We start from the raw sequence: 71,531 nt of genomic DNA, 5'->3' as shown, positions 1-71,531 counted from the left end.
TGCTTTGTATGCTGAGGGAAATATCTTCCCTCAGCATACAAATGCTGAAGTGCATACACACTGATATGAGCACATTGATTTTCTCTGTTGAAAAATGCAGATCTGTGAATCGCACAAGTCTCTGGAGGTTTAAGCTCACAGAAGTTCCGGTGAGCTACATGAGTGTACAGCCCTGTCAAGAACTGGCTGAACCTGCCAAAAACTGACAAAGACCTCTGTCTCCCTGAAGACGCAATGTCTCTTTCTTAGTGCTGAGGAATGTGGAGAAAGCAAACACATCTCCTGAGTTGTGGAACTCGGTTACAGTATATATCCAATATCCTGGCATAAAAGGTTTCATGCAATGGTTCTTTAAGCAAGGACATCCACTATAAGCTGTTCTTCACCAGTGCCCTGTGGAACGTGGATCGTGTCCTTTTTTGAATGCTATAGTGCTCACCCATATAGGTTGCTTTAATAAGCCATCTTGCATTATCTGTTATTTTCGTCTTTATAATACAGATACTATTGTTGAAATTTCTCTAAAGACTTTGTTTTTGACAGCTGAGACACTTTATACCACAGTGTGTACCATGACACAATAAAATACATTGGTATGCAACATAGCTAGTGTACTCTTTGATCGCCGAAAGATTTTTATTCTCTGCATGTGTATGTGTGTGTGTGTGTGCGTGTATGTCCGTGTGTGTGTTTTGCGGTTAGGCATGTGAATGTGTGTGGACTATGAGGCTTGTTTTCTTTGCTCTTCCATTCAACAGCTTGTATATTCTGAGCCTGTTGTCTTCCTGAGGATGATAATCTGTTCTTCAGAAGCTGTGAAGCCCATGGCTTTTTCTTTGAGAGCATTGCTCCTCCTATTCGCACGAGGACAAAGCCTGTTCCTGAACTGCATTACAATCTCTGGGATAATTCTTCAGGCTACAGGGTAGCCTACCATAACTGGAGCTCAGTTGCACTCATTACCTATATTACATCTTCAAAGCAGCTTCCCTTCCCTCTATAGACTACCATTCTTTATGCGCATTAGGAAACCATTTTGAAAGAAAAGACAATCCAGTTCCCAGGATGTTCAATGTTGAGAGTATACATTTGTGTTGAAATTTCTCTCTACTGTCCAGTAGTAGTTTTATGCTGTAGTGCATACTGAGCGGTAAGGCATTGTCAAGATCTTCTTGAGCAAATTAACAGACAGTAATAAAAGCTTATATCTGGGCCTGACTGATATGTGTAAGACAGCTTTAATACCTTATCACGTTCACCCCTGACACCTGCTACAATGAAGACCAACGATTCATTTGTAAAGAGGGTCCTATTACCATATTTCCTCCTGGGTGTGCGTGCCCTGCAGTTTGGCTCTTCACTGCTTAGGTGAATATACTGCCCAGTGACAGACATGCTTAGGACTAAGAAGAACATTTATCTAGCAGAATAATACTACCCTGAGGCGCCCATTACAGCTGCTGTTCCCTTGCCACCACTGCCAGTCGACCTATGATTATGTGATTTCTCTATGGGCTCTTCTGATTATGTGATTTCTCTATGGGCTCTTCTGATTAAGTGATTTCTCTATGGGCTCTTCTGATTATGTGATTTCTCTATGGGCTCGGCGACCCTCATGCCCAGGTTTGACCACACATATGACCTTATACAGATAAAATCATCACAGATTCCCTAGACGGCAATCCATCGTGGGTCCAGGGTTCCTTTTGGCAGCGTCCCATTTAACATCACTCACGAGACAAGCATGATGTGCAGCCCTTGTTTTCCCCTCCTCCCCGAACCATCGGTTTGTGTGATGTCAGCAGTGCCCCAGGATGGAACCATACAAACAGATCAGGCTACGGTTCTTCTCACAGGAAAGCCAAGAGTGTTCTTATGGGAAGGTCAGGCAGTGGAAGCCTGGGTAGGACTAACACTAGAGGAGGGGGAGTGGGGGAGGGGGTTACTCGGATCGGGAGCATCGTTAGGTTCCCCAAACAACCCAAGGGCAAAGAGGAGCAGATTCTCATGTTCCCGCCATGTCCTTTGCACACCACAGTTCATTTACGCTGTCCTGGAAGCTTACAGGATGACAGAATTCCTGAACAAATACAGTACATGATCCTTTTCTTTCTGTCTGAAGAGACCCAGTGCTTTTGGGGGGTTCTGCATGTTCTACAATTTGGGACCCTTGCTTGTGATCACCTTATCATCCTATCCACAATCATGCTTTTAGAGTCTCTATCCTATTCTACTCTATTCACTAGATTTTTTTAAGAAAGTTTTTTTATTTTTATTTTTGCTAGTTACTTGGTACATTTTGCCCTGGCTAAATAAACAGTTTGGATATGAATGAATCCTGGGAGTGGTTTTTCCGTTACCCAGAGAGTGATGCCCAGCAGGGTGTGAGGGTAGTTAATGTTGAGTGGAGAAAAAGTAAGGTTGGCTCAGCATATAGCTCCACACACTGTGCTGTGTACTGGGTAACCTGGTGTTGATCAGTTGTGACACTTCCTGTGGTGTAAGGATGATGCGATGATCAACCAGGCTTACACAACATAATCCAAGCAGTTGAGGCTAGGCTAATCTTTGGGCAATAGCATCCCCTGGTGGTGACTTTTGTTGGCTCTAAACCTTAGTTATTTTATTTTTTGACTGAGTTAGACTGAATTGCTGGAAAAGGAAATTTCAATCCCTGATCCAAAACTGGTCCAGGATCAGGATCAGGACTTTAATCCTAAAACCATGATATAAAAAATCTGACAATGATCCAGAATCCACTGATCACATCAACTGAGGTTCCCGCTCAGTTGCACAACCTTTCACAGGCAACTCAGTGAAAGTGACAGCCAGCAATGCTATTTCATCCCTTACTCTGCAGACACAGAGAAAGAATGACGTGATGGCACATGGTAACTGCATGGCAGACTGTTCTGTGGTACCTCATTTGTGCATTGCGCTGCACAAATATAATTCACTATCCTGATGTTACTATTGTTCCCTCTGAGGCAAACAGAATAAATGTCATACGAAGTTGTCGTGCTCCGTTTCCGCACTGAGCCATAATTGCCCGTGCAGTGCTCATCACATCCAGAACGCATAAAATATAAGCAATGAATAGAAAAGTGCCTGTGACATTGGGCAAAGTGTTTGCATAATCAAACACCATGTGGGCTAATTACTGGGAGGCCATTTTAAATAACTAAAAACTACATCCTCGTATTATCTTTTATAATGAAGGACATTTATTTTTGTGATTAGAAATATAATCATTTTATAGGTAACTATCTTCCTAACATGTTCTCATTACTGTGGGTTCCGCAATAGATTTGTGCTGCCTTCTGCTGGACAGCAGCAAGAAAGCAATTATTTTTTAAGATCATATATTTCGTATTGTTATCTCAGTTCCCACACTTTTATGGTTATGATTGCCATGCCAGAAAAAAATATTCTACAGATTAATCCAAAAGGTTGTCACTGAAAGACTTGAACTAGCAAAACTGTCACAGAAGGACAACATGGCTGATAAAGAAATGGCTATCTGTGTATTTTTGTGTGTCTACTGTATACTGGGAAACATTAATATACAGAATAGAGGTGTTTTAAGGTTACTGTGTAAGTTATACTGCTGAACTGGCAAGAAATGATAGCTAAAAAAAACTGCATGTAGGCAATACTGATGTAACTGACCGGTAAGCACACATCAGACTTTTAATCTTACAGTATGACCCCTGCATCTCAAATGAAAGATGGCTGGCTCAGTGCTAGAGTAGCTCTTAACAAGCCTAATTCATTTCCATAATGACAATATTTCTACAATACCAAATAGGCTTCAGTTGTTCAGGAGTTTTACAAATTCTAAATTATAGTTCAATCGCTAAGTCACTGATACTGATACCAAATACTCATACTTCCAGGGATCTCTCCAGCAGTCCAGCAGCCACAATGTAAACAGTATGGCAAGAACATTAGAAAGAATGAGAAAGTATTGTATGATCTAAATGAAAAACTCAGACAACCACCTAAATACCCAAAGGTTTTTATTATTACGGTTGTTGTGCTCTTACACAACTAATGAACGAAGTTGTGTTCATAAGAAAGTAAAATGCTTTTATCCTACTATAAATGGCTGACAGTATAGAGAAATCTGATCATCCTAAAAGCAAAAAAATACATGTTTAAAACCACATAGGGTAGTTGTTAGCCAAATTGAATTATAATTTTAAAAAAAATTTAAAAACATTGCCAGGAGCAAGGTACCTAACATGCAACATGCACATCGCTGAAACTGCAATATTACTTGTGCATAATTTTAGCAGATGCTGACAAGCAGCACTGAAAGAAATGCTCAAACGCTTCTGAGAAAAAAAGATGCAATTTAAAGACAGCCTTAGGCAGGCATATGCCAACCTATGTTAAATCATGGGCTTAATAGTATATTATAGACAGAGGTTAAATTTTATTCAGAATCAGCTAAGTACAGTAGGACTGCAGAGATGCAAACCTTTTGAGAATACAGGTCTTTTGGAGCTTTCACATTTTCTAATCATTTTAGAAATGAATAATTATCAAACCAGATGTAAGCTAGAAATGATTAGAACATTCATATTTCTGTCTGTATTTTTTCCGAAGCATAGTAGCCTTAAGATACTTGTCAATGATTGACAACTGCTAGCAGAGTGCCAGCCATCTTGCATTCTCACAAACAAAAACATTAAATACAAAGCAAACTGCTAAGTAAATTCTGCAATGTATCATATGATGTAACTTTACTTCCCAACTGAGCCTTGTCTACTCAACTGGAAATAAATGGAGTTGGAGCCAATATCATAATGTGTGCATGCCCTTCTCCATGGGTCTAGGTCAGGTCACTTGATTAGGTTACACCTCTACCTACCAAAGCAAAAATATTTGGAACTGTAATTTCCCTTTTCCTATTTTAATCTTTGCAGAATTGCAATATAAAGATGTTACTTAGATAGTTCTGGGAAGCAAATAGAGATTGGAATTATGAGAGGGGTCCATCCACTGTTGGATTTACTGGACAGTCCAACACTGCCACCTACTGCGAGTGAGAGCAGCCTGCCTTCTGCCGAGATGGCCCTTGCTATAGAAAGCTTGCAACCCCCTCCTCCTTTGGAAGGGACCGCCAATTTAATGTTCTAACTGAAAGCTAAAATAACCCTGTCAAAGCATACCAGTTAAGTGTTTGAGTCATCAAGAAGCAACAAAACTAACAAGTTTTTTTTTTTCTTCCTCTGCTCATTTCTTTACTTGCATTCTCAGCATTAGTCATAGCCAATGATAATGTTTGTACATTATTAGAACTTTGTACTATATGTATTCATTTTATACTTTTAACTAAATTTAGAGAATTCGGAGAAATTCAAAAGACCCAATAACAATACTCAGAGAACCATGCATTTCTTTTTGAAAAAAAGAACACATTTTTAAAAAGCACAACAGGCCTTTTATTTATTTATTTTTTTCAATTTTATTATTGGCATTATTTTATAAAATGGTTATTTATCTGTATACACTACAACCAACAAACAATTTGGCTACACCCCCAACCCCCCCTGAAAAAATAACACTATGACAAAAATGAGTTTGAACTTTCTCCACAGGCAGTGCACTGGGCACCCCAGCACAGTAGAGTGGATCAGAGTAATGGAGGTTCAGAGTTGAGCAGAGGCAGTCGGGCTCACAAAGAGGTAAAGAGGTGAGCAACCTGACAAAACATGCCATGAGTAATATATGCTAGCACAGACGACACCACTTACTACCTGTTAAGAAAATCACAGAACAAAGGATGTTTCATCACTGAAAGTCACTGAAAAAAACACAGCTTCCGCAGTGTTCACCATAATGGCAAAGGAGTGGTACGTCGCCCCCCCTCACATGCTGCCAAACACAGCACATACAAGGGAGATGTACATGGGGGTGAAATGAGAAGATGGGACACAAGAAGCAGGGTGCTTGGTAGAGGCTCCAGAGATAGGTAGGGTCAGCTAGCGCCATCTCTGAGGGGTTATTCAGAACATTTATTTTGCTTATTTATCTCTCGTAATTATCTTAGCATATCAAATCTCTTTACACGTCAGGACAATGACATAAGGGGCACACTATCAACTACTGCTCAGCTCCGGGATTCATTCTCCTTCACTTGTTCTTTGTTCAGTTTCATCACTTTGACTAGCTGCAAGGGCATCCATGTTTTATTGTCTTTCCTGCAAAGGGTACCTCAGCTCTCTTTGGCTCCAGCCTTCAGAGGTTTAGACGCATGGTTTTATTTAAGGAAAATGAAATGTCAAAACATGACTTGCACTTTTTCTGAAGACCTGTTCTTCTCATGCCGGGAACAGCGTCCCAGTTTGCAAAATGCTATATCAGCTAAAATGTTACTGCAATTTTCTATACATTAATCAAGCAGCTATTTTTTTTAAATCTCACAACATAACTTTGTCAATTTAAAGATTAAATTACAGAACACCGATTGTATAATTAGTCATAAATATTGGTTTATTAGAGTTGGCGAGAAGACAGCCCTTTAAACTGGCTCAAAGACAAGCACAAATTACCGTACGATAACGTGCACAAATGCTATGAATATAACTTCTTGACATACAAGGGTACTAAATATAGAGTTATGATCCAGTGCAGGACATGAGTATACAGTGTACAGCATCTATACATTGTGTACATTGCACAGAACTGCAAATATAATACTTCTGCTTTATTGTTGAAAGAGAACCAATTAACCAGCCAAATCATTATTCTTCTCATTAGTAGGAAACTTTTGCCCCTCGCTAATTAGCTAATAAACAAATGCCAAAACAAAGTCATTTTCAATACTGATAGCCCTAACAATAAAGTATAACCCTTCCACTAACTGGTACAGTAGAGGCACACTTGACCACCTCAATACAGCCCTCTTGTTTTGTTGCATAGCTCAGTATAAAACCCTACATATCTGTTTTGTGCTATTCCAATGAACACAGGCCCAATGTTCCCTTTAGCATTGTGTGAGCTAAAAGCATTGCATTAGGTAAGACTTTGGATGTGAATAAAAACATCTAAAATATGAAAAATGTAACTGGAAAACAAAAGCTCCCTTTTAACAGAACAAAATTGTTTCCCCTGATACGCAGCCACCTGCCTTTGACAAATAATAATATGCACGTCACTGTGTGTCGACATACTTTAGACTACTGTGTAGAGACTTACTTTAATGGAGTGAGATGCACTTTCAGACCCAGCACTGAATGGACACAACCTTGCTAAGTTCATAATATCAGTAAAATTACATGAGTTGACTTGGATGCAGTTCCTAAATCACTGAATGCAGCTCCTAAAACATCTGAGTGCATTCATGTGCAAACTGAGTGAGGTCTCGGACCACACCTCATATGCATAAGTGACACATTAAACAGTGCAACACCCTTAATAAACAACAGAAAGGAGAGGAAGAACTTTGACCATGCTAATCATTTATATTCATCACAAACAGTTTTGTTCGACAGAACGAGCAAAATCCTTCCACCAATGGCATTTCGATAGTAACTAGGAGATGCGTCTTGGATTCTTCAGTTTGATCTGGGCTGAGCATCGAAATGGAAAAAGAAAACAAGGAAACCAAAGAGCATGTTGGATTTTGGCTGCCAGCCCGATGCCACTTAAATGCATAATGCCTAATGAGAATGTTCGTAAGCCCCTGATATGCTGTAAACACAGAACAAAGAAGTTCTAAATGCCAATATTCTTCAAGGATTGAGCCTTAAACATGTCAGTATCATCCTGTGATAGTGGTGGATAGGTGCGGAGTGTACACTATAGACCAATATCAGGATCAGCTTATATACAGTGCAAAGTTCCTGCTCTGGACTGGGGCAGATAACTGGGTACATCGTAGGGCAAGGGTTGTCGTAGCTCTATGACAGCAACAGAATCACAGTGAGAATGGGCTGGACCCAAATGCAATGCCCACACCTATTGAAACAATAATCTTGCCTGTGCTCCTGCTGTCTTTGTTTGCATTATCCTGAGCCTCTCTGCGCTGAACGTGCATGGTCGTCATGGTGAACACTGGTTCTACTCAACTGAAGAATTCCTGGCACATGCGACATCAGTTTGGCGTAATATGAAGTACACCTTGAGCGTGCACACCGGCTCGGATACATTTAAAATGGCCATGTCAGGGTTTAGGGGTTTTTACTATTGTTCTAGCAGTTTGTGTCCCTTTTTGAAATTATAATATCATCTCACAAAAGGCCTCGTTTTCCAGGCTTCCCAAATCGCCATCGCTGCAGAGGCCAAAACGGACAAGCTTTTCATTGGCAAAATTTTGAGGGGGGGGGAGAAAAGGCTGGACAGACCTGTTCACCAGAGAATGGAACAGAATGATTCTGTAACTCAACAGCAGCAGCGGGGATACCACAGCCATACTTGAAACAGGTTGTCATTGGTAAGGATCGATCTAAAAGGAACATTATAGCAGCTCAGTGAAATGTCCAACGCGTCCCAGGCATCCCCCCCACCCCCCCACAACAGTCTCATAATAGTCTATATATAGAGTTTCCAGATGTACTGCTGAAATCCAGTGTGTTGTTTTATCCCCCCCCTCCCCAAATCACTGAAGTAGTGAGAGAGGACACAGCATTTTCCTATGACAAAAAACTTGGCACGGAACATTCAAGAGTAAGAGGAGCAGGACAATGCTGACAGCTGGAAGTTTGGACGGGTTTATTCCAAGCCACTGGGCTCCCTCCCCAGGGTTTCTTCATGACTGGGCCGGCTATGAGCAGGAAGCAGTTATGAGATCACATGACCCAGCAGATGCAGGCAGAGTAAGGGACGGCTGACACAAGCCAGTAGGTCTGCACGGCTGAAGGACTGTGCGAGAGGAGAAGGCTTAAGACGTGTGCATTCCAGTACGAACATCAGATACGACACACGAGACGCGCTGCCACAGGCTTCCACAAGCAACACCGAGCCGAGCCTACCGATACACCAGGTGTGACATGGAGCCAGACTTGTAATTCAGCTGGTGGTTGGGCACAAAGTTATGGTGCATGCTCTTGCGGCCACATAGATCTTTCGCATAGAGGCCCATGCAGTTGTCGCAGGAGACCTTGGAGCAGTTCATGCAGGTGTGCGTGGCGCCAGGCTTGTTGCAGAAGCCGCACCGCGAGCCTCCCGCGCCCGCCCCACCGGGGGCTGCCGCCGACTTGCCAGGGTAGAGCTTGGCGGCCAGCAGCGGCTTCTCTGAGTGGGAGTTGGTGTACACGGACAGCTTCTCCTTCACCGGCAGGTAGCCGTCGAGGGGGCGGGGGGGCTTGGGGTAGTCCTGCGAGCAGCAGCAGGGGGAGGGCTCCATGGCGTGGCAGCCCGGGCACAGGACCGCCTCGCACCGCTGGCAGGAGGCCAGGCCGGAGCAGCCCAGGCCGCAGCCCTGGCACTTGGGGCCGAGGGAGGAAAGCCCGCCGTGGCCCTTGGGCCCCCAGCTCTCTCGGCCGTCTCGGGGCTCGCGGCTCGGGGGGCGGGACGGGGTCTGGCGGCCCCCGCCGCGCTCGGTGTACAGGTCCACCTCGTCCAGGGAGGACAGGTGGTAGGAGTAGGGCTCCGCCGAGGGGGACTGCACGGGGTAGAAGTCCGGCGCCGGGCTGTAGGGGGAGAGGGCTGCCAGGGAGAGCAGGGAGACGTTGGGCCGGATGATCTCGTCCTTGGCGTCCTCCTCCGCGTCCACGAACAGCGGCTCCTTGCGCAGGCTGAGCGAGGCCTTGAGCACGGGCTTGCTGGCCGGGTGCCAGTGCCCCGCACTGTCCGTCACGTCCACTGACTTGGACGGGCGGCCGCTCCTCCTAAGGTGGGCCCGCTCCGTCTCGGCCAGGCGCACCGAGAGCCGCGACACCTCCCCGACCAGGACGTCGCGGCGCCTCAGGGCCTCGGCGCACCCCGCCGCGTCCTCGCGGCTCGACCGCCGCACCTCCACCGCCTCCAGCTCCTTGGCCGCCCCGCCCGCCAGCGCCACCACCTCCCTCAGCAGGCCGCACTCGGCTCGCGCCAGGAAGAGCTCGAACGCCAGCTGCCTCAGGTGCGCCGCACCGCCCGGGTGGTCGCGGGCGTGGTACTGCAGCTCCTGGTCGCGCACATAGCCCATGGAGCGCAGTATGGAGTGCAGGTCCGCCTCACACACAGCTGACTGCAGGTGGTACACATACGGGCCTGTGAAGGTCTGCAGAAACAAACACAAAAAACCCCTTTCTACACTCCGTATATGCAGGGAATGATTACTGAGTCATAAGAAAAGAAGGTATCAAAATAGCATCACCGCAGCGACATTAGCCGTTTGGAGCTGTGGGCACATTGATCTGCATAGCGCACCCACGTACCTTGATGTGGCGGAACTCCTTCTTCCAGGGAAAGAGAAGCAGGTTGGTGCAGACAGTCTCCAGCATGGCGAAGGCCACCTCCAGGGCCTGCAGGCTGGAGCTCCTCAGGGTCCGGAGGGCGTTCTCCGCCACCTCGTAGAAGCGCAGCACGCGGAAGCGCTGCTGGCCGTGATCTGGCTGGTAGGCCCCCAGCAGGGCCGCCGCCGCCGACAGCAGGCCCGCTTCATTGGACCCCACGTCCCGCTCCTCCAGCCTGCCCTCCAGAAACTGCGTGTACTTCTTCAGCAGGTCCTCTCGCAGCTTGGCATCCATCGCCGGCAAGGGGCTGGGCCACTGCCGGCACGACTCTCATCCCCGCCGGGCCGTCGATCACGACCCCCGGACCATCTTGGGGTCCGCCCCGTACGGAAGGCTGGGGAAGGGACAGCCGTCTGCCCGGTGGTGCGGTCAACCTGACCGCACCATCTTCCGCTGAAAGGAATGATGCAAACCTAAAATGGATTCCGTTTACGTTTCCAAGGTTATTTTAAAACTCTGAGCAATCTCTCTGCGCTGGGCATCTCTACTAACAGAAATATGTGCAGCCCTTCTGTTGGCTAAGCAGCAAAACTAAAATCAAAAATGGGCTTAATGCCCTGTCACTCCAGCAGAGTACATGCTTTAGCGTGCTGTCCTCTGGCAAAGCCTCCTGTGAGCTGTACTTACAGGGTCACTGGGCTGATGTCTCCTGAAGGCAAACCACTTCAGACCGCAACACCAGCTGAAAGACAGAAGAGACGCCTTCAACCATCCAGGCTCTGCATAATTCTGCTTTTAAAATAATATTTTCACCTGATCTGATTCTGTGAGGTGCAACTGATCAATTCTCACTGAAAAACACCTGATGAAACAACTGATGCAAGCGCAGTGTGAGGGAGTATCGATTCTCAGTGACACTCACCCACACATTTACTGACACAGAAAACATGGACATGCTGAGCGTGGGATGGGAGCATTATTTTTTTTTTTCTCTAATGCTGCACAAATGTAATGTACCAAATTCTGCATATTAGTTACCACCGGATTGCTTGACAAATATGATTACTGAACAATAACATTTCCGTATTGCAAGGACGAGGATACTGTCGCCGACATTGACTACTGTATGTGATGTCTGACTGCCATCCCATTCTGGTAGCAAAACTACTGACTGTGACAGGTACACAAGTCATGACACAAATTATAATAAAGATAATGTCTGGTATTTATTGAAAACGTAAGGTAGCTTGTCTACACCAATATTTTTACTCGCTGTGCTATGCAACGCTGTAACGTTAGTTCACAATCATTCATATCCGAGGTCTGGTCATATTGCGTGCTTGAAAAATCCAAAAGGATACAGCAGTAGCTAGTAACAACGAGCTTTCTAGATACCGTTAATTATTATTCCTAGCCCTAATGTCAAGTGCGTAAGAATCTAACGTTAACTAGTGACAGCAAGCAAACAAGTTAAACAGGTTGCATTACGCACGCACCAGTTTAGCCTCATTCTCGCACAATCAGTCTTCAGACGCACATCGGAAAGATATAGTTAACCAGAGAATGGATGGCTGAGAGAAAATAACTATAAACGTTTGCACGCTTATTGGTTAGAACTGAGTGATTAAGAAACGTTAATGCTATAGCTAGCAATATATAAACTGGTTGATTGCTTACACAAATTTCTTTTTCAACCATCCGCCTTGACTAGCTAAACAATTTATCTGGCCAAATAGCTAGCTAACTAGAGATAGGGCATTAGGACGCACCAACTGTCCACCGGCACACACTTAGCTAACTAGCTAGCGAATGTTTACCTAGCAATGTAGCGAGTTAGCTAACACGTTAGATTTGCTAGATTGCGATGTAACAATCATACATTTAACAGCTAACGCTACCCTGTAAGCAAGCTAGTTAGCTAAATGCTACAGTCTGTCTACTTAGTGGAATGTCACTGATTGCAGCTAACAGTTAGCTCATCATGCACAAATTAACTAAACCAAACATGTCTGTCAAGATTTAACTAAAGCTAGCCACCTACATATATATCGTTATCTCGCTCGCTTGCTTTCTATGTCGTTAAAGTGATTCGGCCCCCAGCCCTATAGCTAGCTAGCTACCACTGCTGTACTAGTGGTACAAGAAGACGCCCAACTTGCCAGCAAGCTAGCTCACTCTTGATAGCAGAGCGGTACAAGCGCTTCAGTTCAGTGTACGTCCAAAATTCCCCTGATCGAGCTTGACGTCGTGAAGTCAGAAAGCACACAGATGAACCAATGGTTAAAATCAGCAATGTCCGTTCTTAAAAAAAAAAAAAAGAGACGCCACCACACTAATCGGCAAGATCTACCTTAGCTACATTCGCATTCTACGGGAAATCCCAACACATTCAGTGCGCATGCTCACAGTTTGGGCCATTTCTCCATAGTGCGCGTTCACTGACAAGAAGAATCGGGAACGTGCTTCATTGAACACACTGTAAAAGACAACAACCTGGCATAAAAGTTTGAGCTGATGGGCTGTGCTAAATTTATTACTGCAATTCTTAAGATGGCATCCCACGAAGTTATGTACTAAGCCTGTATTTTAAGCTACCATAATCAGCTAGGTTCACTAATCTCTACATGGAAATACGATTAAAGTAACAATACACAAATATGTTGCTCATTACAAAATACAAAATATCTTCCAAATCTAAATAAACTACAAAATACTTTTGGTAACTGCAAATGAACCAAGATACATTTCCATTCCAGTTCAGCAAGTTTTAAAAGACAGCTAATGTTACACTTAGGCCTCCATTTACAATTTCGGTACCCCAGTGCATGTAGGCCAACTATGATAGTATGAAACACTAATCTACATGGTGAATCTCATAATTCAGTTGCTATTTTTTTTGAAAAAACATCTAATGTACCTTTGCTTCTCAATATGAAGAAATCTGTCTGAACCACTGTAGCCCACAAGTAATAGGTCTGGATGGCAGAATTTGCACCCCAGATAAATGGTTTGAATATGAGAGTACTCAAGTTGTGGTCACGTCATATTATTGTGCTTTCTGTGCATTTCATGTAGTGCATTTTTTTGTCTGACATTATCTAACATCAGGTTGCTTGGCATTTGAACTCCATTGAAGTAACTCTACTCTACTTGTTTGACATCTGAAACGATAGGCCTGCGTGAGTTCAAGAATGCACGATTATTGATTAAATGTAGCACCCTCCAGAGCTTTCCTGCTCAAACTAATGACTGTATGATAAAAAGGCTGAGTGCGTTGTATGTATTTGCTGAAAAAGAATACTAAGAAATTCGCATTTATTATTATCATCTGAGTTTATTCAGGAAATGAAACAAGTATAACTCAGTACAAAGTTATGGAAATTATTTGTATCTATAATTAATATATAATTAATTTGAATCCCCATGTATTGTCGCGTATAGTAGCCTTACCCCAGAGTTGTTTTATTTTTTATTTTTTTGCAGAACACCATTGCCTAACCTAAGTGTTTTATCACAACGAAAATATATAGTATATGCTGAAATCAGCAAGTAATCTAACAGAGTGACTGAAGATCAAAGAGCGAACTGAAAGTACCGGGGAAAAACAAGACATCAACAGCTGGTATGCACGCTCCTCCTTCTCCCATCAGGTTCAAAGCTATGACGTTGTTGTCTCTGTAGATTTTTTTGTTGCTCACATACGGAGAAGACGCCGAGAAAGAAATGGCGATGTTTGGAGGCTTAGATTCTGCACTGAAAAAGAAAGGCTTTGCAGATAGCGAGAGGGACGTGTCAGAATTTGTCTGTCCTGTCTGTCTGGAGATATTTGATCGCCCTGTGACAACACAATGTGGGCACACGTGAGTATTAATTAAATTGACGTGTAGTTAGTTGGCTTACGTTGTCTGTGTCCAATTTTAAGCAACATAGGTGATAATTCAACGAACTACTGGACATGCAAGATTTGCGTATCCGCATAGCTCTATGGTTTTAAGTTTTCCTTCATCTTTCTACCAGCTGTATTAGCTAGCTAGCTGAGTTGGCTATCTTGATAAATACGCGTCGAGCTATACACTGTTTCTGGCTTTCATAATCCTTTTAGTCCGATAATAATGTGCAGAAAGTACTGTGTGTATTTATTGTTGTACTTAGGATTAGCATGTCAACATGGTTGCTATTATGAAGTTAGCTTGCTAAGCTAACAAGCTAATTCCTCAATGTTTTTACTTTCAGTTTTGTTTACGTTCGAGATGTAGCGGCGGTAGATTAGGGACTGTGGGACTTGTAGTTTTCCAGCGTATTGTCAAAAACAATTGGAATTGATGTAAGACTACATTTTCCATAGTTCCATAGTTTTTTTGAGGGGCGGGGGGGGGGGGGGGGGGTGGTTGGGGGTACGCACTTCAAGCTAAGAATTCGAGGCGTAGGGTGTGCTTCTCACATCCACATTTTAAAAATGCAAAACGGCTATATCTTATGTTTCCATTATTATAGTGCTGTAGTTTTACAATTGTAATAATTAAACAATAATATTTACTTGAAATAGATGGCATTATTCACATATTAAAATATGCCTTTTCCAGAATGAATGGTTATATTCATATGCTGCACTGCTGTACTTTTCACTTTGAGATCATTTCAGAAAAACAGCTGGGACTATTTGTGCTTATTTGTGATTTGGGCAATATGCCTCTGTCAAAGTAATCAGACAAGCATACAGTAATACTGATAAACCAGGAAACCTCTGTCATGTACAGTAGTCTAATTCCTGCAATGTCATGAGTGAGAGGGCCAAGGCTAGAGCTTGATGAACAGCATTTATGGTTGAGGGCTGGAGCTGCATCTGCTTTTTCTCTGATCAGGTTCTGCCAGAGCTGCCTGCAGGAATGCCTGCGTCCTCAGAAACCAGTTTGTGCTGTGTGCCGGGCAACCCTGGGGAAGTGGGCCAAAGCCACAGAGCTGGAGATACTCATTCACAACACAGTGAGCACCTGCAAGGGCTGCCGTGCCGAGGTGAGGTCCGTTCTGTAGCCCAGGGCTGATTGACATTGGCCCAAGATGGCTGCAACCAATCTCCCGGCTCCCTGAAACCGCCAACAGCCTAAGAACTGGGAAGGAAACTAGAAGAGAGACTGCTGTGGAATTTTCTGACTTGTGCTTTTTGTAGAACTTATTTTAGTTCCATTTGAAAATATTCCATTCTCCAGTGAGCCCCTGTCAATCTAGTAGAGTTCCCTTTTCATGATATTTTTGGAAACTAAACTGGATCACCAAAGACATGTGGCTTATTTTTCCAAATTTAAATAAATCCTAAAGACACTGCAGTCCCTCTGAGCCTGGGTTTTGTAGCCGTGGCATAGGTGCTTTCTACTGTACTGACTGGCTGTACAGTGTATACCTGTGTGACAGCTTTATGGCAAATAACCATGGCAAGGTAACAGTGATGCCCGATGTGGTGCTGGGACTGAGGCATAGTTTAATAGTTTTTTGTCACCCCCCCCCCCCCCCCCCCCCCCCCCCGGCAGATTTGCTGCAAGTTACAACATGAAAACGTCTTCAACCCTGCTATTGTCAGCTCAGTTTGAGTCACTACCTGTGCTGCAGTTTGAAAGGCTGGAATTTAAGATGAACTGAACGTGACTGAGCTCTGTGCTTTGGCCTCGGCAGATGTGTTTGTCCCTGATGCGAAGCCACACAGCTGCTTGCTTCAAATATCAGGAGTACATCGATGAAGGGGTGAAGACTACGGCCAGATCCCAGCCCCCCGTCGTCAGGTGAGAGCAGAGGGGAAGGGCGTGCTCCCATAATCCCCCATTCCATTCTAGAATTCACCACCGGCTCAGTGGTTTATTGAGCCCTCTACTTTTTTTTTTCTCCAGCTCGGTGCCAAACCGCTTCACCTTTTCCTGCCCTTACTGCAACTTCCAGAACCTGGACCAGGATGGGCTGGTTGAGCATTGCACATCCCTGCACTCCAGAGATGCTCGCCAAGTGGTGAGGAGTTAACCCAAGCAGCCAAAGCCCAGCGAGACTTAGCAAGGGCCAACATAGCTCATTACAAGGGGCCAGGTGCACATTAAAATCCTATTTGCATTGTTCGTGCCAAGGTGAGTCAGGCTAGGGTTCCTCAACTCAAGATGGAGATACTCTGCCTGCACACGGCCCAGCAGCACATATTGGGTCTATGCGGTATGTAAAATTATGGGCCACGTTGTAGGCAATGCAGCCAGCTGAGATAAAAGTCTGTGCAGGGGCATTCAAAATTAATTATGCATGATAAACTTGGATGTATTGAGCTTGTTATGTTTTTGCACAAATGCATACAATTCATAGATGGTGATTAATTTGTGCAAAGTCAAAAACACGTGGCTTGTTAACCAGATAGCCATTTTATTTAGTGGCCAATAATAGAACAAAACCAAAAAGGTTACTTATGAACTAGCTACTTAAAGAATACAGTATTATTAGTGATTGTGTCTTTACAGTAGCATCTGGGATGAGAAGTACTGTAACTGTTTGATTAGTTTCCCACTGACTGTTGGGCAGACGTATCTTGCATCAGTGTCAGCCTGGTCTGTCTCATAGCATCATACGGCTGACAAGTGAGGCTACCTTTAAGAGTATGGCAGCAAAAAAAGAGGAAATATAAAAGTGAAATGCCTTATAAAAACAGACACGTGCAGCCGTGTGCATAATGGCGGACAGCAATCCTCTCTGCTCATCAATCACTCTGCATTAGAGCAGCTGCTAAATCACAGACAAGTGCTTGCCAAGAACAAGAGACTGACTGCTGCAACAACCAAAAAAAAAACGGATGCCAAAGTATTGTAGTCACATGCTTTTAAGTGGTGCAGTTTGATTGACAGAAGGCTGAGTTTGGAGTGGAGGAGTGTCATCAGGACCTTGTTCCCATGTGTTCTTTGAAGGTGTGTCCAATCTGTGCCTCAATGCCATGGGGAGACCCGAACTACCGGAGCGCAGATTTCTTCCAGCACCTGAAGATCAGACATACCTTCTCTTATGATACTTATGTGGTATGTAATGTATGATTAACTTTTTTATTCACCATAGAATTGAAATGAACAAAGTTGTGTGTCTGCTCGTGCATGTGTGTGTGTGCGTGTGCGCGTGCGCATGTGCATGTTTAACTGCATTTCTGAAGTCCCTAGTAAATGGCCTGGCTCTGGCCTCCGCTCCCCACAAACCCTCAGCTGTGCCTCCCCCAAAGAGGACAGAGGATCTGGCTCAAACCCAACCCCCCCCCCCCCCCCCCCCCCCCTGGATTCCTGGAGCTGTGCCTGATCTGCAAGCCTGTGTAAATCTCCACAGTACAAGCTCCTGCAATGTGTTGTGCCTTTTAAAGATGCACAGTGTATGACTGGATAGGAGTAGGGTTGCAAAAGTCTGGGAATATTTAGGACTTTCCATGGGAAAATTATCTGGGAATTTTCCAGAAAGTTTCAGGAATTTACTGGAAATCTTCCGACTCTTTGCAACCCTAGACAGGAGTGAGGTGTGAAGTGGAATGTTTTATGTTCTGTTTCACAGTGTGTAGTAGTACAGAATTAGTGTGGAACAATAGCTTGTTCAAAGTTTGAGTTGTATTTGAGTGAAATCACATGGGTGAATTTTTTGGCTACTTTGCTGAGGTTTGAAGAGAGCAGTTGGTCCTTAAGACCAGGAGGCTGCAGGCTTGCTCATGGGCTCTATCAGTGACCAGCAATTGCAGTGGCTGCGGATGGCGTCCTTTTGGTCCCATACAGCTTGATAATCAGTCCAGCCCCAGTGGGGATACAAAAACAACAAAAATACTGCTGGGGACTTTAGCCACAGACTACACTACATTGCATGTAGTCACGGGCTCTTGACCAAGTCACTTGAGTCAAGTTTCATATACTTCAAGTTGATTTTTTCAGCTGTCTTTATCCTGTCTCTCACTTCTTGCTCTCATTCCAACCCTCTTCCTTCTCACCTCCTTTTTTCCTCTTCCCTCCTCACTTCCACTTCCTTTTCCTCCTGCTCTGTCAACTTTGTCTGATTATAGGACTATGCCACGGATGAACAAACCATGATCCAGGAGGCTCTGCAGCGCTCGTTGATGGATAACTGAACTGACCACTGGGGGCGCTGTTCAGGCTCATCCCAAACCAATGATCATGGATGGTCACTGCCAGAGACCCAGGGCAGCAAAGCAATCAGCAACACCTCTGTAGCAGCACTTTTCAACATTCATGTCTAGAGGACACCGGATGCTACATTACATCCAGCTGCACTTTAAAAATCTATTCAACGATCAGTGTAGTGAAAACAGTTGAAGGTTTGAGCAATTTATATCAACAGCTCAACTTTTTCTGTTGCATTTTAATAATTGACACTTTAGGGCTGTCACAAGTGAAATCATGTTTGTTCTTTCTGTTGAACAGTATTTTCATTTATATTTTAATCTTTAAGGCTTCCAAATAAGTATGGCAATATCTGGGGATATTTATGTACCACAGTGTAATAACATAACCTTGATTAAAAACTACACAGCAATGAAAATCCACTAGGTGGCCCCATTTACTTGAAAAAGTCTGTTGCTTTTTGATCCTTGGAATATTATCTGAATATCAACCGCTTCCACACTTAGAATCATAGGGGTCATTTTTTTTTTCTTTCTTAGCTTGACGCTGTAGCTGATGTGGTTGTGTGTCACTGAGCAAATAAGAGCAGATAATTGTCACTATCTGGTGTATGTAAGCTGCCTGCCTCCCTGTGGAGTCGATTGCTGAAGATTCTGGTGTCCAGGTAGCACCCATGTTGCCGTAAAGAAAATAGACATCCGATCTGTGTCTTACTATGTGTAATTCACTTTCAAGATGGAAAACCATGTACAGAAAACCATGTCCTTTATTTGTCCCATACAGACCCAGAATGGCCTTAGTTCAAATGTTTGTAGTATCTGTTTAATGGTTCATCGGCATTCCATTTTGCATGTCTCTTGCAGGAAGAGTGGGATCTTAATTACCAAGTGCCAATTTCATAAGGGAAAAAAGTCAACCAATTGAACGAAATTGTACACAAAATAACCACTGCAATCACCTGGCACCCCTTGAACCCTAGTTCTGTTTACCATTAAGTGACCAGATGGGGGCAGTGTTGCTCCATCTGTCCCATATTACTGTCTCTAATTTTGTCTGAGCCAACGACAGACCCTGTCCCTCTATTGAGTCACCCCCGCAGAGCTGTGAACTACACAGTCTTTTGAAGATCAATTGTCATTCTACATCTCATGTTCTTGCTACTACATAAACCTGTTAAGTAAGGGTTTTTCCTTAGTGAAGTGACTTCTATTAGTCGAAAAGAAAGAGGCATTGTGCTGTGGGCATTAAGAGTTTAGATGTCTGGAGGCACCATTACCCAGTATGGTATGGGTGTCTGCTCGAGAGGACATCTGGCACATGACCCACACTGGTGTGGGGATGCACACCACTACTTTGAAATCATCTTGTGGTGAAATGCTGTGCATCTAAGTTGGTTATCTGGAGAAAGGCAGCAGGATCCGGTTTTATCTATGTCCCCTCAAATCCTGTTGCTTGTTTTGATGTGCAAGGTTTTACAGGGTTTTGTTTTTTTATTTCAGATAAAATTTAAAAAAAATCTGTGTCTATTCTTTTATTCGCAACATATTTCCAAAATTCTGTTTACTGTATAACTCCTGCAGAGAAAAGTGGTGCAATTTTGTTAGTGCGTTTGGAAAGAAGGTGGCTTGAATCGATTAATGACTGTGTCACACCTCTAATAATGTCCATGTTTTTTCTAAAGTACACAAGGACTTTCTAGTTTATATTCATCTGTTTTATGCCTTTGTTTTCAGTTAACATTGTGAGACAGAATATTTAAATTCCATCCTTTGTCTTGATGTTTGATCTTACAAGTGTTTAAAAAGTGGGAAGATACAGTTCTCAGTAACCAACAAAAAAAGTTTTCATTTAATTTTGTTTTTCTTTCGATGATTTTAGCCCTGGAAAAGTATTGTCTTTGCACCATCACAAATTACGCTTGCCTTAAATATCACAATGGCAAATTGTATATTCCTTACACTGAACAAGTGGCATTGATAAAGAACTTAAATGCGGTTTGTGCACATTGTATTTTCTATTAGAATTTGTTTTTCAATTAAAAACCTTTTTTATGTGTGACTAGTGTCTTGGTGGTGCTCAATACAGATATGATGACTAATACTTCAGTGACCGATGTAACAATACCTCTCTGTTGTAATCCTGTCTTTTTATATTATGCTAGTCAATATCAAGTGTGTTAGCTGTGTGCTTTCTTCCATCTCCCTCTTGCTACCTCTCCGTTCTTCTTCCCTCTCCCCACTTTCTTTCTCTCCTGTCATGCCTGATGTCCAAAGGAGCTAAATCCTGATAAATTAATGCTCTTTAATTATTTAAACACTGAACCCTGAAATCAAAGTGAGTGATTTATATCTGGATGTGAGATGTGTGGAGGCAGAAATAACAGTGAGGGCACTGATGGATGACTGAGGTGGGGGGTGGGGGAAGTGGTGGCGGGGGCTGGAGTGGAGGGTGGAGGTGTGGGTGGCATGGAGCAGCCAAGAGCTCCGCTTACAGTATCAGCACAAACATGCCCCCTCCTATCGTTTCCCAGCAACATTGCCCCTGCTATGCAACTGTGTTCAATGCCTCTTGCCATGCTCAGTTCCAATGTGCCAGTGCTTGGAGTGGATGCTACCAGTCACTGCAATGGGAATCATGAGACGATGAGCATATTTGTATTTGATCTTAAAAATGCAGTATGTTTGGAATGTTGACGTTTTTGGTGTCTGTTATTGTGCACATTAATTTTGAGTGCTACCTTATTTGGTTTTCTTATTGAAATTGGAAAGTGTTGAGAATATGAACTTTAGATCCAAAACTTGAGTTGCAAGCCTTTCAGTGTTTCTGTTCACGGAGTACTATGAAACCAATTCAAGGGTGCCTTTCACAGTGATGTTCATAAATGTGATAGCACAATGAAACACTGTCTCAGGGAGCAAACAAGTCCAACATCATGGCATTCACACTCTCCATAGAGTTCCATTATCCTTGTTTACTGTTTTTCATTCATGTGATTAGTTAAGTGATATGAAGCTACTAAACTTGATGCCTACAAACAAAAACACTTTCCCTCTTTGTTTCGTGTCCTGTTTAATTTTGCTTCTGGCAGATCTAGAAGTTTGCTAGAAAAGAGCTAACGAGATGCTCAACCCCTTCTAGGCAGGAAGGAAGAGGTCCTTAGAAACATGGTAACTGTTTCTCTGGTGCTGGCTGTGCAGGGGAGGTGGGGGGGGGGGGGGGGTAAAAGAAACGAAAAAGGAAAGAGAAGTGAACATATTGAATAAAAATTTAATAAAGATCAGTGCATCGTTTCTTTGATGAGAGAATTAGAAAGTGTGTTGAGTCTTGGGGCTGTGTAGAGGCAGCAATTACCGCTACACGTCCCTCCGGGCACTCGGAACAGGAAAGAGGAGTAGTTTTGTTCAGAAGTGTGTCACAGCATCACTTTACACAGAGACGCACTTCCACCCACTTTCCTTTGTTTTACTCTCCTGTGGAAAGTCACGGGAGATGAGGGGGGAGCGGGGGGAGTTCACTACTTGTTGGGACTGGATGGGGAGGCAAGTGTGTACTTTTTATAAGCCATTCACCTCTGTAAATATGACCTGATAAGAAATAATCTGGCACAGCTGCTGGGGGCACTTCAAATCAGATGAAAGGAGTGTGCAGATTTGTCCCCAGACCAAATCAAAGCAAATGTGTGACCCATTTGCTGAAAGCATATTACAGGAGTCACATTGTTCTGAACCAGGGGTGAACCCGTGATAGGACTTGTGCATCGCCTTGATCTGTGGCAGGCTTTTAATCTGTGATTGACTCTGTGTGAGTGGAGGCTCTTAACTAAAGTCTAACAATTCTGAGCTTTGCTGCAGCATGACAGGGAATGGTTTCCTGAATGATAGTGCTCTCTTTGTCTCTTTGGTCACAAAGATAAGAAGTGCTCATTGCAGGTGTCAAATTTGTTGGGCTTGGCAAATTTCCATCCACAAAATTAGAGAAAAGAGCAGTCTGTCATGTCTCCTGCTGTGAAATCAGGTCTAGTAGACCTCTGTTCATCAGGGGTGGTGGTTCTTGTGTCTCCTGAAACAAAACCTCACCCAAGTCTATCATGTGGTGGTCACACTGGGTTCAGGAAAGAGTCCAGGGTACAGGGGAAGCCCAAGTTAAAAAGCCCTATGGGAAAAATGCAGGCAGTTCTACCACTTTCATCTATATCCGTCTCCATGCCTGGAAAGTTTGGCCAGACTGGGAGGGGGGGATTGTTTTATTTATTTTTTTGCTGAGGGAGGTATCGGCTCCACGGCAGAACACTGGGGGTTTGTTTGCTGCGGATTCCTCAAAGTCAGGAGAAACAGGAAGCCCCAGAATCCTGCCACAGCCCTGCCGCCACACGGCAGGTTAATCCTCCTCGATGCTTGAATGCAAAGTGCCAATGGGCATCCCCGACTTCAAGACTGATTCTACACCGGCTCCTCTTCCGCTCTTAAATTCCCTGTGTCCGACCCCCCACCCACCTTAACTTGTCTCCGAGCCTAAGAGGGATGTTCTCTAGTCTTTGATTTTCATAACGCCTCAAACCAACCTGGCATCAGATCAGCTCAGAAACTTGCCGCGCAAAGCGGTTCGTGCTGTGTAGCCGCCTCGCGCACTAACCTTTCCCTGTTAAGCACTCGCTGAATTCAAGCAGCAATTATTACCGCTGCCTGTAAGTAGAAGCTGTTACAGATAAATGGCAGAGGCTCGGTGTTCATGTCTTACTGTACCTGTGCATGGCATAGGATCAGTTAGATGTGATTTTAGGAGCTGTGTATCAGAGTTTGAACACCACTACGGTAAGGGACGATCATCATTACGCAGATCCTGGTTTGAAAACATAGCATTACTGTTATTGTTTGAAGTGGATATCTGATCCTTGTGGTAGGTTTTAGCTTCTCAGACACGGCTGGGAATGAAAAGTCTGGGGATGGCTGGAGGCTCTGGGCTTGGCGGAAGGATGATCTTGTTGATTGTAATTGCAGCCTTGACCATATTGTCATGCCTTGTCTTGGCAGACAAAGGCCGCTGGCGACATGTAAGTCTCTGCGGCAGGGAATTTTTGGTGCCAGGAAGCAGTTTACCAAAGAGGGAAGGGATAGGGAGGAGAGGAGGGGGAGGGGAAGGTGGGGTGATAGTCAGCTGAAATTTAAAAAGTCTGTGCGGTTTGGTGAACTAAAAGGCCCGGTCATCTAAAATGGTGGGGGATGATTTCCTTGTAGGATAACTGCCACACCTTCCTCTCTGTGAGCAGTAGGATGTGAGTGCACTCCAACATGAACTGCACCGAAGCAGTTTTTTCCTCTTGCCTGCGGTCTGGCTGTCCCATCTAAATCAACCTACAGTCCTTTTACCAACTGATTTAAACTTAGTAATATGTGCCAATTATGTTTAATTATTTAACAAAAAATAAAAAATAAAAAAAAATCAGGGATTTTCGGACCTTTACTAACCATAGTAATCCATGATAGAGGTTTATTAAACACATGCCTATTAGTGTATGTAAGGATAGTATTAAAGTATTAAAACATTTCATGTCAATTCTTTTTGTGAAGCCTCTCTCCGCAGAATTCTGTTACTTGATTCATTTGTGTTGCCACAGTCTTTCTGAAGACTCTTTAAAATGGCAGCTCATAACGGCTATCGGACTGCTCTTCTCTGTGTGTGAAACATTGTTTTTTGGAAAGAAGTGCCATTGTCTGAAAACTTGTTGATCACGATGTAAACCCTTGGAAAGGGCGGAGAATCACTGGAGTAGCATAAATTTCCCCATGAAAAAAAAATGAAAATGAAAACATGAATTTGATTGTCAAGGGCATTGCTAATCATCATTTTATTTATTTATATGAAAACCTGCCCCCCTCTCTGCTAATATTTGAAAGTTTAGTCTTCTGAAGCAGGCAGAGGAAGCTAGCTGGGGTCCCCAGAGTGGGGTCTTGTGTGTGTTGTGATGTGCGTGTGTGTTTCTGGAGTGGGGGTGCATCACTGCGGAATACAAGGCCAACTCAGGGGAGAGGAGCTAAATTTTCTAAAAAGCCCCCCCGTCTCCCCCACCCCCATAGAATTATTAAAACGGTAGTGTATGAAAGAGGCCCAGTGCAGCGAGGCTCAGGGCTATTATTCTCCCATTAATTTTTCCATTTGAAATCAAGCCTCACAGGGAAGATGAAGAGGAGGGGGCTAAAGGGGGCTGCAACTGCTTTAATGTCCAACAGGGGAGGCAATTTCGCTTTCAAAAAAGCATCTAATTATGCAGAGGCTGCCTCTGCACTCCCCCCAACTCAGCCAGGCCCAGGGGGAAGCTCTGCCTGTATTAAATCTTAGTTTGAATCCAATTCCCCCCTTCGGTTAACCCCACTGCTGGAAGTGCTGCTGTTAATTAGGAACTATCAATGTTCCAGAACAGCTATTGCACATTTTAATTTGTACTTTTATGCTAAACATTTGGTTTACAGGTACACACAGAGGTTTTCTATGACGAGAGAAAAGTATTTGAAAGGCTAAGAACAGCATGAGTTGGTGGATTCTTGGACTGGCCTGTGTTGTTGTGGCTTGTGAACGCAGCAAGCAAAGTACCTGGATTGTTTCAGGACTGAAGAAATTCAGGCTTGCTCAGAACTGTATGGGATCTGGATTAACTTTTCAGGAAATAAAAGTGACAGGACATAGCAGTTCATGTGAGATATCAGAGTGAGATATGTGAGTGAACTAGCAGATACATGTAGGCCCTATATGTAGTTGATCTCTGTAAGAAGGGTTATGCATGAGTAGTTTGTGGGAACATAGTAGGGAGTAAGGACTGAGGGTGAAGATTATACTGTTGACTGGGGTGGAGGCTACACTACTAACTGGGGGTGAACGCTATGTTAATGACTAGAAAACATTGTTCAGGACTGTAATAAAGCCCAATCCCCACAAAAAATAATTTTATCAAGAAATGCATGGTGTTTTGGGATGTTGTTATCCCGCAGGAAGAAGGTGTTATCATGCTAACAGAGGTTTCTATCCCAAAGGTAGAAGAGTGAAAATATGATTTTCATATTTTTTCACACTTTTAACAAACTGAAATATAAGCAATAGAGATGTAGTTTTTCATCCCTCATGATAGCATTGCTAATATAACTCATAAATCAGAATTGACGTGATCAATTTTCTAAATATATTTTATGAAACTATTTCAGATATATTTTTTTATCAGAAAAGCTTTTTCTTAATGAACAAAACTGTCACTTGTAATTCATTCATTTAGAAATTGATCAGTGCCTTGCTCCCTTTCCCCAAGCCTTTATTCCAACTTGATAGGACATAGGGGTGGTTTTGGACCGATGTATCCATTCAAAGGGCAATGATCCAATCCAATTTATACCACATGCAAAAATCAATACATCTCGTTATGAATCATAACAAAATATTTATTTAAATGTCCATAATCGTACAGAGGTTTGTTCTGGCAACACTGCTAACACCACTGTTTATGTTTCCAACTCAGCCTCATCATCACTTGCGCTAGTGCCATTTTTCCTTCTGTTGCATGTGACAACAACACATTTATGCACTCTCAACCTCATTTTGGTCGTATGTGTATGCTGTAACAGGATTGTGTTAGCTGGATCATGTAGTTTCTTACCATACTGGATCATTTTGGATTGTGTCATAGCAAGATTTTTCGATATTGGAAAATATCGAACCGTTGCTTCAAGAATCGAAATTGCATCCTATCGTGGTGAAGCCTGAGGTTTACACTCCTAATAGGAACTGAGGTCCAGTGCAGGACCCCTCCTTTTCTTTTCTATGGTAAAGCACTCAGGTTGGGCCTTTCAAAATGCCTTGGGGAGGAAGTTGCTTTGAAAAGCTTTGAGAACATACAGTGCAATAAGTAACCAGCCTTCTCGCATCTCTGTTTTCTGCCCCTTGCACCCCCCTACCGCATTTTAAAATTCAAATCACCAGTTTCCTCCTGTTTTTATTCTTTGAAAATTGCCAGAGTTAGCTGATCTGTCAATCTCTTGGCGTCTCTGTCTAATTCTAGCAATACACCTCCAACCCTTGCAGCTCAATTATTAACTGCCAGGTACTGAATCAAAGTGCTGACGGGCCGGCCAGTGACAGCTGATTTAAAAGACAATAGTGCTGTCCCCACTACTTAACTTGTCAAGGTAGTCAGAGCGCTTTTCTGTTAACTTAACACATCCCCCCTAATCGCCTGTACAAGAACAATTATTGAACTAACCTCTGAAGCAATTAGGAATGCATTACTATCTATAAAATTGCTAAAATGTATTGCTATTATACATATACTAATATTATATTTTTTGTAAGGATGTTTTTGGTTTTTGGTATCTGGTATTGACTGATTTCAAAACCTCAAGCCAAAATGATGTAATTTGCCATTACATGGCCAGAGTAGCATCCAATGCCCGCAACAATCCTTGTTCTGAAAATGATCTCGAAACAACCACAAACTGCCATCTGCCAATTAGTTACTGAGGACAAATTACTCTCGGGAATGAGTTTATTTTCGAAGTAAAAAACGCATGTAGTGCTTTTATTAAGTTAAGAACAATTTTGGGAAAAATCCTTTTTTTTTGTAATGGAATAAGTCTCCTTGTACACAATGTGTCTTCACTGGTTATGAACATATACTGTATGTAACAGAAATGGACTGTTGCGGCAGTGCCGGTTGATTTTAGGTGTGTTTCAACAGTTCTTGATTTATGCGATTGACGGGCTATTCGCCTGGATTCAAAAGCATATATTGGCAGCTGACTAAAAGGAATCTTGCGAAGCATTGTTGGCTTCCGGGACTTGAGTTTGTGATACCTGGTCACAATGAGGAAAAACATAGATTGGGATGGCAGGTATGCCATCCGCCAAGTTACGGGTTGAGGGGCATGCCCCATACCTATACAGCACTGAGAGTTGGGCAGTTTTCAGGGTTTCCTGGGGAAATAACCACAGTGGCCACAGACACTCATCCCTCAAGAACATTAACCTATCTTATGGCCTCATGCAAAAACACAAAACTCAGACAACTTTGCACATCCACACAATAAAGCCCAAACTTGGGTTCTTTTGTGTTTTCTCTTTATTTTTCCTCCCAATTTTGTCATCAATAATGCTCCAGTCCCACAATCAATAATTATCCCCACTAAAAATTTAGCTAGCTACATCTGCCAATAAGAACATCTGATTAAAGCAGTTTCATGAAAGTAGCCAGAATACAGAGGCAAAAAAATACATATAAGCAAGTGCACATGATGCTATCTCAGCTAATATAACACGTTTTTGAAACTTTGGGGGCGTTATCTTTATTTTGTGTGGAAGCTAGCTTTCTAAATAGGCCTAATAATTGCCAGAAAATGTAAACTCTTACAGCTGTATAATCTTTGTGAGAAACTCATTTACATTTCTGAAACGCATTCTCTATAATTTCACGTGCAAATAGCATAATATTGTTCATGACTAGGGATGGGTATCATTTAGATTTTGACGATGCCCGTTCTATAACGATAACGTTTGAAACGGTACCTGAATCTGTAGCCTAGTCTAGGCCTACCTTCTTTAAAATGACGAGCAGACAGAACTTTTAAAAAAAATGTATTGCAAAGGCATTTCCCATTGTTCGTATCCTTTTGGGTTAAATACAGCCACTTCTAGTTAGTGCCGCTTCTGGTATTTTGCCCGAGTTTAACGCCAGCTAGCTTTCTAACGGTACCTGCGGTCAGAGAAGGAGTCGATAAAAACGAGTGTAACGTTAGTGAATATAGCAACGAAATTCTCCACCGAAATCTTGGTCCTGTAGGTACCAGTTGTATGCAAACCGGTGCCACAGTGCTACTGGAACCACCGAACTGTATCATTGACTGGAACCACTGTCTCGGACTACATGACTACAAGGTAGGCCCTAAAACCTCAGACTACTATTGCCGGCTTCGCCCAGCCAGGGGCTTCTTTTGCAGAGCTGCTGCTGGTTACTATTGAAGTCATTTTGCAACGTTACACAAAGCGATCAAAATGATCAACCATACATGCAAGATAAGTAGTCAATTTGATTATTCATGGTAATTTAAATGTTTACAATTGTATTTCCTCATGCAATATTGATATTAAAATTAAATCTCCATGTTCAAAACGTGTGGAGGAAAAGGCACGAAGGGGGAACCATATGGATTTCATGAGGTCAGGTTTGTTGGTTTTCTTAGTGACATTGGTCATATTGACAGTTGTGGCAGGTCTGGAGAGAATGTGGTCATTCAAACTTTATGGATCACATCAAAGTGTGGAATGCCAATAATTTATAGTGATCTGCAATTCAGCTGTGTTACACTTTTTTACACAAATTTTTAAATGCCTGCACTATACAGGTCTGTTTGAAAAATTGTCTGCATCCAGTGCTTTCGGTGCATGAAAAGCTCACCATGAATAAAGTTTAAATGACCATGTTCTCTCCAGATGGTAAGATAAATAAACACAGTTACATGAAATAATATAGGAAAGATTGGGTAGCATTTATTTGGAATAGAGCTTGTTTAATTTGTAGCCAGTATTGTTTGTTGTAACTTGGCTTCATTTTGATGTCTATACTTTTAACGCAAGTTTTAATAGCGACTTATAAATGGTGTATTTGTGAGTAACTTGGTATGTTTGTACATTGAAAATAGTTTTTGTTGGGATAAATTCAACATTGCAAATTTAGTGACAATTTGGATGGTAACTATAACTTTATAGTTTTGGCCTTTTGATCACATTTAAGTAGTACAAGGGTTAAGCACAAATATGACTCCCCTCCCTCATTAGGTTAATCAGGTGCTGCAGGTGTGGCATTCAGGTGGTACACCGGGCACTTATGAAGCTCACAGTCATGAATTTCTGTGGGGATTGCCATGGTTAAATGTAGCAGTTACAGTTGTAGTTGGAAAATATGATTTTTTCCCCCAGTAGTCCATTGCTGTGTCAATAGATGTTATGTTTTCGGTTGAAACACAATACAAGCCAATACCTCCTTGGTTTCCAAGATACCTGACTTTTCTTCCACATATCCATATCTCCTCTGGTCAGTATCTGCAGTTCACTTCCAATTTATGCAATTAAATGCTATAGTTTTCTCTATGCTTTTCCTTGGTTGTGTTGTGTCATTTGTTACAGGACATGCTCTCATTCAGAATAGGTAATAATTTTGGATGGCTCTAAACTCATCAGCAAACAAAAGTGTGCAAGTAAATGTTATTTTTTCCAACCTTAATGCATATTCTTACTGTTATGTATAACTGCTACTGCAGGTTTATTAAAAGTTTGTGTCTCTAATGTTCCCCAGCCTCCCCCACCCCCTCGTCTCCCCCCACATCCCTGGTAGAACTGCGGTACGAGAAAGTAAACACCTAGTTGACAGCACCGCTGTCTCTCGAGGCGTAGCAAATAAATAGTCAAATCCTTCCCAATTATTAACTGCCCCCACAGCTTCCCATTTAAATTCTAGCATCTCTACCGACCGCCATCCATTTCCTGTGTTTTGTGTGGCTGGCAGGGATGGTGGTCACTTTGCTCCCCTTGAGAATGGGCAGCACTGGCTGATCTGTCAATCTCCTGATGTCCTCTGTCTAATTCCAGTAATACACCTCCAGCCCCCGCGGCTCAATAATTAACCACCAGGAATCAAAGTGCTGACGGGCCCAAGGGTGTGTGTGGGGTGGGGGCAGTGGTCCTTTGGCGTGACAATGACATCAGTGACCAACTCTTGGTGGTGCCATTGCAGGCTGGCTTTTTTTTGGAGGGGGTGGGGGGCCAGCATATCATTGAGGCAGAGGAACTCCTTCCATGAATTGCTCTTTGATGAGTTCACTTATCTTGTCTTTAGGAACGAGGGCTTTCACCCCAGTAACGGCACCTAGATAAACATTAACAGCCTGTCCGTCTGCAAAGCACGAGGGGGCTTCCTGAACAAAACAGGACATAAAAAAGGAGGTACGGTTTTCTCTGCCTGGGAGCACCTCTTTTTTTCTATCTATCTATATATGTGTATCATCAGCAAATTCCTGCCTTTATGTTACTTTTATGACCCTGTTTTTCCTCTCTTCTGCATCCTTTCTCAGAAGCTGTCCCTTTTGTCCCTTCCCCCTTCGCCGCCTGTGCATTTTTGCCATTCCTTACGTAACTTGTTTCTAAAGGAAGGACAAACAAGGGACATTTTTTTGACTTTGAAGTTCCTAAAATCATTGCAGGGGTTACAGAAAAATTCCCAGTGGCATTTAAGAAAAATGAGGGGACAAACAAAGCAATAGCAATGCATATTTTGTGGTGGGTGGTGGGGAATCAAGAAATACATATGTTTTGAAGACACTGCAGTCATACAAATAGACAGTTGTCCAGCTGAATGTTATATACTCGCATAGAATGACTTTAATATCTTTGCCCTCTGTCTGTTGGCATTGAAACTGGCATTGTGGGAAATGAGAAGAGGGGCTTTATAGGGCCTTGTTGAAGCGATACACCTGAAGAAGTATTACAGAACTGAAGGGCTGCTATATGCTAATGTTTGTGCACGTCTGCTCATTTGTTTTAGCTGTGAATGGTGGTTCACAGGTGAGACTCAGGGTTTTCTGTATTGTTTTGTCATTAGAAAGAAATTGGCGATGGAATATCGAAATCTAATTGATCGGCCTGTAGCGTCATTGATCTATGATCATTTCAAATGAGATGTCCTCTCTGTCTTTTACTTTCTCTCTCTCTTTCCCTTCTCTCCATCGCTCTCCTCTCTCTTTCTCACTTTATGTTGTCACTCGGGCATATCCCCTCTTTTTCCTTCCCCTTTGAATTATTAACTCCCTGCTCTGAGGTCTGAATGGCTTTTGCTGAGTGGCCAGATGATGGATCCGGCTTCACATTGCAGCCGTTTAGGAAGTCCGTCCATTCGGGGGGATTACATAGCCTGTCCACGTCAATCCCCCAGAGCTGCCCTCCATCCACCCACTCACACACACACACACACACACACACACTCAGCCACACGGATACTCACAGGCACACGCACGCACGCACAAACACACACACGCACACTCAGTCACACGGACACTCACAGGCACGCATACACACGCACTTCCATATACAATACACACTAGTAGTTTACAGCTTCACCCATGATTCCAAATTGCAATTGCACACATTCCTTATGTACACAAGCACATGTTATCAAACCAGAAATAATTGACAACGTAGGAATTTATTATTTGACTTATGGATGGTGTGATTGGGAACCCCTGAAAGAGTTTTGCTTATCTGGAGCACAGACACCTTTGCATGTGGAGAAAGCATCTGAAATCCTGATCTTTATATTTGTTTGGGGCTATAGCATGTCCTCTCGTATCTTGCTTAAATTTCCTGGCAGCTGAGGTTTTACAATACCCAGTTACAGTCTTGGCCTTTGGTTACCTACAGAATACACCGGGGGAAGGGCGTTGGTGGGTGTGGCAGTTACATCAGAGGGTGGGTGGTTGCATCAGCTATGTGTAAGTTCATTTGTAGCCTCACTTTGATTATAAATCAAATTATACTGAACTTAATGGGGTTTTCAGTTACAACACGCCTATGAACGATCTACAGTAGGCATAGCTTGTGCAACCAGCCCCAGATTATGTTTAGAAGGGCTCTCTGGAGAGTGCAGACCCAGGGGATCAAATTCCTTAGTGCAAGGACATTGGAGCTCTTGGTAGGATCTCAGGGTAGTATATTTATCTGCTCTGGAGGTGAGGTGTCTGAGGTCTGGAAATGTGCTGAGAGAGAGATGGATGAGAGTGAGGGAGAGAAAAAAGGAGAGAGGGAGGGAGAGAAAGGGAATGTGAGTGAGAAAGAGGGAGGGGGAGAGAGGGGGAAAAGTAAAAGAAAGGCACATGCAAGCTCATCTCCATGTGAATATGTCAAGACTGTTTGAGGCCAGTAAACCTAAATCAACCAGGTGATGGGTCTGTGCAAAACCCCTTTACTTCACACCTGGAAGCCTACGCCACCCAGTGGCGCCTGTCCCGTAGGATTTACCTTCCTCATCTGCATTCCTCTATCCCTTATTAGACCCTCACACACACAAACGAAGAAAATCACGCAACACACTTGCATGTACTGTACAGAAGCGTACATGCACACAGACGCACACATACAAAAATGCTCACGCAGCATACAAGCATGCACCTATACTCACATTCAGACACACGCAACACACAAACACACACACACACAAAACCACTCATAAACGAAACACTCCGGAACACTCTGCCTGACAGGGCCCCCCACCTACCAGGAAGGTTGCCCCCTCGCCTGGCTAGTTCCTGCCGTGTCTCCTCTCTCTCCTCCCCACCACAGCCGGTCCCAGTTCAATAATTAACCCCGATAATAATAAATGATTCTGCTGACTGTGGTACACCAGAGGGGCCTTAGAGCTGCCATGTATAGGAAGCTGCCTCTCTCTGGCCACTGTGATGGAGAGCGTTCACTCTGTCACACTGAGTGATGGGCCAGTCTCCATTCTTGCACTGGCAGGGAGTGTAGGTGTGTAGGCGGCTGGATTGACGTCCAGCACCACAACAAAAAAACGTCATCGCTTCCGAAAGGGCGGATAAAGAACTTTCTCATGACCCAGTTTAGCTGAGATCTCAGGAGTGTTGCAAAGTTTACTTTCGTAGGACATGAAGGCTGATGCTTTATTTGCTCTTTTTCTAGAATTCCCAGATTTATTGTAGTCTCCTGTTCTTGGTTTACTTTGTAAATAAAGAGAAAACGCCCAAGTTTTCTGGATAGGTGTTAAAAAATCCTCTGCCCTGGTCTGCTGGCCTGAATGACTCACTTCAATAAAATATTGTAAATATTCTCCAGGCCTCTCAGATCAACTCATGAACAACGCTGAACCACTTCTAATGCAAACAGATAAGTGGCACAAGCCATGATGTTAAATCCGGTTTGCACAACCTGTGCAATTAATGACTTCTGATGGAAGGTCATTTTCTCCATTCCCCATTACTCTTCCCTTAAACATTATTTTACCAAGTGCACTGGTTAATACCCACACTCATTGACTTTGGACAGCTGAGTGGTCAAATTAATTGGTTAACCTTCATATGCTTGTTTTCCTGTCTGTTTGGAAGAAAACAGGCGGTCATGTGAATTACAAATGTTTTTCACCCGCTCATCATATGAGCTTGTGCTAGTTCATGCAGGGTTACCTGTGAATCTCAGGCCAATAGGGATTTACTGACCGTGATTGTGATGGGGCTTTACAGTGACCTGTATGGAATGCAGAGCAGAGGTGGGTGTTGATTTGAGGACTCCCCGTCTTTAGCTGGAAGTATGGAATCATTAACCTGTTGCCTCAATAAGACATTCTGTTGGGGTGTCCAGGCTTTGTTCTGGCTGTCAGCATCAGGAAGTGTGAGTTCCCCCTGTCACATGAGAGGGGTGGGGAGTGATGTGTCCCACAGCGGTCTGGGGGTACCCTCTCTCTCTCTCCCTCTTTCTTTCCTCATTCCTTCCTCACCTCACCTTTTTTATCTTTAGCTAGATTGGCACCGTGGTCGTTGTTTTGGTTTGATTAGTATTGCTGTAAAGGCCAGGGTGTCAGTCAGTGTGATGGAGTGTGTTGCCTTTGGCTCTGCTGAGAATTCGCACTTGGGATAAAATATTAGAGGTGTGCAGGGAGAGGTTGTCCTGCAAGTTTCCACACTGCCATTGGTGCACAAGCAAAGGTACAATGCATTCTGTGTGGCTAGGTGAGTGACATAAATGTTCAACTATCTGGAAATTACAGCCAAGGCTGATGACTTGACATTTGACTGGGAAGGAAAAAATAATCAGTCAAATGAGCACTAAGGGTGTTTTCACAAATTCACCTAGAATTCAGAGTTTCATTACTTTTGTGTCAAATTATGTAACGTAAATATCAAACTGTAGTCTGAGTGCTAGACTGAGACTACATCCTGCTCTAAGAGCACCACCATTCTCAGCAGTATTGACTCTGGCTTAGATTCAATCAACAGTTGTCCTTTACTGTGACTTATAAATGTGTAAAATATATAAATACATTCAAGTGTGTTTCTTTACAAACACAGTATGGTACTTTTGCCCACTGAACTTGTCATACAATATATGTGAGGGTAAAAAAACAAATATTTGTATTTAATTGTGAGTCAAACTTAAGAAGAAATGGTTGGTTGAAAGCTGGCCTATGATGTAATATGTAAGCTGTATTTGCTATACGAGACTGTATGTATCACCTTCACAATGTGAGACTTATTTGCACAGGGACAGCTGTTTTACAGCTGGTACTGCGTAAGTTTACACAAAAAAGTTTCTGAATACAAACAAAACCAATCAATTCCATATAAATAAAAGATTTCGATCCGGCAGTAGTCGTCTCCTGGTAAATGGAGGAGTATAATGTAACTTTGCCATACGTGGATCTAATGGATCACATTGAATCAAACACTCTACTTACCAATGTTTTCAGACATAAAGCAATGACTTTTATACCATTGACACTTAAGCACATCCCACCAGCACGTGCTCACTTTCACAGCAACACACACACACCCCTTCACACTCAAATACACATGTAAAAACAACAGCTGTTTTTTATCCAAACTTTGCATAATGTTTGTGCTTTAATTTGCTGAAAAGGCAGTTGTAACATATGCTGAGGTGTCATTTGTCTGTATATTGATATTTGCGGTATGCCTTTTGGGCAGGCATCTTTGTACGTGTGTCCTGAATGGCTCCTCTTCTGTGGAGCCTGTTATTGCGCTTTTCCACCAGCTTTGAGGGAGAGAGATGCACATTCCTCTTTTTCCCCGCTGCCTTGAAGTCCTGCAGCTCAGAGTTGGTTAATGTATTAACCCACTGCTGTTAAACAATATTGCTGACTGGTGTGTAAACCAGTACTGATCAAAGGTATCATGTAGGGGGAAGAATCCCCATTCAGCCTGCCCATACAAACTGTCCACTCCATCTTGGCTCCCCGTTTAAAAGAGCTGACTTGAGCAGTCCGGAGCTCCTCCTTCCCACCCACTCCTTCACTCCTTCCCATCCTCTTCTCATTTTTCATCATTGTTCCCCTCTTTTCTACCTATTTTAGCCCCCTCATCTTGCTCTCCGGCCTTCTTTCTTACTCCCTCTCTTTTTGTCCTCCTTCCGCTCTCATTCTTTCTTCCTATCTCTCACCCTCTTTTTTTCTGATGTTTCTCTCCATTTCCTTTCGCCCTCTTGCCTCTCATCTCTCTTCCATCTTTTCTCTGTTTTTCCCTCCTCTCTCCATTCCCATCCATCCTCATCTCCCCACATCACCTCACACCCACTCTCTGTCACTGTGTCTCCCGGTCTCATTCACATTTGATAAGATAGGTAATAAAAACGTGATGATGCCATACCTGCGGCTCTTCTGACCCTGCCAGGGAAGCTCTGTGCCCTGCTTGGAGGGGGTCTGTTTGAGCTGAGGTCACAGGAAAAATACGACCTGGAGTAGACAGGAGAATATTTATATGCGCATAAATCACTTCATTTTTCAGATAGTGCACATGAATGCTGATCTTTGCTCTCCCTCAACACTCACATAGTAAATTAATTAATATTCAAAGTAGTTTTTAAGGTTTTATGCATGTATGATGAAATGCTAAATATCTAAATTGTGTGCATACACCTAGTCTACACACTATTTTCCTCTGTCTTTAAAACAGGATTTTCAAAATGGCCACAAATTTCAGATTAGCTAGACCTTTCATTTAATAAACATTCCAGTTATCAGTAATCTATTGACTCAAACCGGATGCCCTGCTGTTGGCTGGAAGAAGGCAAATCTCGGTACAAGTTTTCACAGACTGCTGCGGCATTACTCAGCGCAGTGCCAAAAGCAAGCCCTTCCTGCTACTGCCAAGATCTGGTGAAAATCGGGAGTCATTCTACCATTCACATGTTTCCACGGAAGCATTCCCTCTCTCCCCCTGCAAACTGCCTCAGAGTTTATTCTTCAGAAATCTGCAATGGAGCACATTCTGTTTTTCCCAGAAGTAATAACGTGGTAGGGACCGGCCATGGCAATCCAGTCTGGTTGAGAGAGCTTGGGTGTGTGGGACAATAAATGCAAAGCTGCAGATGGGGTGGGGAGGGGCAGTGTTGTGGGGGGGGGGCGGGGGGGTCTGCCTCGATAGTGATAGATTGGCTGGGGAGGCCCGGGATGCAGATCCACTCATCAAGATTGATGTTCTGCCACTGTGCTTTAAGTGCAATTAAAAATGGGGGTCTGTACGGCTTGCCTGATAATATTGCAGGGGGTTAGATTTCTCTAAATTTGCCCCCATGCTTTCTTGCCATGTATTGCGCGTGTATTTCACCTCTCTAGTTTTGCCGACCTGATTTTATCATGGTCCTCTGTTTTCTTTAGTGAATGTGCCCACGTTATTTCTGATTGAAATATTCAAATGAGGCCCTGATTCCACTGAGGCTTGCCTTGCATCTTTTTTTTTTTTCTCCTCGTGTCTACATTGTAAACAGAATGTCTAAAGCTCATGAATGTGATTTATGTCCCCTCACCTCTTCCGAATGATCTATAATGGCGTCAGCGCATCCATGGGCAGAGTGTGAGGACTGCAGTGCTGCAGAGTAGTGGCTCATGTCTGTATGCTCCCTGCGCTGTACATGTCACTCTTTAAGAGTTCATCGCCAGGTAACAGGTGTAAGAGGTCAGATCCCCCTGTCCAGACAGTGTCAGTTCCCCCGGCCTCAGAGTGCAATGTTCCCGCCGCTCCTTCCTGTCAGTAGCCTACCACTCCTTGGCATTGAGCCCAGGTAACGGCCTACGGTCTAGCTCTGCCCAGCTGGTACGGGGAGAGCGTGGCACGGTCCAAGCGGCCGTGGGAGCAGGAAGCCGGCCTGTCTCTGCCCTCGGAGGTGCCCACGCGCTTTAGTGCAGGAGCACATGGTGTTGCTTTAGCAGAATGTGTCTTGCAGGGGCAGTGCTATAGAGTCATGCTTCCTGGTGTCCACCTGCAGGAGAAGGCTGTCGCAACAATGCAACCTTGTCTCTTCTTTTGAAGAACATTTCGTCAATACGATTGTTGCAACTAGACCATTGACAGTTTAAATCAAGCTTTAAAGTTATTCTTTACTAAAACTAGGTACCTCTGTTTCAGTTGCTGTAAGTGGCCAACATGTCTACCAGGACAACACCACCCCTCCACACACACACAAACACACCCTCTCCGTCCCTCTTTCTTGCCTTGCCATGCCTTTCTCTGTCAGTGTCAAGTTGTTAACCCCCATGTCAACAGTGGCCCAGGCTGTATTTGCGCTGCGTGATGGATGAGTCTTCACGGGCTTGTCCTACGCGGACAGATTTTCGGAGTCAGCTGAGAGGTGCTGCGTGCCCCTGTCACTGCCACACACCCGCAAGGCAAGGCCTCCTCCCATGTGCTGTCAGCCCCCACCCAAAAACAGGCCCATGCAGGCAGGACCCCTTTCACTGTGAAATGTGTCAAAAAGTATAAGGAAGGCCATTGCACACAAATATTTTCCGATGCCAAAAGACGGTCCCTGGGAATATTTTATAGCTCTCTTTGAACAAGTTCATGGATCTGCTCCCAAAACAAAAAGGGCATTCAGAGGAAGGCAAAGGGTGTGCATAACCTGGCAATAAAACTCGAAATGGAATGTTAATACAATTCTTTGCTTCTTCTTCCATGAACAATGTAGGTAATATTGAAAAATGTATGTATGATATAGTAGCTATTGTAGGTCGCGAGAGTTAGATAAACATTTACTTTCAAGATACAGTTCTTTCATGAATGACAAGCATTTTCTGATTTGGATGTGGCCTAACATCTAAGGTTTCAGTGTTGAATAGACTATTCATTGTGAATCACAATTAATGGTCACTCAATGCACAGGGATGTGACTTTCAGTATAACTAAAATGGCAACTGATGATGGCCATTACTTAGAATTCAATTAAATCCTTGTGACGTTAAAGATGTACCCACCATCCCTTGCCAACTAGCAGCTTTGATTTGATTTGCATTAGCCCTTTGGACACACAGCTGCTTTCTCTCCTTTTGTTTCATTCTCATCTGCTTTTACTTTCCAAACAGTTGCTGCATATAGCTATGTGAAAGAACCTATAACTATAATTGAGTTTTGCTATGCGATGGAAGCCTGGGAGGGAGCGTGTAAATGAAAAAGTGGACTTTGGGTTTGTGTTTGGCAGTTAGTATTGTATTGTGTGTGTGTGTGTGTGTTGGGGGCAGGGTGGCCGTAGTGCAGTTGTGTTGTCCACTCTGGCTCAGGAGGTCAGATTAACCAGGAGGACTGGCCCCACTGAGCTACAGTCTCATGTGGGACACGATGACAGGCGCTATCCATCACTCCTGTCTCTAACGTAGGGACGGTGACTGGGATGGGAGAGGGGGTGGCTCGGAAACAGGCCGAGCTGGTTAAAGTTTAACCTGCCTCCTTCCTACGCAGATACTGGGGACACAGGGTGTCCGTGTGCGCGCCCCTGCCCCTTTCTGCCGCCCACTCACCCAGGCACACCGCATCGCACTGCACCCATCTGGTGTGCGCGGGAAGGGTTTCACACTGACCCCCCCAGGAGCGTGCCCTGCCTGGGAAGAGACGGGTGCAGTTATACACGTGCCACTTTTGTTGAAACCTGGACAAAGCAGACTCACAGCTCAGTGTAAAATGAATTATGTTACGTTTGTTATTACATATTACAGCATTATTTTGTCATTTAAACTGAAATGGATTCTGGGTAGTCGATTAAAAACTCACGATTTCACAGAACAAACGCAAATTAAGGAAATCAGTTTTTGTATTTTGGAAATCAGTATTGCAGAATGTAAAATATTGCTGCCATGTAGGTAGAAATTAGATATCTGAAGTGACCACAAAAGGGGTGAAGATGTTTATTTGCCAGACAGCCTTTTTGAATTTTCATATGTAACGGTATCTTTTTGGTATAATTTTCATTTGTTGGAAGCCAAGCTCTTCTGGCCTGCAGATTTGATCTTGATTGATTGATTGATTGATTGATTGATTAATGGCCTGATGACATGTGAAGCTCGCTGATTTCGCCCAGTTCAGGGCTGCTAACAGCAGTGAAAGGAGAGGGTGATGCTTTCCAGCTGAACCCCTGCGACAGAACAGGGTGGAAAAATAAGAAAAAAGCGTGGAAGCCCAGATCTGTCATCCCAGGAGAGGGGTCATCAACTCTCATCCCCGCGTCCGCTCCGCATTTACAGCCCATTGCCGCTCGCTTAAAAGCTCGGATTGGGAGCGCCAAATGAATTGATTAGATTACCCTGCGCCGGAGTTAATAATGTATTAATTTTTGACCGTTTGACACAGAAAGGCAGCCGCTCGTAGGGCAGGAGCTGTCTGATTGCACAAATCTAAGAATCCCTCAACTGTCGCCCCCGATTTCCCTCCCGGCCCCTGAGCCGGTGACAGCCGGGGCCCCTCGCGCTCCGCAAATGACATTAGAGAAATTGGGTTTGCGGCTCCGCTCGGGCGGCCCCTGGGAGCCCGCAGGGTGGCACGGGTCAGGGAGGGAAGGAAGGGGCTGCCGTCAGCACTATGGCGACCGGGGCGTGTACCCCTGCCACCCTGCAGGCCGGAGGGGAACCGGCGGCCTGGGGGACGCGGAATCGGGTGAGGAAGACCCCGGGAGGTGTAAAGAGTCACGCAGGAGGGTCCTGGGATGAGCCGGCTGGGGCCGGTGGCCCATTGGGCCAGCAGGAACGGGAGCGCACAGACCGCAAAGCCAGTCGGGAAGACAAGCACATGCTCGCCTCAGCAGTATACGGCGAAAAGAAAGGTTTTGGCGCCATTATTTCCAATAGAACAGACAAAAGCCTGCTGAATATTTTAGCACTGGAAATGAACTGCTGTCTCTGTGGGCCAATTTGGCCTTTGATTGCCTGAATTTGATGTTTTTCAGCCTTTGCGGTGTAGATATTACGCAGACATGAAATTGTCAAAATTTTGAAAGGGTAACTTGGGAGTCTTCATGCCAAATTTGAGGCCTGAGGAATAATTAAAAATAGATGCTCTGATGAGATGTTCTCAGGTTTTTTTTCTATCAGTAACTGATTTATTTTTAATGAGACATTGAATATTAACTGGAATGGGAGTAAGTGCCATTTCCCATGAGTGTAAGAACATAACCTAAGGTTTTTTCAAGAGGGTTTACAGAGGACTCGGTGTGCTCTTTTCAGAGAGGGGTAATGGTCAATTACAATTACAATCCCTCACCATGGGGAAGACAACAGCCTCAATTATAGTCGCAGCACCTCAGTGGCAGAGCACCAATAGAAACATACTGCTTAGCCATTTCGCTGTATAACTGAACATCAAGCACAGCACTTTTAAAACTGGCAGGTGGGCCATATGAAAAAAAAGAAAAAAAAACATATTTCCTGTGAGTCAGTGTGCGTGCTGTTATTTTCTGTGATCTACATATAGCCTACATGTAGAGGGCTTGTTTTGTGTTTGAGGCTCCACAGGCCTGGAGGGCAGCCTGGACACTTCAGTAGAGAATGCCCAGACCACGGAGCTCCACCCCCTGCAGAGCTGTGGCAGCGTTATGCCTTTGTCAAGGCCCTGGCCAGGAATGGGTGATTAATGGAGGTTGTCCCACGATCAAAAAGCTCGCTAACAGTTAAAATGTGTCAGCCCCCCCCTTTTTTAAAAGTGGTCAAGATTAATTAGACAGGCTAATGAGAGAGAACAGGCCATAGAGTTGACCTTTGCACTAGGACACTGGGGTGTGAGAGGGGATAGCCTGACTGAGGGATAATGGGCCCAGGCTCAGGGCTCTAAAGGAGAACATGTTTATTGCTACTTAGAGGAAATTGATTTAATTGTGCCAGAAACGTGTGTATGAACAACCCTGGCACTTTTATTGGCCATTTGTCTTGGAAGTCACAGCTGTGGAAATTTATGTCCTCACTGGGTTTTGAGTGAGTGAGTGAGTGAGTGAGTGAGTGTGTATGTGTGTGTGTGTGTGTGTGTGTGTGTGCGTGTGCGTGCATACATGCGTGTGCGTGTGTGTGTGTGTGCTGTGTGTGTTAGGTGGTTGTGATTATTAATAGACTAAAAGTGCATTAACTGGGTGTTAATCACAAGAAGCACATTTTAGGTGGAAAACCTGTAAAAACCACCATCTTATTTCAAGAGAGCTCGGAAATTACAGTTAGTATTTTATTTTTGAGGTGCACTTAACTCATTTTAACCCATCGAACAAAATTATTAATTTTGTTATTCTGCATGTAGGCTATGTCTCTGGAGTGATCTTTAAATGATCTTTATTCTGATCAACATCCAGTTCGTATCCTACTCCGCAGGAAAATAATCAGTGGCATTCCAAAAGCAAATGTCTGGCCATTGGATTTCATGAAGAGGATATTCCCAAATCACTGTCCCATAGTTAACTCCAAGAACAACTCATTATGTCAGCTGATATTGCTGATAACACTATTAGCCCATAATAGCAGATTATATAGCAACTTAATAGCAGACAAATTATATGGTGCAGATTAGTTCAAATAGTTCTGGACTGGAACATCAGATCATTGAACAGCACAGTGCTGTAATGCAGCCAAAATTGTATTCAATGTGCACATATTTCTAGCACTTATGGTAAAGACATGAGTAAAGCTGATCAGGTGTGGAAGTGTAGCCTACCTAGCGCTACACTGCAGTAAAATCACAATTAGCAGGTTAGCATAGTACGAGTGCTTTAAAGTACCCTGGTAAAGAGTAGTTTAGCCAATCACAGGTGAGAGTGTGCCTTTTAGCAGTACCATGGTACTGAGCCATTTAGCTAATGGTGCTCCTCTCGGCATCCGCCTCATCCTGGGACATAATTACACATGGATTGAGCTCTCACTGTGATATTAAATTAAACCCGTCTTGATCAGTGTATGGGAGGGTCACTGAACAGAGAGCAGACCATTCATCTTCTTTAAGATGGGCATTGCTCAGATCACTGTGAACGTTCTTCTTTCATTGCAAAATGTGCTGTGGGCTCCATCTACTTCTCTCCCTCACCTCTCCCATTTATACTGCACTGGCTGAGCTAGAGCACTTCTGTTCCCTTACAGATAATGTTTTTCCTTTCTCTCCCCTATAAGCAGACTAGACATGACTGTCACTGCATAAAGACTATAATATTATAAAACTTATATGTCATTTATAATAATAATAAAATATGGCAGTAATGTTCTCATTTTCATTCTGGGATAGGAAATACGGGGTTATGTATTCAGACGTTATAACTATGAAAATCAAATAATAAGATTAATATTCATATGTGATTCCCCAAAGGCGAACTCCAGTCAAATCTATAATGTCACATGATTTATGACATGCTTGTACATAAAGCCGTTAATTGTGTGCTGGAAAAACACTGGATGCTGTTGCTTCAGTGACTCACTGGATCATTGGCTTACTCTGCATATTGTTGGAAGTCAGATGTTCAGTATGAAATATGAACTTGCACCTGCACTTTGTCTGCGCTGAAGTCATTGTTCATGTAAATACACTGCGAACTCGGTAATGTGACAGTTATTTCTTACGTTCACATTTGTGATGAATTGTGTCATCAGATTTAAACTTACAGAGTATCCCCGTAAGGACGTGTAGTAATTTTACATTTTGTTTTTGTTTTGTTCTTTGCTCAACTTTCGTCAGCAAAATGCTATTCACTAAGCTGCAAAAATATCTTGGAAAAAAACGTGAACTCACAATGGTGAGGAAAAGATTTTATAAGCGCCCTTCATGCTCACATCCAGAATACCTTTAATCAAGGGAAACTTTACCTCAGAAACGGACAAGGACACTAGTGGCTGTCCGGTAGATGCTCACTGTAGTTAAAGCACAGTTCAGCATGTGACATTGGCTGTCCAGGCAATGTCATTTCATGGGCTTTAGGCGGGCGATGGGGAGGGGTATTACTGCGGGGGAGACGTGAGAAGGTGAACACTCTTCATGCCTTTAACACCGAGAGGGGGAAAGGAAGCGGTACAACGCTGAGCCCCTCTGATTCATGCAAATTGAAAAGCTGTATCGATTGATAATTGATTTAGCCAGATACGAAAGCCCACTGTGGCGGTGTAGAGACAGGGCCTCCCCGCACTCCACTGCCCCCTTGTTTCGCTAAATCAAATTCGTCTGTCTCTGTGTGCCCCCATCGGCCCGGGCGTCAGTCCCATTAGATCACCTGTCGGATCCCAGAGGTGCGTGTCATGGAGCAGCAGCGCTGACGGAGAGGTGAGGCACCACTCACTTAAAATTACTTTTGAGTGGATTGCCCAGAAGCAAAGGAAAATCACTGTGAATCTTGGGATAGTAAGAAAGGATGTTTGCTGCAGCACACTGTAGAATGTAGTCACAGTGAAAATGACAGAACTGCACATATTGAATTAAAGGCTGGGAAATGTAGTCACCCCTGCCCCATTTCTCCTTCCCTTCTTTATCAATCTGTAGCGCAAAGCTAATAATCTAGTTTTGTGTGTAGAGAGAGGATGGCAACCAAATAAACAGATGAAATAAGCCATGCCTAAATTATCCATCTGCCTCCTTTAATCTTCATCTGTAATACTCTGTTTGTGTGTTAAGCTACTAAGATTAGTTAACGCTACACATTAAGCTGGATATATTAATCCATTTTCAGTATCCATTGAACTGGAACATGCTGTACAGTTCACTCTCCATGTCATCCGCCTTCTCTTAGCCCTTCAGCCACCCTTATCCCTCCCACCCCCGCAATCCCCACAGTCCATTGGTGTGCATGGCCAAGAATGAACAGGTTGGATTCTCATCCATTAAAGAATGCCCAGGAACAATTTACAACATTAATAAATGACAAGGAAGAAAAAAAGGGGAAATATATGGTGGGTCCTGGGCTCAGTTCAGGCATGGAATGGTATGTGTGATTTAAACACAGTCAGGGAGTCCGGATGTGTTTCCAGTGATTAGGGGAGCACATACACTGGCTGCACAAATGTAGTAGTGCCCCGTTTGAGTAAACTGGTAGCTGGTGTTCAGAACCACTGGTATACACCCAGGCTAGCATCATGGAATACACACACACACACATGTGCGCATGTATGCGCACATGCACACAAACACACACATTTCTTTTAACATCTAAAGCGCTGCCTTGATGAACAGAATCATTTCAGTGGCAGTGGGTTGACAGATCAGTTATGTACGACCTTTAGCCAGTTCATCACATATATGTTTGTGGTATTTATTTATATGCAATATTGATTTCATTATCTCTGTAGTAAAAAGGTTCATAGAGGACTGTGTTCATCAGGCTGTGTATCCCAGGGGCTAGCTCAAGGTCTTATCAGAAGAAATCGAAACGGCGTGTCTATAATTTGGAAGAATATCTCATAAAGCAGAGTAGACTGTTGGGTACGTTCCCTCGCTGTATCACAGACAGCTATTAAAAGGAGTGCTTCTATAATTCTATAATGAAGACATAGGTTCAGATTTTTTTTTTTTTTTTTTGCAACAAAATTGCATTTAAAAGGCAGATTGTTTCCATTGACAAAATACTCTATGAAAGTTTATGAATTAATTCTGAGAAACGTTGTGCTTTTCAACAATAAAGGGCAGTCTCTGTGTATCTCCGTGCCCATGAAAAGTGCAAACTAAGCTAAAATTGAATACTTACAGGCCATTAGACAATAACCCACAAATCTGACCTGATACTCTGAAGCATTTTGAAGAAAGAAAAACCTAATGTATAGTGATTACAGTATCAGTTATTATTTTCTTTGTGATGCATCTTTTTCCATGCACGTTCACCAGGTGAAGTAATGGCTATGTGCTTGGGGAGTGGACACTCATGGCATTAGGTCATGGCTGTCTGTGGTCACCGGGGTCTGCTGCGAGTCGATCTGATCTGGGGAGAGGGACCGGTCAGGGATGGATGTGGCAGTTTGACACTAATTGAGTCGGATCGCTGAGGGTGGGTTGGTGGGTTGGTGATGTAACCTATGTCTCTGTTGCCAGGGTGACTAAGTTGGGCAGCCCCAGAGACTCCATTCACGTGGAAGTCATCCAGGTTTGATGGCTGAAGCCTGGTTGCGGTGTATACTGGCCGAGGCTCAATTTCTCTTGTCTTTAGCGATGATGAGTCTCCCCTGGGACACAGGGCCACTGATGCGACTGCCATCGTAGGCTGATTGCCAATACTTCATTGAAATCCAATCACTTTTGTTAGCGGTCTATTCAATTTTTCTCCGGTGTACGTTATCACATATTGAATGACACTTTATGATGAAACCGATGGAAACCTGCAGCCAAGGACTGAACAGTCCCCACATCTGGCTGTGGCTACTTAAGAGTATTTATAGCTGATCTCAGTCTACACAGTAAAATGTCCAGTGTTAATTCAACTCTTAACAGATAACATTTGGTCCTACATTCCAGAGTAGGACCAAATTTTATCTGTTAAGAGTTGAATTAACACTGGACATTTAACTCTAATATTTCTCATCTACCTTTTTACTCAAGGCAAACCTGAAATCTGATTATTTTTATTATTCATCTTTGATAAAACCATAAAAGAAAATGGCATCATGGAGGCACACATCCTTCAGGTTCCCCAACTGTCGTGACTCTCAGTAATTATGATTGATACAGACCCTTCCCATATATTGCTTTGCAGGCCTATTTTGACAGTAGTTCATTATTGGGCATGGCTAAATGCTTTAAAAGCATTGATTTGCGTGAATTACAACATCACATCAACCCGGTAGTGTGGGCAGGGGCAGCCCGAAGACAGATCACACGTCTACATATCATAACCCTCCTCTCCTCTCTCCCCCTCATCATCTTCGCTCTATCGATTCCCGCCATAAAAGGTGTTTAATTCAATCAGGGGAAACTGAGTGCCTGTTTTTCTGGGTCTCTGTCGATAGCCATTAAATCAATTAGAGTGGGCCTCGTTCACGTCGCTGCAGGTGGGATGGGATGTGAACTTGAGCCGGCGAGCCGTGTTAAGCCCCTCCGTCTCGATCGGACCCTCTGCCACTCCGTCTCTCGCCCGCTGGCCTGGAGCCTCCGGGCGTCTGCGTCACTGCGCTTGACTTCTCCTCTGACCTTCCCGTCGATGTCGGCTGCCTAACTGCCAGTCTGTCTGCCTGCGCAATGACGGTATCTGCCTCCCTCTTATGTCCCAGTGCCTTCTCCTGACAGGTCCTGTCTCTTTAACGGGCTTTAACGGGTTTCTGTTTGCTGTGCGCTCTGGTCTGGCATGGCCTGCGTGCAGCACTTTGGGGTTCTTTTGGCACAGTCCAGAGGGACGGAAGAGTGTGATTCCCAGTCCTCCCCCGGATCCAGCTTTCATCAGGCACACATTCCACTGCCAGGCCAGAAAGATAGCTCTCTTCCCAGCCCACATCTGGCCAGCATCGAGGAAACAGATGAGGGAAAAGGCTTGGAAGACTAGCAGAGTTCTTCTGTGCTCTTGCCTCATACAGTTTGAACCCCACAGTGCTAAAGGGCTGAATGGTATTTTTCTATAAAGGTGACAGTTTTGCTGGTTCATTAACGGACAGGGCTTGTTTCTGTGGCCACTGCTCTGTTATTTGGGAAGCTGGAGAGTGCTACTGGTGTATGAGCTGTCAGGAGAGTTTAGCGCCCAATGAGAGCGAATCACATTCCTGGATCTAGTGGAATGCTGTCTCGAAGGTTTTTCTGCTCTCCCTAAATAAATACAGGTAGTTAGTGCACTATTGGTCCAAACAGCATGGTTAGAATAGTCCTGTCAAGACAAGGATCTGTTGAGTCAAATGTTTGTGGGGTTCAGTTTGAATAGGAAATCCTGACTAACATCAGTGCATGGAGACAAGGGCCCAATACTACAATAATGTGTCCAAATCACAAAAAAAAGTGGAAAAAAGTGAATTCAATAAATTAATTAAATGGTTGAATACATTTTTCACAAACGGCCTCTAAAGAGACTGCAACTTCTGCACTGCTGGCTAGTTGCTCTGAAATCGCAGAGTCCAAGACCTGTGGTCCGAAAAAACGAATTGAGTGCATTCATCAAAAAGACCCCCTCCTCCCCGTAATCTGACTTCATAAAGTGTTCATTGCAGACCCATCACCCCTCTGCCTCAGGTGGAGAGCAGAGAGCCAATGGCGCAGTTGTTGTGGTCTTGTCAGAGGCAGTTTGTGAAAATGAATGTTTTGTTTGCTAATGCTCATTTGAGCATCCTGGGGAAATACAAAAGGACCCTCCTTGGGTTCTCTGTTTTGTTTTTACCTCACCATTCATCATTGAGCTTATTGAAAGTCAACAGTCTAGTAATAGGAATAGCTTGAGCAGCCAAGACAAATGAACCTAGTGATGTCACAACTTAACTTGTTCTAAGGTGGCCCTAGTGATAGCTGCAAAACAAAAACATTAGTTTGAGTCAATTTCAGATTTGAATGCAGGTCCATGTCTTATGTAAGGTAAAAAGCAAATGAGCCTGAGTCATATTACTGAGTGTTTCACATTTCCTTTAAACTATTATTCATAACAATTTAACAAATTTAATGCAGCAATTTTGCTAGTTCATTGTGATGCATCAATGAATTTGTGAAAAACCTTCCTAAACTCTAACTGTGATTCCCTATCTGCTTGGAACATTGTACGTGGAAAATGAGTGGTAGTCATACAGCATACACCCAATTCCCCCCCCCCCCCCCCCCCCCCATTTCTCACCCCCCTCTGCTTCTTACCACAGGGCAATAAACAGACTAAAGAAATAAAAATGCTCGATTCATCAAAATCACAACCGACTCCGTGCAGCAAATTAAACAATATTTCATAATCACTTTGAGGATAGGACAAAAGACGCCAATTTGTGGCTGAGGGATCAGGGATCCTCCTCAGCTGCAGCGCTCTCCCTCTCCTTCCCTCTCAAGCCTCTGTGTTGTGTAGTTAATTATCAGGGAGGACACGCTCTGGAAGGCCTGGACGCTCCCACTGCACCCACCTAATCAACTGTCCTGCGCTGGGACACTGTGAAGCCTTCATTTATCTTGTCTGGGGGGCTAATTACCCCCTCATCGGCCTGCTCAGTCTCCCCCTCAGATGTGGCAGGACTGGACTGGGGGAGAACTTAGCAAATTAGCCCCCTATTAGAGCAGCAGGGCTCTCTGCTCGCTCTGTTCCGCGCAGCTGAAGTAGGCCTGCATCGGCCGAAGGGGGAAAACCAGTGAAAAGGCTCAATAATCTGTGCTGGGATTACCGCTGCCTTCCGGGGCTTGACAGACGACGCTTGCTCAGGTGTAAGGAGGCTTGGGACTCCCCTTGTTCTTTGTATTTTGCTGCCATTTTCACTTTTTTGTTCAAAGTCCCATTGTTAGACTGGGAACACTCTGCCACCTACTCTGCTGGATATCGGTCAAGATGAGCGTCGCGCAGCCTTTTGTGTTCAATGGCTGTTTTTGATTGCATACAGTGTTCAGTTGCTAAATTTAGTGGAGTTGGACTTGGATAAGTCCAAGTAGCATACTGAAGTGTCCAAAAGATTAAAGTAGCCACCAACTGAATTGCGTGCAAGTTCCTGCAATCTTGCGTGCTAGTTCCTGCTTGGCTGTTGTTATTTAGGATCCGTTTTAACTGCCATTACGGAATGAATCAAAGAGGAGTGGGGTGAGTTTGCAGTTGCGTTGGGGATCAGTGCGGCGTTTGTGGATTAATAGCTGTACCCGCTCTGCTTGGGAAATGAATGCTGCATGTTTCTGGATGGGCTCTTTCTGGACTCAACTTTTGATAATTTTGAGTGGAGTCTTGGTCTAATTCCTCTGTTATCTGTTTCCTGGGGGAGGGTGTGTGTGTGTGTGTGTGTGTGTGTGTGGGAGGGGGTTTCTGTGGATAAAGCCAGAAATTACCCAATTCCTTCCCCGTCCCAGCTGTTGGTGTAGAGCAGCTAATTGTGTCAGCGATCTTAAGCTCTCCCCCAAAGCTGCCCCCTAAAGCAGTTAGAGAGTACCCCAGTCCGGGCGTCATCATTTTCCAGCAACCATCCATCTTCCCCCTCGGATTAATTCTTCTCATTTCCGTGCCTCCCTCATAAATCCTGGCACAGTTAATTAATTTCACTTGCAACACGGGGCCCCGTAATACAGGATTGTTCTCGCAAACCCCATATTAATTATGCTATTTTACAGCAATCTCATTGAAGGCTGTGTTTCATCTTTCATAATTACATTTTCAACAACAACGGGCAACAAAAGAGTCTAATTATGGATTTGGCGCCGCGCTCCACGCAATAAGTCAACGCCGCAGCAGCGGCTAACCCAGCAGGATCGATGCTCGGGTTTTATTATTGTTATTATTGTTGTTATTATTTTAGCTGAGTGGGACGGCGGAGCATAATGCCGAACATATTGGAGCGATTTGCCAGACCAATAACATAAATCTTGTTAATAAAATTAGAGAGGATTATTGTCACATTAAGACCCTCATTTTCATCACTCTTTTGGCGATCTCATTCAGAGAGGAAAGTGTGTCTACGGTCCTGAAAGCCCCTTGCTATCTTTCGAAGTAACATTTTGCATCGGGGGGTAACAACATTTGGCGTCAGTCTGTAATTGGGCGGCCAGTGTACAGGCCGCACCTTCATACCTAATGGCCCGGTAACCTGTGCACTGCCCTCCCTGGTACTGAGTGATCCATCGGCGCTTGGGTCTCCAGGAGCACCACTGTCTGGGGCCCAGACCTGCCTCCTCCACTCGTCCGGCCCTGCGAGGAGCCACCCACACGACTGCGGTGACAGGCCATGAATCAAACCGCAGTTATGACAGCCCTCAGCTCTGTGGGGGTGGGCCACAGGGGCGGCCATTAGCACCCCTTTTGTGGCTAACCCTTACGGATTCATGACCTGCGGAGAAGAAGGGGGGGGGGGGGGGGCTGCGTGCACAACCCCAGCGTACTGCTTTCACCACCACCCTGCAGCCTGCTTGTCGCACACTCATCCAGCTTAGTTTGATTTCTGACAGATCTTTCTCAGTGCTCATTTCCTAAATCCTGAAACCAAAATGTGAAAATTTCCATATATTTAATAATTATCTGCAATTGATGTGGCTGTGGCAATAAATCATATCGAAACACATTTTGTAAAGGGGCAACTGCAGCATTTTGAATGTATGGAGAGGCTTGTCCATCTCATATTAAATGTTTTTACAGTTATTAATGTTTAATAAAACATTGGTAAATGCAGTATAGACTACTTCCTTGTATATTTAGTTCAGTATTAATAGAAATAGTAAAAATGACTAAGAAGCAGGTGAGGGTTTCCATTTTGGTCACTGTTGTTTTGTCATATTATTCTATCTAAAAAGTGCATATTGTAACCTCACATAGAGCATTCTCAATGAAGCCTACCAATTACCAACATTATCTCACCACCACATGTCTTTAGTGATATAATGCTATTTAAACTGCACCATATTTCAAAGTGTCGATGAGACTTTTTGTGTTTGGCTGGCAATTTGCCAATGTTGACCAATGTGAGCCTTTTTGCATTTAGGAAAATATTACTGTGTAGTAGAGTTAAGTGATGTGAAGCATTTAAATCCAGTCAGCCATTTGCAGTGTCCTCCTGAATACAATGGCTAGACTTTCAGTGCAGTTAGCAGTTTGCTTTTGCAGTACAGTGTTGAGTGCTGTTGTACAACACTTTCATGTTTGGTTAGGCATTTGCAGTGCATTGTTGAGTTCAGTGCTATGAAGCTTTCATGTTTGGTTAGGCATTTGCCATGCAGTGTTGAGTTCAGTGCTATGTAGCCTTCATGTTTGGTTAGGCATTTTCTGTGCAGTGTTGAGTGCAGTGCTATGTAGCCTTCATGTTTGGTTAGGCATTTGCCATGCAGTGTTGAGTTCAGTGCTATGTAGCCTTCATGTTTGGTTAGGCATTTGCCGTGCAGTGTTGAGTGCAGTGCTATGAAGCTTTCATGTTTGGTTAGGCATTTGCCATGCAGTGTTGAGTTCAGTGCTATGTAGCCTTCATGTTTGGTTAGGCATTTGCCGTGCAGTGTTGAGTGCAGTGCTATGAAGCCTTCATGTTTGGTTAGGCATTTTCTGTGCAGTGTTGAGTTCAGTGCTATGTAGCCTTCATGTTTGGTTAGGCATTTGCTGTGCAGTGTTGAGTTCAGTGCTATGAAGCCTTCATGTTTGTTAGGCATTTGCCATGCAGTGTTGAGTTCAGTGCTATGTAGCCTTCATGTTTGGTTAGGCATTTTCCGTGCAGTGTTGAGTTCAGTGCTATGAAGCCTTCATGTTTGTTAGGCATTTGCCGTGCAGTGTTGAGTGCAGTGCTATGAAGCCTTCATGTTTGGTTAGGCATTTGCTGTGCAGTGTTGAGTTCAGTGCTATGAAGCCTTCATGTTTGTTAGGCATTTGCTGTGCAGTGTTGAGTTCAGTGCTATGTAGCCTTCATGTTTGGTTAGGCATTTTCCGTGCAGTGTTGAGTTCAGTGCTATGAAGCCTTCATGTTTGTTAGGCATTTGCTGTGCAGTGTTGAGTTCAGTGCTATGTAGCCTTCATGTTTGGTTAGGCATTTTCCGTGCTGTGTTGAGTGCAGTGCTATGAAGCCTTCATGTTTAGTTAGGCATTTGCCGTGCAGTGTTGAGTGCAGTGGCGTGGGCAGTAAGTCCTGTCAAGTGGACCCTGGATAGTTTTTTTTTTTTTTCCCTCTGCCAAGGCCATCGGTGATCAGCAGAGGTTAAAAGTTACAAATCACCCCAACACACCCTCCTCCTCTCTCTGCTCCTCTCGCCCTGCTCCTCTGGGGGCCAGGTCTCATTCCTATTCCATGGCCGCCGCTTCCAGGGAGGGCCTTCTGGGACCCGAGGGCAATTACTCTACTCATTTAATTGGCGTTATCATTTTAGCAGGCTGACAGAGATGGATCACCACACTGGACCTGGCCACTGGTGTCTGTATGAGCCTGAGAGAGAGAGGGAGAGAGTGTGTGAGTGTGTGTGAGAGAGAGAGGGAGAGGGTGAGGGTGTGTGTGAGAGAGAGAGCGAGAGAGAGAGCGAGAGAGAGACTGGATCTACAGGTTAATAATTATGTTTAAAAGTTGGTTGACACAAACCAAAAGTTTTCTTTGGTTCTGGCCTATTTTGTGTGCTATTTTACCATGTGATTCCACATCTAAACAAATCTCTAAATGGCTGAAACATTGAATAGTCTTCACTTTATGAAAGTAAAAATCAGTATTACGGCACTGCGACTGCCAAATTTGGAGCTAATATGACTAAAATGAACTTCATGCCTACATTTTATGTCCTTAAATCTTTTCTTTTCATTTACACTGTATTACAGAAGCTCTGCACTATGTTACTTGATTGCAATGGTATATTTCCTGAGTGCCTGTAATTTCTGCTCTTCTGTATGGGGGGAGAGAGAGGAACGCATTGGACTAAGAGCTGAATATTAGCGTAGCCCAGCGTGAAGTAATGCTGCAACATAATGAGCCTCGGAGCAATGATGCCATAATTCAGGACCAGTAAAACTGTCACTTGAATTAAGAGGCACCCATTATAGGTGCTATACATGAGCTCTGGTTAAATTAAAGAGATCCAAAACGACGCGGTCTCTAGGGCCAAAGCGGGGAGATAATTTTAGCCACTTAGTGAATCATCCAGGTAGCAGTTCAGCTTCCACCCACGAATCTGACCTGGATTTACATCTGTTTCAGCACCACCGCTCCACCCCCCCCGTTCCCCCCTTCCCCCCTTCCACCACCACCGCCATCATTTGGGCTGAAGGCGCACTGCTGAACAGCTAACTGGGTTTTCATCGCTCACTGTAACCTCCTCCATTGCTCTCCAAGCCACAGCTGGAACAGTATCACAGGCGCAGAGCAAAGTGAGGAATCGCAGACACTGGATCAGTCTCATCTTAATGGCAAAATGTTTGAGGTTAGAATAAGAGCAGGCACTGATGATCCAGGATTAGTGGACAGAAAGCATGGTGAGCTAAGACAGGATCTATTATGCCCTTACCCATAAATGATAATCATACTCAGAATGCATTCCTTACCATTCACTTCAATGTGTGTGTAGTATGCACTGAACAGTATTTTCTCTAAAGAGGTACCCAGAAAAAAAGTCATATCTTTTACTCATTACAGCCCAGGCCTGAAACACATACATGGTTTCTGAGACCTCTTTAAACGATGTAGCAATCATGTCTGTGAGAAAAGATGATGTCACTATGCAATTTACAAAGGGCCTGATAGGTATGACCTTTGAGATACATGATGGACCCTGTTTGGTAGAGGTATGGTTCTTTTCCTAGTCTGCTTTCACCCGTCCCTTGTTCACTACAACCAAGAAACAAACACGTGGTCCTTGAGCTGTACATTATGCAGTGCATTGCCAGGGTCTAGGGGAATTGTTTTAATAAGTTTCAATCTATGTTTCTCGCACCTCCTGGTCACATACAGCGGTATGCCACCAGTGAAAAATTCCAATTCTACAGCAGATTAAAAAAAAGGGAGAGTAAAAATGGACAGGGGTAAGAAAGATAAAAAGAGAGTGAAAGATGGAAGAAGGACAGGAGCGATGGCAGGAGAGTCCCGGCTGAGTCCTCCCGCCGTGCGTGACCAGAGGGGCCGGGCCGGCGGAATATGAAAAATGAAAACTATAAGGGAGACAATAATAAAAATAGCTGTGAGAGTGGACAGGAGGAGTGAACAGCGTGCCGCCGATTGCTTCATTATTCACTGGCTCTTTCACACTGTAAAAATGTGCTGCACGCTGCAGAACCATGTATCACCACCGGCCCCAAACAAATGGGCTGTCTGCGCCGTATTTACCTCCAATTGTTCAAACGCTTGCAGGCAAATGCTTCCGGGTTCGGGGGAACGTCAGCTCGGGACAGACAGGTGGACGCGTCCGCAGCTGGGGACCCGTCTCCCGATCACGCCGTAGACTAAAGCGGGACAGGTGCCACCCTCACCCTCCCCGCTTTCCGGGTAAGCCCAGGTCTGGCTGGATCTGCGGGGGCAACAGAGGGCACTGTGGGGTAAAGCTGAATGGCGGATATGAATATGTGCTGATGCGGTTCAGTTGTGTCTGCACTTCCTGAGACGGTCTGTGGCACACTGTGCTGTGCCTTGGTGCTATTCTCTGTGCTTTAGCTCATTGTTTCTTAATTATTTTCAGTTAAAGCTGAGAGAGACATTTTGTGTGACTATTCTTTTTGTGCAAGGTTTTAGCCCACAGAGTTTATGCATACTAACACTATTGTTATTTAAGAAAAGCACACAAGCTCTCAGCTTGCTACAGTGCCTCACCTTGTTATTGTTTCTGTCAGTTGGAGAAATAGGGTGGGGGGGGGTGGTGGTGTTGGAGTCCTGAGCACTGATTCCATCTGGAACCATTTTGCGAGGAGTCGGTGACCTTGGTAACCCAGACTGACCTTGGCTAAGTGGGAGAGAAGGAGGGAGGGAGTGAGAGAGCATGGCTTGGATAGGCACAGCCTCACTCAGCCCTGGGAAACAATGGAGGACAACTTTGGGAATGCTCAGAAGGGCTGCTGTAGGAATGTGTGAGCGGGGAGGCAGGTGGCAGGGGAGGGGAGGGGAGGGGTAGTTAAACCAATCATCGATGCACCGCTCATTTCATCTTCGTCAATTTCATCCCATTCCCCTCGGTCGCGCTGCAGCGTGTAAAAACTAGACTTGAGGGCTGCTGAATCTTTCATGCTTCCCCCTCCTGTGATGGAGCGTGCTCCCTGCACAGGTCCGTCTGAAATGAGGTCTTCCTTACGCTCCTGGAAGGAGAGAGACAGGGGGGGCATCTGTCACTGTGGATCTGCATGGAGGTGCAGTGCAGGGGGCACTTCAGCGGATCCAGAGCGGGTCACTGAGCCGCTGGCAGCTGATTTGGCCTGATGCTCTGAAATGGAGAATACAGGCCTGCGTCAGTGAGTGGCAGACCCCCCAAGCCCCCCCAACACACTCAACCACTGCTTCAGCCATGCAGGCTTTCATCTGACATCTGGCTGCTGTTTCATACATGACCTGCCCACATGCTGGCTCGTGATCAGTTCCTGTGTTTTTCACATAATTGTTTGGGCCACAACTGAGACTGAACAAGCTGATCCTGGATCAGTTTTTTTTTTGGGGGGGGCGGTAATAAATGGTTTAATTATGACTTATGGTGCTGATGGCCCATCTCACCAGGTTATCCTCAGTTACACACAGGACACAAAGCAGAGCCCGGGACACACAGGACACAAAGCACTCTCTCCTAGAGAGATGCCCCCTTCCCTGCTCCTGTGGGTTTTCTTCTAGAGCAGCAGTGAGAGAGCAATGTGGGGTGGCTGAAAAAGAGAAACAAGGCTTTGGCTGTTTTAGACACTGGGATGTCTTTAGTTTGATCAGAAGAATAAGTTTTGTAAGTACACAGGTCTGAACTATAGCCCAGTCTATTATAATATAAGAAAAGAAAAAGATCTTCGATTCCTTGAAAAAAAATGTAAAGATGTCTGCATTTTTTCTGCCTTTGGATTCCAATATGCAGTGCAAGATTGTTGCCATAATTTATTTTGCTTAGCAGGTGTCCTGTAGGTGAGACAGTGTGTTTCCTTTTCATAATCACCCATTTCCAATAGCAGTTTTTTTTTTCCTGGAGCAAGTCAGGTAAAGTGCTCTGTTCAAAGATAAAACAACAGCTGAATCCCACTTTGGACCCAGTCCTGCAACACTCTGACACAGTTTTACCAATTACACCCCATGTTGTCCCATTTACATGCATATTCAACCTGCGGCATAAAACCAGTACCTCTACTGCAGCTAATGATCAAAAAGGGAATAACAGTAAATGACAGGAGCCTCATCACAATACGGTGGGAAATCTTCCCTGTGTGGCGTCATTATACACTGAGGGTGTGTGCTCAGTATCCGTAAGTATTCATTTTTGCATCTAATTAGGAAGGCTTCAGGACTAAGAGCGCTTTTTGATGAGCCTTTAGAAGGATCAGAGACAAATAAAAGGTGCGCTAATGTCCTTAAAATGCTACATTCAACCAAATTTTATTGACCAATTTCAGGCTGGTGTCTCCAAGTGATCATCATAGCCACAGATTTTGGGGGAGTTTGACTCAATTAGGAAAATATGTCTGTCCTGTTTCACTGAAGTTAAACTGACTTCACCTTTGTTGCATCTGTGTGGCTCCACTTAGAATGTCCATATCCTAGCAGATAACCTTGTGTCCAGAACAGCGTTCGTGTGTGCTTGTTTGCGCATGCGTGCGTGCATGTGTATGTGTGTGTGGCGTGTGTGTGTGTGTGTGTGTGTGCATGTGCTATGTGCACAGGGATGTGTACTTGTGTCTGAGGTGTAGTGCAGGCTGTACATTTTAGGCATGTGCACAGTCGTCATATATACCCATATAGTCTACTGTATGCATGTATTTTGTGTATACATAGATGTGTGTGCTTTTATGTGCATGGTAGAATGTGTGTGTGTAGTGTAGTTTGTGTGCGTGTTTTTTGTCCTGGCGCTCGTTACACACCCCTGTGATTATAAGAATAACCTTTCAGCCTGCGAGGCTGCGACAGTGCCTTGCCTGGGCTGTGGGGCTATTCCTTTTGATAAATACTCCCTAATTACACAACAACACTTACTGCCATCACCGCATGCCACCGTCCCCCTGGCCAAGATTAAACAGCTCCACTCTGCACTGAATTATTCCTTTTACGGCCATTATTCCCTCCTATTCACTTAAGGGCTCTATCTGCACCGCCGATCTGGCCGGCAGCACAAGTGCATGATGGGGTATATGTGTGCCTGCATGTGGGAGAGAGGAAGAGCGCCAGCTTTAGAGAGGCATTTCACCTTAATGCATTCACTAATGATAATACTTTAAACTACTGCACTGCAGGAACAACAACAACATGGGGTGGCCCGGACCTGGGGGGGGAGGAGAGCGAGAGGAAAACAAGAGAAGAACAAGAAGCGGGTTATTTAATTTATGTGGAAAGCGAGCAAGAGTGGCAGTGATACATGAGTTTGTTAGTCAATTGATAAAGGAGAGGAAATTTTTAAAAAACATTCATCACCAAAGGATATAGGCACCATATATCACCTATTTGCAAACAACAGGCTAATATTCATCCCGGGAATGATTCAGTGACCCGCTCGGATCCACAGGCAGGGTCGGCTCTGACCTAATTAATGGGAATGAAATGCCTTTGTTATTGGGAACAGTATTTAAACCAGAGAGCTTTCCACAGCCCCTTTAAAAATCAAATGCCTTCCTTTACTTCAGAAGAAAAGCTAGATAAATACTTGGGCTTTCAATTTTTACCAAATTAAGTAATGCTCTGACTCAAAGTGCAAATATGAAAGTAGCAAACCTATAAAAACTGAAACCTATGCATTTAGCAAAAGCAAACTCTAAAAGCATTCATTCACATCTATTTGTATCATAATTCTTTGAGTAGCTTATAAATGGTGAATACTCACTTTATGTCTCAGAAATTTAACTTGGTTTATTTCCACTTGCTTCAAAGTCTCTTTTTTATTGATTTGAACTGAAATCTTGAGATGACACATTGCCGCTGGCTGGCCTTTCCTTTTAATTTTGCTTCATTAATTCAATATACAGTATAACTAAGACTTTTAAATTGTCAGCCCTTATATTCAATTATTTAATTTACGGTGATTGATCGTTACTTACAGCTCCTAGCTTCCCCCAATTTTGAGTCTCGTAATGGTAAAGGACATTATAAGGAAAGATGAATGACGTTGCATTTATAAAAACCAATAAATACTCCCCTTATTCCCAGTAGGTGCTTCCATTTAAATAAACAAACAAACAAATAAATAAATAATACAAATTTATAAATAAATAAGTGAAGAGGGAGTGGGGGGTTGGAAGGGACGTCTTTGTTAAGATTCATATCCCAGATGGATAGCTTTTGCGGAGCGGGGTATTTGTTTTGCCCGGTAACGACACCAGGAGATTTGTTATTCCCTGGCGTTCCTGAGTTTTTCACATTGCTCCACATCCTGGGGACCATAATTCATCTGAACACCCCCAGTCCCCAAACAGATTTATTTACAAGCCTTATTTCTGTACAAATCTCCGCTTCACAGCCGTCAGCCCCAGAAGAGGGTCCCAACGCCTCTCCCGGCCTCTCCGAGAGATTTTTTTTTTTTAAGATTGTTTTTATTTTGTAAATCCAGGCACAGACCTGTTTTATTCCTGGTGCAATTGAGAATTTTGAACCTCAACACTGGCTTACTGGCCACCCAATGACATGTATCATTATTTATGGGGTGGGGAAATGAGACAAAGAATCACGCAGTTACAAATATATTAATGGCATATAAATTTGTTTGTGATGCAAAGTGTAAATGGACAATACATGGACTAGATTGCACTATAGCAGTTGTAAATGTTTTTTATTTTTTTTATTTCATAACATTAGAAGCTGTTCAGATTCATCATCCTATTAAATAAGCCCTCTTTAAATACTAACATTCACATTTTGTTACTGTTTTTGTTAAGAGCATTGCCTTGACCAAATGAAACTTTTTCATATTTGGTTTCACATCCATTATTTACTCATATAGAAGAACCTCACTCTCCATCAGCTCTCTCTGTACATATTTGAAGCATGGGCTAGGCTACATACAATGAAATGACTGAGTAAAATTCAGTGTAATTCAGTGTACTGTGCTCTGTGTGTGGTTCAGTACCATTTCAATGTGGCTAGAGCACCTTGGCAGTGAAGGTGTTGACTCCCATCCAGTGTTTTCTCGTTACTTTGTCAGAGCATTAATAGCTCTGCCTCCCCCACCCCACCTCCCCCTGTGTATATGTGTATTATAATTCTGTCACATACATTAATGCTGTTTGCAAACGTGAGCAGTTATTGTGACTAGCAGGTCCTGGGGCCGCTGTTTGTCAGAGGGGGTTGGGGACCATCGACAGTGCGCCGGTCCCTGCTGAAAGAGCTGGCATTTCCTTACCCTTTCCCTGGCAGCTCCGGCAGGACCACGCCTGTCAGGGCTCGGGGTGACGCGCGTGGGGCCGGGGTCGCGGGCGGCCACTGCAGCCCACTTCTTCATTCCTGCACAGGAGAACGGGAGAGATTCGGGGGGTTAGAGTGGGTGGGGGGGGAGGGGGCAAGCAAATACTGTAACCCCAAATGAAAACCATTTTTCACCCTAGCTGCTAAAAAAACCCCTTTCTTTTTTAGTCTCTTAATAAATGGGGAGAGAGGGTGGAAGTTGTAAAACACTGCGTGCTGGTGGGAATGAGTGGCAGGTGGGTGGTGGTGATGGTGGTGGTGGTGGGGTGGGGGAGTAGGGTGGCTGGAGAGGGGAGGTGTGGGGCTTGCAGGGAAGGTGTTGGGGTTCCTTGGTCCAGGGTTCCTCCGTATGTGAGTAATGACTCAGACTGCCACTCCGCCACTGTCGCCACATTTATAACAATCCCCAGGCCCTCTCCGCTCATTCCTCTGCGCCCCCACCCCCTGCCCGGGCTCAGGGGACATTAATCAGCCGTCGGTCAGGGGGACGGATGGCTTGCCTGGCAGTGCTCATCCATCCGCGTGGAACAGAGACGCTCATGCAGCACGCGCACCCGGGCTGGGCAACGCACTGCTCTAGTGTGTGTCTGTGTCTGTGCGTGTGTGGGGGGATGAAAACAGCACGGTCTTATATGTGCGTGTCACGGTCCTTCTCTGTGTGATAATGTGTGAAATAAAGCCCGGTGCTCAGTGTGTGCCTTTGTCTAAAGACACAAGGAGGCGCACTACACCCATCACTCCTGTGTGGCCAGTGCTCAGATCTCTGTGTCCCTGCCTGATCTTCTTAGTGCCTCGGTCCCATAGTGCCCCTGTCCCTCTCTCTCAAACACACAGCACAGTCCACTGGGACTGCCTCTTGATTCGGAGTACCGGAGCTGGAGGCCCCAGGTCCAACATCTCAGTGAACTGTACAAAAAACATAATTGTATAAAAAATTATTCAAAAAAGAGGCAGCCTTTTAAGCTTCAAACTCCTCAAAACAGCATCAAGACTTTTAAATAGGTCACAGTTATGGAACACTAATAGTAGTTTTAATCAGTTTTCAAGCATGTGTGTTTTAGCACGTGTTTGATCTGAGCGTTCCCCTGTTACGGAGCATGGCTGAGCTGCGTGTGCCAGCAGCCTCAGGCTGTGTGTGTACGGTGGGCCGTGCAGCGAGCGGCTCGTTCGGGGGCAGCTCCAGGCAGCCAGCTCAGATGACCAGGCCCACCCACCCGGGTAATGATTAGAGACCATGATACCCACACCAGGGTCTGCCAGCTGAGTCCTCATCAGCGCAGCCTCTGAGTGAATTAACGGAGCGCATCTCTTGATCCAGCTAACAGGTTACTGTGAGGCCTGCCTACTTACGGCTGTTGGGGGGGGAGGAACCTCCTCGGAATTCAGGCCTGCTGACCGCGGGAAGTTCTCCAGAATTGACGCGGAGCGCTAAAGGAAGCGGCGGGCTCTCCTCAGAATGCTTCTGCGGCGTTTGGTTAGCCCCGCGCAGGTCTCCGCCCCTCCCTTTTGCCCTCTTTCCCTTCACGCCCAATCTCCCCGGCCCCCGCTGTGAGAGCTTTGGCAGGCCCGGGCTCCGTGCAGGCAGGTGGCGCGTCGGCTTCTGGCAGAGGCGCAGAAATAAAAAGAAATATACGGCTCGGTCGCGTCTTAGCGCGCAGCTCCCCCTCCGCTTCTCAAAAGAGCCCTGGCCTCTGGGCTTCAGATGAAAAAGATGCCATCAGCAGAAACAATAACGTTAATGATAGCAAGCGGACAATGAAATATCTCCCAAACTTAGCACAAAGAAACCGTGCGCCTGTGCGCGCCGCGCAGCGAGGCAGCGCCGCCGTCTGCGCCGGTGGGGGGAGGCCGGCCTCTGGGAGAGAATATTCATCATTTTTAAACGGTATCATCTGAGTGGCCAGAGGAAGGAAGCATATCTGCAGTCTGTTCTGAGGGTTGGCCTGTCTTGTTCCCTGCTGTTTGGGATGCCAGGTTGGTGAGTGCTGTCCTCTGCCGTTTCTCTGGAAAAACAATGGAGGGTTTTCCCTGAACTCTGCCAGCAACCTGCTGCTCCTTGTGTCATTAATCATTCTTGCACCGTGCGTGCATTTGTGTGTTTGTCTGTCAGTGTGTGTGCATGTATACCTCAGGGAGAGTGTGAGTGATAGAAATGGAATGAAAGATGAATAGCGTTAATCTATGTGTTGGACTGAAAAAGGATTCTGGAAAAACTCAACAATGAGGGTGAAACCCTGTGTTTTCAGCAGACTTTCAATACTAAAATTAAAGGTGGGACAAGCGGTGTGCCTTGTTGAGAGAAGTCACTGAAGTTTTCTTTTTAACCAAATAAAAAAACAAAATTGAGGCCAAAGGAGGCAGCGGAGCTGCAGCGAGTCAGATTTGGGTTAAGAATGTGGGGTGTCATGCGGAGGGCAGGCTGCGGAGGGCAGGCTGCGGCCGGGCCGGATCGGGGCAGCTTTGGAGCGCAGGTTTCGCTGCCTGCGTGGGCGTGATTGATGCCGGAGGAGTGTAGGTAGATCCGGGGCTTTCTGGAATTTGCCGGACGTGCGTTCCTCTCCCATCGGGCCCAAAACTAAGCTTCTCAATCCTACGGACACCACCCCCCACCCTCTCCTTCCTCCCTTTTCCTCCTCCCCTCTCCCCTACCCACTCCATCCAAAACCAGGGTCATTTATCACAGGGCAGGAGAGGAACCCCAGGCCTGCAGGGCCTTGTCAGGTGCCGCAATCGGCTCTTTGTGCCGGCCAGCAAACAAGTGTCGGATCAGCAAAAGTCTATTAAAGGCTGGTGGGCTTTTCAGAGGCAATTGGTAGCGGGTCACTGCTTCCAGAGCTGTGCTATCCTCCTCGCTGCTCAGACCCCTCTTTGTGTCGCTCGTCGGGGTGACATAGATCCGCCGAAGATTAATGATTTTTAGCGGCCGTTGGTTTTTATTCTCTCCGCGCTCGCACTGGAAGCTGGGCAGAGCGCTTGTTCTCTCCACCCCTTCCTCAGGCCACAACGCCGGCCACATCCCAAGCTGCCTCCAGTGCTTCTTAACTGGGTGTCACAGTGTCTTCTCCATAGCGATTTAAACTGGATTTCTGCTGCACGGCTTTAGCATGATGAACAGGGTGCATTGTTTTACGGTAGTTCCACTCTGTAATGATGTTGAGTTGAGAATTCTAAGGGGTTTTTGTGTGTTTCACATAACCTGCGAATGTGGTGGCAGTGGCATACCACAGATTTAAAAAACAAAAGATGAGTTTGGCAACTCTAAACAGGATTTATGCATGGCTTTTATCTACCCTCATTTCATGTGCTGAGCCTAGTTTTAATGTGCTCCAGAAGTAAACAAAGAGTCTTTTCCTAACGCATCTGAACTAATATCAGGTTACAAACCTCCTTTGTAAAGATGAACTACTCCACTCTTTCTCAAAGTTCTGTCTGTATGAAAGCTGGCTGGTAGTATGAATCCACAGTAGTAGAACTCATTGTCTGTGCAGGTCTTGACCTATACAGAATTTTTTTTTTCTTTCCATAAGACAACAATGCAAAGAAATAAATGTATTTATTATGCCTCTGCATTGCCAAGCCATGTGATCACCATTACTGAGCCACATGAAATACTGAAGCTGTGACCAGTAGTGACATAGTGTTATTGTACTGCATTCAGATTCAGTAATAATCGTGGAACTGCATGAAACCTGAAACAGGACAACAAAATTGTGAATATGCCATAATTCCTACAAATTCATGTCATGAACACAAAGTATACTGTAGCAATGTATTGAATGAATTGTGAGAATGAAAGATTTTGTTTAAAATTTTTTGTAATTCAGAAACTTCAAGCTTTCTGATTGTTGCAGCAACCACACTTATTCATTTGATTATTTCTTATCCATGGTCAGGTCCACAGTTTAAATGTCTCATGTGTCATTTTACGGAGCATTTATTCGGTTTATTTTGATATGTTCTTTTGTTTGGCTAAATGGTGCACGACTGAATAAAGCCAGTTATTTTGAGCCCGCCGCAGCGGTTGAATGTGGCTCGTCTAGCAACATTTTTTAAGGTTTGCAAAAAAACTTTTAAGAAGTGTGTTCTTTAGTGGTTTGAACTGTTTGAGTTTGCATGTGCGCACTGCGGCCTCAAGACGTTCATTATAAAGTAGTACGCGTGAAGGGGGAATAAATACAAAACCACTAACTACTGCCTCTTTAAGCGTATGGCCTGCAATTACTTTCAATGCATGCAAACCTCGTCCTTATTATTAAAATAAAACAAATATTTACATTGTCATGTTTCGGCTGTATTTGCCTTTTAATCGCAAGATTTCACGCAGGCTAGCCACTGAAAGACTGCCTTGTTCAGATTTATTTATTTATTTGATTATTATTGGGTTTTTTTTTTTTGGTTTTTTTTGCAATTCCGAGTCGTTTCGTGGAGTTGTATGTTGATTATCTGACTGTGGTTCGGTTACTACGCTTGTAGTGAAATGTATTAAACCTTTCAAAAATGAATAAAAACACATTTAAATAAGTAGCCTTTTAAAAATGTTATCTTATTTCACCAGTAGAGGCACTCTAGTCCCAAGAATGTTCTTGACTACCAGATACTGTAAAATAAATAAATAAATAATAAATAAATAAATAAATAAACAAACATGACTTTTCTCTTCTGCTAATACATATATGATTCCTGTCCCTTAATGTACGACTGACCGTTGCAGTTATAATAGTTCAGCTTAATATGCTTTCGAGAAATTCAGTTTTGAATCGTAGGCCCCTATTTGCAAAAATTAAGCCTTAGATTAATTTGTCATCTTCTTTCTTGTCAATATAGTACACGTTTCCATTTCAAAGCAAATCGACAAGCTTTTTTTCGATTTATCAGGTTGGTTGCATGTTGTCTAATCACTTGCCCCAATTTTGGTCCATATGTTTGCCAGCCTGGTGCCGGAGAGGTTGTGTTCTCATGTATGCGAGTTCTGGGTTTTACATTCATGGGATTTGAGTTAACTAAAGTATCGAATAGAATCTGTGTACAACTTACAGTTTGCTTACACCAATGGCCTCAACCTGTGATGTGTTTCACAATATTTGCACGGATGGTTATGAGATATGTAGTGAACCCTCATATGTAGTGAACCAGTGAATGTTGCGTGTTACAATGGAAACGCGCAGTCGTGTTGTTTGCGTTGAATGTATTACAGTTTAAGAGCATGTTTACTTGTTTATAAACCAATGCATAAATCATTTTAAAGCTAATTAACTTCTGGCAAACTGAACATCACATTCAAGAAAATAATACAATTCTAAATATGCCTACAATGACTGGCAAAAATAAACAGGATAAAATATTCTTGATGGAAATGTAAGTATCCCATATCAAACATCTATCAACAAACAACTATCAGCGTTGCCAATATATCATTGAACCATTAGCTGTCATTTAGAAAGTTACGTTTATGTATTTATTTTTTAACGAGAAATGACTTCGACTTAGGCTATAGGCTACATCTCGTTGTGTAGTAAAACTACATTTCCACACTGAAACAAATAATAATTTAATAAATACGTTTCATCGTCCTCATTGATTAGAATTGTCATGCCAGAATGTAAAGTTTCAATAATTAAAATTTAGGGTACAAAAATGTATTCAAGGTCAAAACCAAATAAATACTTCCTTGCTCGTTTTTGATGCGCCTGTCTATACGTTTTAACCTTTGCAAGTGATGTGGACGCTGTAATCTATATTCCTAGTAAGGAGCGCTGTACAGTGGTTCAGTATCGAAGAGCAAGTTTTACAGTGTAGCCCAGGATACATCAAAGACAGATTTGCTGTTCCCTATACCTATAATGCTTCTCTCTGGTGCGAAAAGGTTTAGGTAGCATAGTCTATAAGTTAATTTATAAAATCAAAATCAAATGATAGTTGTCATATTTCAAAAATACAAAACTATACCGTATAACTGGAATTAAAACTCTAGCCTGTTTATCTTTTAACTGGTATATTGAATATTTTTCCTAGTCCAATAATCAACTTTTACTTTGTTTAAGTGTACAAATATAAAATACTACATAGCCGATTATGTGTAAACCTTTAAGTTTAAAAATGTATATAACTGAGCATATTTCCAGAGGATGAGAAATTCTTGGTCTGGCTCCAAATTAGCCTTTTCCTGATCTCGTGAGCAGAATGGTGAGAACAAAAATATTGCTATATTTCGCTGAACTCTTAACGCCGCAAATGCATTACGCTCTGACAGGCAATCAGTCATGTTTTCTTGAGAATTTTTGATTAATGGACGAATCTCTTAAAATTATCTATTTATGTTAACCATTACACCAATAAATAACCTAGAAGCAGTTGGGGAAAAAAATAATCCCCCATTGCATTTTAACGGCTGCATTAGAAAATAAATTTTACATTTTTAAAAATATATGTATTTAACAATATGGAGTAATCTTCCGATAATTTTGCCATGCATGCAGCCGATAAACACCTTGGAAAGAAAGGACCCTTGACAGTGTTCACCACGCCTTCCTTACCTATATACATCAGCGCTGGTGATCTGTCCTAAATTCTTGCAAGTACAGTCCTGGTCCCATGTAGAATCTTTTGCGTAGCCACAAGATTAACTGCCCCCTTGTTATTTTACGCGATGACAGGCCTGTATAATTTCAGATGCTTAAGAACTCCCGGCAGCGTTGTAGGCTGCCGGGAGGCTGTATAGGCATTATAAGGTCCGCTACGGAGCACCTTGTCAACTGTTAAAGGCAACATTTTAAAGGTGATTTTATTTCTGTTATTCATTCTTAAAATTCGTAGGATGGGAATCTCATTAGTCTAAATAAGCAAGCATCAACACTTTTTTTCGCTGTCTATAAGCACACGGATCACTTAATAGATCATTAACCACCAATATGGTGCTGACTTAGACATTTTTACATCTCCTCTCCATTACAACCTGCTATTACCGAAGAGGGAAATCCTACGGCAGGACTGGGTATATTAGAGTGCATTACTACATACTAATGGCATGGCTGCAGGGCCGGCCTCAAAGCAAGCATGTGCTTTCGCATGTCTGTTTTTGCGTGGTAAACATAACGCATACCTGTAGAATGTACCACGGAGTGGGATTATTTTAAGTTTTATTCTTAGACACATTAAATGCTTGCTTGACGTTGATGCATAGATTCCTATTTTTTCTTGAAATAAACGCTGTTGTAAATAAAACATTTGTAAAACTGCACGACCGTTCACGCCTCTTCTTATTGTAGAATAGCAGAATTTATCCATTACGTTTTTTGTTGTTATTGTTTGTTTGTTTGCTTTATTCAGGTATAGTCCATGTCTTAACATAAGGTCACATGAATGATGGAGTATCTGTAAAGCAGACGGAAAGGAATAGTTTCACCGATCAGAGCAAGCAAAATGATCAACAACAACAACAACTGTAATATTAACCATTATTATTATTATTATTATTATTATTATTATTATTAATCATAATAATAATAATTATAATAATAATAATAATAATAATAACGTGAGGTCATTAAAGGTTGGGTATACGTCGCTCGCCAGTCCATGTCTTTATACCAACCATTCATAATCTCATTTATAATTTATTTTTTTCAACATGTCAATAGTAGGAACTAACGCCAATGTACCAAGCAACGAATACTGAAAAGGTTGATTCCCAAATTTTACCTTTTGTCATTAAAAATTGGGTGGGGTCATATTTATTCTTACTTGTGTTATAACGACAGCGTGCAGAAAAGGGAGGAAGGTGACAGGAAGGTGACATGTTATCAAACGTCCATCTTAAAGTCACGCAAGGTCATTTTGGAGTAGACCCGCATACGATTTCGTTGGAATCACAGGGTAATTTATAAATACAGTAAACTAACTGCTTTAAAAAATTACATTTTGATTAGTTTAGCTTGTTGTTTAGCCCTACGTTGCAGACTATCTTAATTAACATTGAATTGGTACGATTCACGTTGTGAAAACTATTCAAACTGAATAATCTACCGACGAGACCTTAATAAAATGCTAACCGTGTTAAAAATATAGCATGCACTTTAGGTCTGAAAAGTAAATTCCCTAAACGTATGCTTCCTAAAAGAATAATAGATTTGGAAATTAATCTAAGTCAGTTTCCATGGCGTAATAAAAATATTAGTACTGCGTTTACCTGCTCTGGATGGATGGTGCACAATTTAACAAGCAGTGACCCTATTTGTTTTTTAGTCATGCTGTCTTATGCGCACGGCTGCGTCAATATCCCGAATAATCAATAAGGCTGTGTTGAGGTTTGTACTCAAGCGTTATAAGAAGAGGGAAACAATAAGAGTAAATCAATATTTCACATCGTAATTGCGATTTTGTTTTTAGTGGATAAATAAAATTTCTGAGCTAAGACTCTCAAACATTCTGTGAAGAAATTTTGTTTGCTAGACTTAATTTCAGGTTATGTAAGCCACAACCCTTGTGATTTTTAAAATATTTATTTTATATTCAAAAATATATGTTTCCGCAGCTCAGTTTGGCACCACAAATAAATTTTTTTTTATCCAACGCAAAAAGGAGGACACGTTGTGTATTTTAATTCAATTTTACTCTAGCGTTTATAACCTTATGTTTTGCACTACAAACAATAGGATAAAAAAATTCCACATGGGGTCAGTGTTGAGCGTCTTTTCCAGGAATGGCCAGTTTGTGAGAAGAATCGCTACTGTTTCTTCTTTCTTGGACATTACAAAATGTTCCAACAAACACAAGGCGTGCCATTTTCCGAACAAGCTGTGATTACGCACGGAGTTACACTGTAATGTGTTATGTCCATTCGGTGTAAACGTGGTATGCATTTACAGCAGGATTACATTAATAGTTTCAGATATATTCATTGGCTTAATGACTTCTAACAACGGGTACTGATTAGATAAATATCAAAAATCCACATTCCAAATAACAATTCTGAACAAGTATCACGTATAGTTATATATATAGTCAATAATCTGCGTTCACATTAACAAATATATTATTTGTAGCACATACCTGACCCAGACTAGAGACACTATTGGAACTATAGTTAAAACATAACTCTATGCTGTTGAACGAGCTTTGAAGATTCTCTAAAATAAATAAGGACATAATGACATTTTATTTTCTTCTCTTTGTTATTTGCAAAAGTATACTAGTGCAGACACAATGCTCGTAACTGTTCATGGACAATGCTGGAATTTAAATGTAGCCAACATATTTGTAGATCCAGGGTGGGCAATGTGCGACACCCTTGCATTATTGATTTGACCTTTTGGCACAAGAGGGTGGAACGTGCTCTAGGCACTGGTCGCTGTAATATGAGAATCTTGTGATAGGACATTGATATGCACGGCTTTATCAATGCACGTGTCTGCGGTCATATGTTGTAGCATGTTTTCACAAGTTGTCAGATTGCAAGAGACGACAGATTAAATATCAGCGTTAGCTTGTAGTTTCTTTGCAAACGTTCCCACCTAGCTGTCCTTAATGCGTAAAACACGTAATAGGCTAGTAAAGCAAAGTTGTAATAATATACAGTTAATACATAATGTGTATTGTAGCACGAGAAATACAAATGTATAGTTAAGTGGGATTGTGAGGTTATTTCTAGTCGCTTTTTAAATGTTTTTGATTCATGTAAACTGCCCCATTGTCTATGAGATTGGACGTGTAATGTGAGCTGTTAAAAATAAACAATTCGTGTTCGTACGCTTCTATAGCTGGCAGATTCGAAAAACTAAAGGCATGCTGTGCTTCTCCGATCCTCTCCCCCTTCCTTCGGGGAGTCAGCTGACTGTCTCAAGCTGTCAAACTCCCTCTCCCCTCCCTCTTTCCCCGGATCATTATGCTAATTAGATGCTCGCCCCTTTCGATTGGAGAGACGCGAGGATTTAACCAACCTTCCCGCGTGACATCAGGCAGGGCTATAACAATAAAGCGCAGGATAGATGTTCAGCACAGTCTACACTGAAACTCGGGAGTGAGTGAGCTAAGGGAAGCGCGCTGAAATCTCTGCGGTGCAGAGCTGGAAAGCTGCTCTCTAAGCGAAAATCCGACGCTGTCGTCCTCGTCCTCCTTACCTCTGCTTTTCTGGCAAAAGGACATACAGTAGCCTACAGAGTTTACTAGGAGGAGGGAGCTCACGTCCGTGCTCCGCATTTTTTTATTTTTAGTTCATTTCTGCTGAAAGGACTTCATTTCGTACTTTTGCACTGAGACGAAATTTTATCTACCTCCTTTTCGCATTTGTTGAACAAATCTTTAATCGAAATCATCAACAACACGCAAGTTCCGATGTCGTTTGCTGTGCATTAGACATTTTTTTTTCTTTTTATGTAAACATCGTTGCGTATTAGAAAGTCTGCAGCGGTGGAAGGGACACTATTGGCAATTGCATGAGAGAGCTGAGGAAAGTAAAACAAAAGTCGGTTTTTGCGACGCTTGCCACCACATTCGCCTATTTGCAAACTAAAGAAAAAATGAGCGCAGAACTGAACATGGGCCCGGAGCTGCCAACCAGCCCGCTTGCATTGGAATATGTCAATGACTTTGATTTGATGAAGTTTGATGTGAAGAAAGAAGCTCTGGCAGGTCTCGACCGCTCCTCGGTTCGTCAGTGCAACCGGCTGCAGCCCCAGGGCTCTGTGTCCTCCACCCCGATCAGCACCCCCTGCAGCTCGGTGCCCTCCTCACCCAGCTTCAGCCCAACAGAACAGAAGAACCACCTGGAAGAGCTGTACTGGATGCCCAGCGGCAGTTATCACCAGCAAATTGATCCGCAAACGCTGAGCCTGACCCCGGAGGACGCAGTGGAAGCCTTGATTGGCGCCACGGCCCACGGGCACCCCCCACCTCCTCACGTCCAGCAGCAGCTTCAGCAAGGTGGCTTCGATGGCTACAGAGCGGCACACCATCATCACAACCACGGGCATGCCCAGCAGCACCACCACCAGTACCCGGGCATTCCACACCATCCAGATGACCTACCATGCCACCCAGGAGCTCACAACCATGCTCATAGCCAACACCACCATCACCACAGCCAGGACCCCGACAGTCCTTCTCCTACCTCGCCTGCGTCTCATCAGCAGCTCCATCATCGCCACCACCATCACCACCACCCACATGGCCATCCGGGCCAGCAGGGTCATCATGGCGGAAGCGCGGGGCTGAATGTGGAGGACCGCTTCTCAGATGACCAGCTGGTGTCCATGTCGGTGCGAGAGCTCAACCGGCACCTGCGGGGCTTTACCAAGGACGAGGTGATCCGTCTGAAGCAGAAACGCCGGACCCTCAAGAACCGGGGCTATGCTCAGTCGTGCCGCTTCAAACGGGTCCAACAGAAGCACGTCTTGGAGAACGAGAAGACCCAGCTCATCAATCAGGTAGAGCAGCTCAAGCAAGAGATCAACCGGCTGGCCCGCGAGAGAGACGCGTACAAACTCAAATGCGAGAAACTGACTGGCACAAACGGGTTCCGCGAGGCTGGGTCCACCAGTGACAACCCGTCCTCGCCAGAATTCTTCATGTGAGTTACTCTGATGTCCGACAACAGATGCTGACAAAAATAATCAATATTACTGATTACGATTATACTAATAACAACACCTGTATTCATATTAGAACAATTATCTGAAAATAATAATCTCATATCTAATCATCGCCATCCGACAACTGATATACAAAGAACAATGTAGAACGTTTCTCAAAACTGCAGCATCTTTGTAGATTAGTTGCTTGTAGAGAAGACTTTTTCTTCCCGAAAAAGAAAAGAATTGCCGAATCTGAATTTACTTTATAGACCGCTTTAATCTGTTAGGAGCATGGGATGACGTCGGACGAGTCTTCTTACTGTGATTTTTCCCCTCGAGTGTT

General features: G+C 43.8%; 3 protein-coding genes and 1 long non-coding RNA gene across 9 annotated transcripts in view; 2 read left to right on the top strand and 2 right to left on the bottom strand.

The window, feature by feature from the left end:
• Positions 1-6,478: 6,478 nt before the first annotated feature.
• Positions 6,479-12,812, bottom strand: spata2 (spermatogenesis associated 2). Of its 3 annotated transcripts, none has more exons than XM_035382793.1 (4): positions 12,739-12,812; positions 11,076-11,130; positions 10,371-10,841; positions 6,479-10,213 (listed from the first exon to the last, which is right to left on the bottom strand). In XM_035382793.1, the coding sequence occupies exons 3-4, from the start codon at positions 10,680-10,682 to the stop codon at positions 8,978-8,980; spliced, it is 1,548 nt and encodes a 515-aa protein (XP_035238684.1). In that variant the 5' UTR covers positions 10,683-10,841; positions 11,076-11,130; positions 12,739-12,812; the 3' UTR covers positions 6,479-8,977. The 3 variants fall into 3 exon arrangements, with proteins under 3 accessions (XP_035238684.1, XP_035238685.1, XP_035238686.1); XM_035382794.1 differs by lacking the exon at positions 12,739-12,812 and adding an exon at positions 12,430-12,540; XM_035382795.1 differs by lacking the exon at positions 12,739-12,812 and having other exon boundaries at positions 10,371-10,861.
• Positions 12,813-14,026: 1,214 nt separating this feature from the next.
• rnf114 (ring finger protein 114) lies at positions 14,027-20,569 on the top strand. Its single transcript, XM_035383226.1, has 6 exons — positions 14,027-14,248; positions 15,251-15,401; positions 16,056-16,162; positions 16,268-16,382; positions 17,315-17,422; positions 18,433-20,569. The coding sequence occupies exons 1-6, from the start codon at positions 14,112-14,114 to the stop codon at positions 18,496-18,498; spliced, it is 684 nt and encodes a 227-aa protein (XP_035239117.1). The 5' UTR covers positions 14,027-14,111; the 3' UTR covers positions 18,499-20,569.
• A 30,281-nt stretch (positions 20,570-50,850) lies between these two features.
• Positions 50,851-66,919, bottom strand: LOC118207351. 4 transcript variants are annotated; one of them, XR_004761365.1, is made up of 6 exons: positions 66,155-66,919; positions 55,758-59,660; positions 55,345-55,473; positions 54,870-54,999; positions 54,390-54,570; positions 50,851-52,511 (listed from the first exon to the last, which is right to left on the bottom strand). It is a non-coding gene; the product is annotated as an uncharacterized LOC118207351 (long non-coding RNA). The 4 variants fall into 4 exon arrangements; XR_004761363.1 differs by having other exon boundaries at positions 54,870-55,473; positions 55,758-57,369; positions 59,560-59,660; XR_004761362.1 differs by having other exon boundaries at positions 54,870-55,473.
• A 2,672-nt stretch (positions 66,920-69,591) lies between these two features.
• Positions 69,592-71,531, top strand: part of mafba (v-maf avian musculoaponeurotic fibrosarcoma oncogene homolog Ba) — a 3,610-nt gene continuing 1,670 nt past the window's right edge. Inside the window, exon 1 of the mRNA XM_035382709.1 lies at positions 69,592-71,531. This exon is cut by the window's right edge and continues 1,670 nt beyond it. Within this exon, the coding sequence (XP_035238600.1) occupies positions 70,052-71,188 (1,137 nt within the window). The 5' untranslated portion in view covers positions 69,592-70,051 and the 3' untranslated portion in view covers positions 71,189-71,531.

The sequence above is a fragment of the Anguilla anguilla genome, chromosome 11, assembly GCF_013347855.1.
Source record: "Anguilla anguilla isolate fAngAng1 chromosome 11, fAngAng1.pri, whole genome shotgun sequence".
Lineage (NCBI taxonomy): Eukaryota > Metazoa > Chordata > Actinopteri > Anguilliformes > Anguillidae > Anguilla > Anguilla anguilla.
This window is presented reverse-complemented; position numbering and strand designations above follow the sequence as displayed.

Excerpts from the sequence above, each read along its gene's own strand:
- rnf114 (XM_035383226.1), top strand. The coding sequence starts at position 14,112 with ATGGCGATGTTTGGAGGCTTAGATTCTGCACTGAAAAAGAAAGGCTTT. Across the intron at positions 14,249-15,250 it reads ACAACACAATGTGGGCACAC|GTTCTGCCAGAGCTGCCTGC; the intron begins GTGAGTATTAAT and ends TTCTCTGATCAG. Across the intron at positions 16,163-16,267 it reads TCCCAGCCCCCCGTCGTCAG|CTCGGTGCCAAACCGCTTCA; the intron begins GTGAGAGCAGAG and ends TTTTTTCTCCAG.
- spata2 (XM_035382793.1), bottom strand. The coding sequence starts at position 10,682 with ATGGATGCCAAGCTGCGAGAGGACCTGCTGAAGAAGTACACGCAGTTT. Across the intron at positions 10,214-10,370 it reads AGGAGTTCCGCCACATCAAG|ACCTTCACAGGCCCGTATGT; the intron begins GTACGTGGGTGC and ends TTGTTTCTGCAG.